We start from the raw sequence: 72,089 nt of genomic DNA on the forward strand, positions 1-72,089 counted from the left end.
CAATTTTTACAAGACAGGCAGTTTCAAGTTCGAGTGGGTTCTACCCTGTCTGATCATTATAATCAGGATCAGGGTGTTCCACAAGGCAGCATTTTGTCTGTAACACTTTTTAGTATCAAGATAAACAGTTTATCCAAGGTTTTAAATGATTCAATTGATGGATCACTTTTTGTGGATGATTTTAACATTTCATGTCGAGGTAAAAACATGCATACTATTGAACGGCAAATGCAGTTGTGTCTAAACAAGATAAATAAATGGTGTTTGGAAAACGGCCTTAAATTTTCTAAGTCTAAAACTAACTGTATACATTTCTGCCGTAAATATAAACCACATAAGGACCCTGAACTGTATCTAAACGGCTCACCTATTAAAGTTGTAAAGGAGGCCAAGTTTCTGGGTCTTATATTTGACTCCCACTTGACGTTCTTGCCGCACATTAAATCCCTCAAGGTTAAATGTTTGAAGGCACTCGACTTGTTAAAAGTTGTTTCCAACTCAAAATGGGGAGGCGATCAAACCACCCTACTTCACTTATACAGATCACTCATTCGCTCCAAACTTGACTACGGTTCCGTTGTATATGGTGGCGCCTGTAAAAGCAGCCTGAAAATGTTAGATTCTATCCATCATCAAGGGCTAAGATTATGTCTTGGATCTTTTCGAACTTCTCCCGTTGACAGTCTCTATGTCGAGGCAGATGAGCCATCTCTCACTCAGCGACGTTTAAAATTATCTTTACAATATGCTACAAAACTATACTCTAACAAATCTGACCCGGCATTTGATTGTGTCTTTAACCCTCTTTATGAGGATTTATATAACAAACAGTCTTCTCTTACTCCACCTCTAGGGCACAGAATTAAACCCTTTCTTTCTTTAGCCGGCATTGAGCTGGAAAACATAGCTCCCTCGCGTCTTCTTTCTTCTCCTCCTTGGCAGTTGGTTAGGCCACAAGTTGACCTAACATTAACTTCATATAAAAAATCAGAAACTAATGAATTACAATACAAACAAGAATATGATCAATTAAAAACTAAATATAGCAATTACAAACCTTTATTTACAGATGGTTCCAAGGACGGTGGTGCAGTAGCTAGTGCCACTGTCATAGGAACCAGAACAATATCTTCTAGAATTCCAGATAACAGCTCTATTTTTACTGCAGAAGCTAACGTGATACTCACGGCTCTTAAATATATTGAAAGACACCCTAAACATAAACAGTATATAATCTATTCAGACTCTCTTTCTTGCCTTCAGGCTATTAAAAACCTCTCATGTAAACATCCACTTGTAATTGAAATTATTGAATTGCATAATGATCTTGCCACTGGCCAATACGACATCGTCTTTTGTTGGTTACCCAGCCACGTTGGCATTTCCGGGAACACAATGGCTGATCTTGCTGCCAAGGCAGCTCTCAACAAATCTGTGACACCACTTCTTATTCCATACACTGATTATAAAGCTACAATTAGATCGTATATCCGAGATCTGATGCAAAAGAGGTGGGACACCCAAATGGGTGTAAATAAATTACATGCAATAAAACCTTATATTGGTTATACCCACTTGGGTTGTCAGTCCAGATTTGAGGAGGTCATTATGAGGCGATGTCGTATTGGCCATACGAGATATACTCATGAATACATTTTGAAAGGTGAGGATCCTCCATTCTGCATCCCTTGTGATGAAAGAATCACAGTCAAGCATATCTTGCTTGACTGTGTTGAGTATTCCATCACAAGGGATCAGTATTTTAATTCACAAACTATGAAGGATCTTTTTAGCAATATTAGCCGTCATTTAATTATTGCATTTTTAAAGGAATTAGATTTGTTAATTGAACTGTAAATAGATAAATATTTTAAAATTGGAAGATTAAATTAGAAACGCAAATCGTTCGTGGCTGTACCCTCAAAGGGGGTTGAAGTACCGTAAAATTATTGTCCTCCTGAGAGGGTACATAAGTCCAAAAACATTTGAAGTAAATTTCAGTTTTCCATCTTTTTAATCGTAGAATAAGTGTGTTTTTAGTTTATGGCTAGATTTGTCTACAATTGCTAACAGCTGAGGGGATGATGTAAATCCAACTAGGGTCCATGCAGGAAGCAAATGTACTGTAAGTCCCCATGGTCCCTAGTATGGTGATCTACCTTCAGTTCTTGGCAACCTATAGCTCATTTTTATATTGTACTGTCCTCTATAGATGCATTGTTTGAGGTCTATTCACTAGTTTTACATTCTACTCTGTGATATTCTAGGTAGTTTTACTGTCCTTCGTCGACAGGGTTTTACAATGTAAGTGCTATTAATTCATTTGTATTATCCTAATTACTCATTAAATGCTCTCGTCACGATATGGCTGCAATATTGCCGATGTGACGTTAAATATTAACTCACTCACTCACTCACTCACTCACTCCTCAGCCTATCTCTCCTGATCTTCAACAGTCTATCTCAGAACAGTCCACTCAGACAGATACAGCTCAGTCTACGCAAAAGACCGTATCTCCTTCGACTACAACTCCTTCACAGTCTGATAGAAACGATAAACAAACTGTAAAATCGAAATTCAAGACAAGGAAAGAAACTTCGAAATCAAATCGAGCACCAAAGGGGTCAGATAATAAAATCAAATTGTTTAACAAGTTTGGATCACTTGAGGAAATGGATGTATCGGATCACATCCATCCCAGGGCACATAGCTTGTCGCCCTCAAAGAAAGCACGGGGTAGATCCCCAATCAACCCACCCAAACGATAATGTCTTCCAGAACTATTGTACAGTGGAACTGTAGAGGATTAACGACAAATTTTAATGAGTTACATCTTTTAGTTCAAGACCTGGCACCATCAGTATTTTGTCTGCAGGAAACTCATTTGAAACAGACAGATAATTTTAATCTCCGTCAGTTCGATGCATATCACTCTTTCTCACCTCCAGGTGACAGAGCCACTGTCGGATCTTCAATCCTCGTTAAGCAAAATGTTATTCAGAGCGTGCTAACACGCAAAACTAATCTTCAAGCTGTTGCAGTGAGACTCACTCTTCATATTGCATTTACAATATGTTCGCTGTATATTCCGCCTTCTCACTCTCTTAACCTGTCCGATCTTCAAGCTCTCTATGATCAACTTCCAAAACCCTGCATTATAATGGGTGATCTCAATGGCCATAATCCACTCTGGGGTGGTACAAATACTAACACTACGGGTAAAACACTGGAAGATTTTATTTCCAATAATGATTTGTGTATATACAATGATGGTTCGAGCACTTATCTGCATCCTGCAACCGGTACCTACTCTTCTCTGTATTTATCTCTTGCAGACTCTACTGCACTCAATGAGTTTGAATGGTCAGTCCACAATGACCTCTGTGGAAGTGATCACTTTCCAACGATACTATCAGAAATATGTCCAACTGATTCGCCATCTTGCACAAGTTGGAATTATTTCAAAGCTGACTGGTCCTTATTTCATACTTTATGCACATCTAAACTACGACCCGAATGTTTTCTTTTGGATATGGCTGATCCTATTCACGCGTTTTCCGACGTTTTAACTGAAATTGCCGATGAGTGCATACCAAGGTCCTCTACAGCTCCTCATGTACGGAAGCCACGGTTTAATGCCGACTGCTGTCATCACCCAACTGTCCACAATTTCAATATTTTTAAAATATTAAATGCGAAGGCACGTCGCACCTTCAAGCAAAACAAAGGGCAATCTTGGAGAAACTATATTTCCAAAATAAATTCACACACGCCTGTGTCTAAGATGTGGAACATGATTCAGAGAATCAAAGGCAAAGGTTCAAAATCGGCTGTTCACAATCTTAAAGACGGTGATAATTTAATAACTGACACATCTAAAATTGCAAATAAAATTGGCGAAACTCTTGCCAAAAACTCATCATCAGCAAATTATGTTTCTGAGTTTCAGAGGTATCAGAAACAGCAGGAAAAATTAAGACTTAATTTTGATTCCAATAACGGTGAAGATTATAATGAAATGTTTTTATTACACGAGTTATATACAGTTCTTGAGCAAGCTCATGACACTGCAGCGGGTGATGACAACATACATTATCAGCTATTGAAACACTTGCCTGAACCATGTCTAATGGTACTTTTAGATATATTTGACCAAATATGGACGTCTGGGGAATTTCCTCCTTCTTGGCGTAATGCCATTGTAGTCCCAATACCAAACCCTGGCAGGGGTCATACAGATCCATCGAATTACAGGCCGATATCTCTCACTAGCTGTGTCTGTAAAACCATGGAACGTATGGTGAACAACAGGTTAACTTGGTGCCTTGAAACCAATAACCTGATCACTAATATTCAGTGTGGTTTCAGGAAAAATCGTAGTACAGGGTGTCCCTCAAGGAAGTATTTTGTCCGTCACTATATTTAGTATTAAAATCAACAGTTTATCCAGTTTTTAAATGATTCAATTGATGGATTACTTTTTGTGAATGATTTCAATATTTCCTGTCGTAAAAATATGCATACTATTGAACGGCAACTGCAGTTGTGTTTAAACAAAATAAATAAATGGTGTCTTGAAAACGGCTTTAAATTTCCTAAGTCCAAAACTAATTGTATACACTTTTGTAGAAAATATAAGCCGCATAAGGACCCTGAACAATCTTTAAATAGCACTCCCATCAAAATTGTCTAGCAGGCCAAGTTCATGGGTTTAATTTTCGATTCTCATTTAACCTTCTTACCGCACATTAAATACCTTAAAGCGAAATGCCTGAAGGCATTAGATCTGTTGAAAGTTGTTTCCAACTCAAAGTGGGGAGGGGACCAAACTACCCTCTTATACGGTGGAGCCTGCAAAAGCAACCTTAAACTTCTTGATTCTGTCGACCATCACGGCTTAAGACTTTGTCTTGGGTCTTTTAGAACTTCGCCTACTGACAATCATTGAGGCCGATGAACCATCTCTTACACAACGTCGTATAAAATTATCCTTACAATACATTACTAAATTATACTCTAATGAATCTAACCCTGCACTTTGTAGACCTCACTGAAGAATTCTTTGATGAAATCGTTGATGATAGTCCTATCAGGCACCGATGCCATCATGCCATACATGGCACCCGTGGCGAGCCGCCTCCTCGTGGTGGGTGCTGGGTAACGCGAAGAGCTCGCCGACACCCCCGTTGTGGACCCGGGGGGATATTTGGTCCACCAACCCGTTTGCCGTGGATTGCGGCCCTGTGCCGGTGGAGGACGGGAGTCTGGGGGTTGAGGGCACTGGGAGCCCGTAACCGTGTTTCCTTTGCTCAACACACCCCTTCGACCCTTACTTCACCTAGACGGGTGGTTGAATGGGCCCGGTTTAACCAATCGGCTGGTCATGCTAATCCCTGTACGTGTAAATTTGGCTGCACAAATTCGAAACATTATTTACAATTTTTGTTCTGGCTTCATGATGATATAATTTTATTTCGATTGTGAACATCCAATTTTGTAACTTGAGTCCTATGTCCAGAAGGCAGTGGCTCATGGGCCAATCTGGTGGAATTATTGATCGTTTTTAATTTTTCTGCTGGAGTATATCATCCGGGTATCCTTGGTGCTGCAAGTCGGAGATCCGCTTGTGTTTAGCATTGTCCTTGTGATACTCCGTGGTGGGTGGGGAGCTCGGATGATGAACGACTATACACTTACCATGGACTACGAAACACCCTCTAAGAAGACAAAACGTCCCCATGACACTGATGACGAACAACGACCCTCCACATTGGTTGATTACTGGCCACGTTTCCTGATTATTGAGACTTTGGATAAGACTCCCTTGAAACTAAATCCTTTCGCGATTTCAAAAGGAGTTTATGGCATAGCAGGAGAAGTGAAGAATGTTCAGAGGTTGCGTTCAGGATCCCTGTTAATCGAATGTAACAGGAAACAGCAAGCAATGAACCTGCTATCAACAGATATGTTTGTTAGCGTTCCCGTTAAGATCTCTGCTCATAGAACTTTGAATACTAGCAAAGGGATTGTAAGAGACAGAGATCGCATCTTTGCTGACATGACAGAGATTGATATCGCTTCTGAGATGAAAGACCAAGGAGTGTTATATGTCAGGAGATTTACAACCCGCAAACATAATGAAACAGTTCCAGCAAACACTTATCTCTTCTCGTTTTCAGCGACAAACCCTCCTAAATCAATCAAGGCAGGTTACTGTAATGTGAACGCTGATGTGTACATCCCTAGTCCTCTGCGGTGCTTTAAATGTCAAAACTACGGACATGGAGTGAAAAAATGTACATTATCTGTTACTTCTGCTCACTGTGCTGAGAATACACATGTAACAGAAGATTGTGACAATAGTTATTAAAATGCACCTACTGCCACGGAAGTCACTCATCCTTTTCTAAAGACTGTCCTGTTTGAAAAAAAACAGATGGAAATAAATCGGGTTAATTATACCAGGAATGTCAGCTTTGCTGAAGCCAAAAAGCTTGTTCAGTCTAGAGCACACAGTGAAACCTATGCCTCTATCGCCAGCTCATCAACTGAAACAACCCATAAGGAAAGTCCTTCAGCCACAATTAAAAATACCTCCTCGCACTCATGCCAAACAGACTTGACATGGGTAAACTCTTACACTCCTACACGATTTTCTCCTGATCAGTTCACTCAGACAGCAAAATCACTTTCACAGCTGAACCTCTTGCAGGAACAATCTCCTCTTCCACAAACTAGTTCTCAACCTGACAGAAATGAGAACCAACCTGGAAAGTCCAAAATCAAATCACAGACAGACACTTCAAAAAGCATTTAAAGTGTCAGATAAGATAAAAATATCTAACAAATTTGGATCACTAGAGGATATGGATGTTACTGATAGCATCCATCAAAGGGCACATAGTTTATCGCCCTCAAAGAAAGTGCGGGGCAGATCCCCAATCAACCTTCCTGAAAGATAGTTCGTTCTAAAAAACTAGTACAGTGGAATTGTAGAGGCTTACGGTCCAATTTTAATGAGTTACAGCTTTTAGTCCAAGATTTTGCACCATCGGCTTTCTGTCTGCAGGAAACCTATTTGAAGCAGACAGATACTTTTGATTTACGGCATTTTGATGCATATCATTATTTTTCACCTCCGGGTGACAGGGCCACTGGGGGATCTTCAATCCTTGTTAAACAGGATGTTATACATAGTCCTGTACCACTCGCAACTAACCTCCAAGCCGTTACAGTTAGACTTACTCTTCATGTTACCTTTACACTATGCTCTTTGTATATTCCGCCTTCTTCAACACTCCAACTATCAGATCTGCAAGCTCTCTATGACCAACTTTCTAAACCTTGTATTATAATGGGTGATCTCAATGGCCATAGCCCGATATGGGGTGGTTCAAACACTAACTCAAAAGGTCAAATACAGGAAGATTTTATCTCCAATAATGATTTGTGTATTGACAATGATCATTCTAGCACTTACCTTCACCCTCCAACTGGCACCTACTCTTCTCCAGATTTGTCTCTTTCAGATTCTAGGCTACTTAATGAATTTGAATGGTCGGCCCTCAATGACCTCTGTGGAAGTGACCATTTTCCAACTATCTTGTCAGAAATTAATCCTTCTGACTCTCCATCATATACGAGATGGAATTTTTCCAAAGCAGACTGGTCTTTATTTCTAGCTTTATGCACATCTAATATACGACCCAAATGTTTTTACTGACATAGCTGATCCCATTCAGTGTTTTTCTGACGTTTCAACTGAAAATGCTGATGAGTGTATACCCAAGTCCTCAACAAATCCACATGTACGGAAACCATGGTTTAATACAGATTGCAGACAACCCAGGAAAGCGGGGAAAAAAGCAGAAAATTTTTTCCGCCATCACCCAACTGTCCACAACTTAAATAAATTTAAAATACTCAACGCAAAAGCACGTCGTACCTTCAAACAAAACAAACGGCAATCTTGGAGAAACTATGTCTCCAAAATTAATTCACGTACGCCAATGTCCAAAGTATGGAACATGGTTCAAAGAATTAAAGGTAAAGGTTCAAAATCGGCTGTTCACCATCTTAAAGATGGGGATAATTTAATTACTGACACACTAATTGCAAATAGAATTGGCGAAACTCTTGCCGAAAACTCATCATCGGCGAATTATGTCCCTGAGTTTCAGAGATATCAGAAACAACAGGAAAAGACAAAACTTAGTTTCAGTTCAAATAACGGGGAGGATTACAATGAAGTGTTTTCTTTACAAGAACTCCATACGGCTCTTGAGCAAGCTCACGACACTGCAACAGGTGATGATAATATACATTACCAGCTACTGAAACACTTACCTGAATCATGTTTGATGACCCTTTTGGATATATTTGACCAAATATGGACGTCTGGCAAATTTCCTTCTTCATGGCGAAATGCCATTGTAGTTCCAATAACAAAACCTGGTAAGGATCATACAGATACGTCGAAACGCCATACTAACGGCTCTTAAATGTATTCAAAGACACCCTAAACGTAAACAATATATAATCTATTCCGGCTATTTTTCTTGCCTTCAGGCTATTAAAAATATTTCTTGCAAACATCCACTTTTAATAGAAATTATTGAATTTTATAATGATCTTGCTACTGGCCAATGCGACATCGGTTTTTTTTGGTTACCCAGCCACGTGGGCATTTCTGGAAATACACTGGCTGACCTTGCTGCTAAGGCAGCACCCAAACAATCTGTGACACCACTTCTTATTCTCCACCCTGATTATAAAGCTACCATTAGGTCTTACATCCGTGATCTGATGCAGAAGAGGTGGGACGATCAAGTAGGTATCAACAAATTACATGAAATAAAACCCTACATTGGTTACACTTACTTGGGTTGTCAGTCAAGATTTGAAGAGGTCATCATGCGACGATGTCGTATTGGCCACGCACGATATATATATGAATATTTGTTTAAAGGTGAAGATCCTCCGTTTTGTATCCCTTGTGATGAAAGAACCACAGTCAAGCATGTCCTGCTTGACTGTGTGGAATATTCCATCACAAGGGATCAGTATTTTAAATCAAGAACTATGAAGGATCTTTTTAGTAATGTCAGTGCTCATTTAATCATTGCGTTTTAAAAAGAAGTAGACTTGTTACGTGACTTGTAAATAGATTAATAGTTTATGATTGGAAGTTGAATTAGCAACTAAGATTGTTAGTGGCTGTATCCTCGAAGGGGGTTGAAGTACCGTAAAATTATTGTCCTCCTAAGAGGGTACGTAAGTCCGAAAACGGTTTAAGTCAGATTTGATCTTCCACGTATTTAATCGTAGAATATGTGTCATTTTAATTTGTGGCTAATCTTGCATACAGTCGCCAGCAGCTGAGGGGATGATATAAATCCAGCCAGGGACCGTGCAGGTAGCACAGGTACTGTAAGTCCACATGGTCCCTGGTATGGTGATGTTCCCTCTGTTGTTGGCGATCTATGGCCTGTTTTTATATTCTACTGTCCAAATACTGATACTATCATTTTTGAAGTTTCCACGCTAGTTTTAATACTAACTGTGATAGTCTAGTGGTTTTACTGTCCTTCGTCGACAGGGTCTTCATAACATACATATATATTCTTTGTTCACGTATGTTCTCGTCACGATATGGCTGCAATATTGCCGATGTGACGTTAAATATTAACTCACTCACTCACTCACTCACTCATGCCATACATACCTGCAGTGCCTTTCTTGGACAGAGACTTGTTGTTCTGAAATAACGTAGATTATTAATGATTCCAACGAATCACAATCTAACTCCGAATCAGTTCATGATCTAACATTCATTTCAACGCAGAATGTAGTGAAAACGTCAGACCAACTCTTTAAAAAAGGTTCCATAACGTTTGTCTCCAAACAACTTAGTCCTATGAGTATAGTTGTCAGAGACAACGAGTGATGAGTCGGCATTTATATAACGCTTGATGTAAAAGCTTGATGATCTCGCTGCCGGAGAGTTGACAGGTGAAGACAATCTGAGACCGTTGGGGACCAGGTTCAGATCTCTGCATCTCATCAGGAAAGTAAGGTGATTGCTGGAGTTGATGAATTTCTTCTCTAGCCGGGTGAGGGAGTTGATGGTTTGGATTGCCACGTCTCCATGTAGACGACGGATAAACTGTTTGAGAGGCATTCTAGAAGTTGCTGAGATAGACTACCTCTCACTACCATACACCGGCAAAACATCACACCACATCAGTCGTCTACTCAAGCAACAAGCAGGCATTGACACCTACTTTACAACAGGAACACCCCTCAAAACAATCATTAAGGCTAACGGTAGGAAACACAGTACACAACAACAACACCCAAAAGGCGTCATCTACAACATCAGCTGCAGCTGCGGCAGCAACTACATTGGGGAAACATCCAGACCACTCAACATACGCATTAAAGAACACAAAACCTCCACAAACAAAGGTGACACAAAATCAGCCATTTCGGAACACATCACCAAATTTCCTGACCACAACATCAACTGGGACACTGTCACAACACTTGCTAGCAACAAACATGACTTCAAACAACGCAAACTTGCTGAAGCAGTACAAATCCGCAGACACAACCCAACAATCAACAGGGATCAAGGCGTCTTTGTCTCTCCGGCATTCAACTGCATCATTAACACTAATTAATCCACTCAACCCACTCTGGCCCCCAGTCTTAATTAATCCACTCAACTCACCCTGGCTTCCACCAATTAATCCAATTAATCCACTCATCTCACTCTGGCTTCTGTCAACTCACCCTCTTACCCCCCCCCCCCCCCCACCCCCCACCCCCCGCTGGCTTCAGTCCTTAATCAGCTTACCTCAACACTTCTCTAATGTATTGTTACCTCAAATAGTTATTGTTAATCCTGTTATTGTTGTATTGTCATCACATGCTCATCTCTGCTGTATATATATTGTACTCCCCCTGCCATTCCCCACACGCTTGAAAACGGTATAAGAATCTATACCGAAACGTCGCTACCCTGGAATAAAGAAGTTGATCATCCATAAAAATTCTTGTCATCTTTATCTCAGCAACTTCTAGAATGCCTCTCAAACAGTTTATCGTGACACGCTTTACGAGTGTAAATTAACTGTAAACTGTTGCAGGAATAGCTTCACAGAAAGCATGTGCAGTTTAGGAGGTCAACATTTAGGGGTTGTATCAAAACCTTCCGGACTGGAATCTGAAGAAATTTTATATTCTCTTTGACTTCAATTCTCTCAGATTGTACAGAAATGATGACACGGGAAGCATAATCTAATTCTGTTTCATTTCCACCTTCCTGAACACAATTTGCCACATTGCTAGCGTTATTTTACTTTGTGTACTCGTTTTAAACGTCGAATTGTTGTCAATGTTGCTTTTTGGCGGGTCCAAAGACACACGTATTGACCTCGTCACCAGTCTATAATTCTATAAGATATGCTCCGGACAAAATGTCACGGACGCACGCATGCACAGACGGACTGACGGAACACATTTCTATATCCCTGCAACAACACTACTAAACCCAGAAACGTTGACAGTAATGGACTTATCGGAGATGAATTTCATTGTCTCATGTACCGTGTCAATGAATGGATTGGCTGATGAATGGATGTTTGATGTGACGTCACAATTGCACGTGCTTCCTGCAATAGAGGCTATTCCTGCAAGCGTTTACTGTTTACCCTCGTAAAACTTCGCACGAATAGTCACAACTAAATGATGATAATTTGTTACGTAAACTTTTTGTTTTATTTTTGAGATAAACGTTAAGTAACTTTGTTTTCCAGAATGAACCAGTTTGAGGTTATATTGTGGTTCATTTGAATCATTTTGACCGAAACAGACTATAATCTTGTTTACTGGATAATATACTGAAGACCACAAAGAACTATTCCCTACAAATGCATGGGTCATAGTCTACTGTTCCCAATGGATGTTGGCTGTAAGGATGTTTAGGTCTTGTTATTCCTTTTGAACACTACATCAGTACATTGACCTGTTCCTTTTAGAGTTTCATCAAAACAGCTGTCTAAGATATTGAAAACCAGAGAGTATGAGGTTATGAGGTTTATGAGGTTATGAGGTTCATGTGAGTATGAGGTTTGGATATTAGATATGTACAGGACAGACCCCTAACCGTACCTGTGTATTCATATGAACAGAATACAGAACAAAACGTTGAAAACGTTGTTATAAAATATTCAACAGGAAATTAAAGGTTCGATCCCTCTGTACATTCTGTTTCTCAGGGCTCAACGTTTTGAAAATGCCATTGTTTGTCACACGATCTGCAGTGTGCTTGTGAGCGCACGTCGACGAGCCTTAGTAAATTTTGACAGGTTAAAGTATTGTTGGCATGAACTTTTATTTTGTTTCAATACAGTCGTTCGTTCCAAGCTTTCATGTTTCAACTATTAAATGTGTTTTCCCAGCATTCATTATGAAACATTGCTAGTACAAGTTTTGAACTTTGTTGATGTTTACTGTATCAGTCATTCCATTATTTTAGCAACAATAGGTTTCACAAGGTAGAGACTTCTGAAGTCTATCCTTTTCAGTCTAGATTTGATACACAACTGATACCTTCTAAACATTACCTTGACCTTTGTGCTTGAAGATGCTGGATGCTTGATAATGTGTTTATGAGTGGAAAATAACACAAACAGCGAGAAGCATTTTTTGAAACCAATATCAAGTTACAAAAATGTATGTGTTGTGGACACTTGTCTGAGATGTGTCTAGATAGTGGAAAATATGATCGGCAAAACAGATTATATCCATGAGAAATGCTGACCTAAGCAGGTACCTAGTATGAACACCTGATATGTATCTTTTCAGAAAGTAGAGTTTGTACACCGACAGATCCTATTTACTTCATAGATATACTCACGTCCCGGAAAAACACTTGACCCTTATTATTTGCGCTCTAAAGAAAATGTATGTTTCGAAATATTGTAAAATACTAAGTCCCTAGTTCCCCAGTGTTTATAGAGCCTTGAAATGTAGAGCAGGAATGCAAAATTTCCAAAGCATGGTTCACCCGCAAAGATCTTATAAAATTGTTTCTCTCACAGATGCACGAACCGCACATGCAATTTTTGATATAAAATGCCTCCATATAACCCGCTGTCCTCAGTGCCATTGGAAAAGCATAGTGAGAATGTCGACTCTCACTGCAAAACAAACACGAACAAGCCATCGGTATGATCCAAATGGGGGCTTCTCGTGGTCACGTTGCAAGACCCCTCGGTTGCTCTACCGCAACTATTTCCAACCTCTGGGTTTCATCAGACTGGCCAGATGAGAGACACGCCCAGAGCAGGGATATCCCGCATCAGAACGGCACAGGAAGACCGATACGTCAGTTATCTCCACCTATATAACTGTTTCCTGACGGTAACGTCGACTGGGTACTCTTTTTTGACGAGAGCAGGTTCTCTCTGTTCCCCAATGACGGAAGGACACGAGGTGGGCATCTGGGTAGGCATTACTGCAGATCGGTCCACTAGACCTGTTGTGTTTGACGAGGCGCTGATTGGTCTACGCTACATCGACAACGTTTGGAGGCCGGTAGTTCTGTTCCTGTAGCAGCGAGAGACTCCTCTAACACGACAACTCTAGGGTCCATGTTGCTAGAGTCGTCCAGGACTTTCTTAATAGCAAGAACGTGACCGTTTTACCCTTGCATTAAAGGTCTCCTGATTTGTCACGATCGAGCTCCTTTAGGATCACCTCGATCGCTGTATCAAACAACGACAACCACCTCCACAAAGACGTCGGCAGTTGATTCAAGCCCTGAGGGAGGAGTGGCAGAGACCCCAAAGACATCATCAATGCGTAGACGTGTGTTTGCATGCACCCAGGCCCAAGGACATTGTCCGTTATTGACAAAGCTTTTTGACCACTCTGGAAGTCTATGAAAGTGTAGTCTTTATCTTTTGGCTTTGAAAATTTCACATTTCACCCCTTCTGTAAATGGCACGTCAACACATCATTAAATGTTCTATAAATCTTACTTAAATTTTGTGATGTAATAGTCAATAGATTCATCTTCATGTTACAAAAGGTTTTAGAGACATGGGCCTGAATTTCAGCACACAGGCAGTACTTTTTACTTTTTCAAGTGTCAAGTCTCTTTTGGACGTGAGTATGTTTAAAGCCATTTCAAATTCAGTCAAAAACAACATTACATCATCTATTCGATGGTTAAAAACTATCATATACAAAACGTTACTTCGTTATGTAGAAGCAGTTATGTGCAGTTTGTAATGTAACATACATTACCACTCACATACAACCCATTTCAATACAAATGACAAAATCCTTTAAAGTGCAGCGACCATGCTTGCCATAAAAGGCGACTATGCTTGTCGTAAGAGGCGAGTAACGGGGTCGGGTGGTCAGGCTCGCTGACTTGGTTGACACATGTCATCGGTTCCCAATTGCGCAGATCGATGCTCATGATGTTGATTACTGGATTGCCTGGTCCAGACTCGATTATTTACAGACTACCGCATTATAACCGAAATATTGCTGAGTGCGGCGTAAAACTAAACTCACTCACTATGGACTGACCCACTAATAGACTGAGTATGGTTTACGCCAATATTAGCAATATTCCAGCAATATCACGGCGGGTTACACAAGAAATAGGCTTCATATCTTCTAGACTAACATCTGTATTTTCACAGCGAAAACTAACGCCATATTAACGGCTCTTAAACATATTCAAAGACACCCTAAACATAAACAATATATAATCTATTCAGACTCTCTTTCTTGCCTTCAGTCTGTTAAAATATTTCTTGTAAACATCCACTTTTAATTGAAATTATTGCATTGTATAATGATCTTGCTACTGGCCTATACAACACCATCTTTTGTTGGTTACCCAGTCACGTAGGCATTTCTAGTAACACAATGGCCGATCTTGCTGCTAGGGCAGCTCTCAACAAATCTTCGAATTCTTATTCCATACTCACATTATCAAGCCACTATTAGATCTTGTATCCGTGATCTCATGCAGAAAAAGTGGATATAGATAAATTACATGCAATAAAATCTTATACTGGTTATGTCAGTCCAGATTTGAAGAAGTCACCCTAAGACGATGTCGTATTAGCCATACGAGATATACTTATGAATACCTTTTGAAAGGTGAGGATCATCCGTTTTGTATCCCTTGTGAAGAAAGAATCACAGTCAAACAAGACATGTTGAATATCCCATCACAAGGGATAAATATTTCAAATCACGAACAATGAAGAAGCTTTTTACTAATAATAGCTCTCATTTAATTATTGCCTTTTTAAAAGAATTAAATTTGTTATCTGAATTGTAAATAATTAAATATTTTATTTTTGGAAATCTAGATTAATCACTGAGATGGTTAGTGGCTGTAACCTCAAAGGGTGTTGACATATTGTAAAATTATTGTCCTCTTGAGAGGACAAAACATTCTGAGTAAATTTAGTACGGCCAGACGTTTAATCGTAGAATATTCGTTGTTTTTAATAATGGCTAAATTTCAGTATACTCGCCAATGGCTGAGGGGATGGTGTAAATCCATTTAGGGTCCATGCAGGAAGCAAAGATACTGTGGTCCCTGGTATGGTGATCTACCTTCAATTGTTGGCGATCTACAGCCTGTATTATGTATTGCGTTGTCAAAATAGTGATGATAGTTTTAACTTTCCACACTAGTGTTAATTGTAACTGTGATATCTTAGCTGTTTTACTGTCCTTTGACGACAGGTTTTAATAATGTATACATATTTCAGTTCAATATCAAATATGTTCTCGTCACGATATGGCTGAAATATCGCCTATGTGACGTTAAATATTAACTCACTCACTCACTCACTCACTCTCTCTCACTTCGGATAATGATTGAACAAAATGTTAAGTATTTATTTACAAGCAGTACATCAACCATATGACAATATCCTGTTATCACCCGTGCGTTGTGTCCTTCCAGGCATATGTCCATTTTACTAACTATACAAATAGATTATATTTGTTTTTTCTCATAGAAAATACAACACCTTAAATATAGATGGTCGTCATGAGAACATGTTGTATTTGTGTCCATCGCGTCTCTCAGCTTCACAGCTGATACGTCAATGCGGAGGCTATCGTCGACGAGGTCGTTACTGCACTTTGTAGACCTCACTGAAGAATTCTTTGATGAAATCGTTGATGATAGCCTTATCAGGCACCGATGCCATCATGCCATACATACCTGCAGTGCCTTTCTTGGACAGAGACTTGTTGTTCTGAAATAACGTAGATTATTAATGATTCCAACGAATCACAATCTAACTCCGAATCAGTTCATGATCTAACATTCATTTCAACGCAGAATGTAGTGAAAACGTCAGACCAACTCTGGAAAAAAGGTTCCATAACGTTTGTCTCCAAACAACTTAGTCCTATGAGTATAGTTGTCAGAGACAACGAGTGATGAGTCGGCATTTATATAACGCTTTATGTAAAACTAGAAAAATGTCATCATCGTGACACGTTTTACGAGTGTAAATTAACTGTAAACTGTTGCAGGAATAGCTTCACAGAAAGCATGTGCAGTTTAGGAGGTCAACATTTAGGGGTTGTATCAAAACCTTCCGGACTGGAATCTGAAGAAATTTTATATTCTCTTTGACTTCAATTCTCTCAGATTGTACAGAAATGATGACACGGGAAGCATAATCTAATTCTGTTTCATTTCCACCTTCCTGAACACAATTTGCCACATTGCTAGCGTTATTTTACTTTGTATACTCGTTTTAAACGTCGAATTGTTGTCAGTGTTGCTTTTCGCGGGTCCAAAGACACACGTATTGACCTCGTCACCAGTCTATAATTCTATAAGATATGCTCCGGACAAAGTGTCACGGACGCACGCATGCACAGACGGACTGACGGAACACATTTCTATATCCCTGCAACAACACTACTAAACCCAGAAACGTTGACAGTAATGGACTTATCGGAGATGAATTTCATTGTCTCATGTACCGTGTCAATGAATGGATTGGCTGATGAATGGATGTTTGATGTGACGTCACAATTGCACGTGCTTCCTGCAATAGAGGCTATTCCTGCAAGCGTTTACTGTTTACCCTCGTAAAACTTCGCACGAAAAGTCACAACTAAATGATGATAATTTGTTACGTAAACTTTTTTTTGTTTTTGAGATAAACGTTAAGTAACTTTGTTTTCCAGAATGAACCAGTTTGAGGTTATATTGTGGTTCATTTGAATCATTTTGACCGAAACAGACTATAATCTTGTTTATTGGATAATATACTGAAGACCACAAAGAACTATTTATCTATGTTCTTTATGTTCGTTGGCCATCTTTTTCATTATTTTGAAGACAAACGTTATGTCACTTTATTTTTCTATATTCTGTATATTCATTGGCCTTCTTTTTTATTATTTTGGTGACAAACGTTCTGTAACTTTGTTTTCCAGAATTGAACCAGTTTGAGGTTAGATTGTGATTCATTTGAATCATTTTGACTGAAAACAGACTAAGATGTTGTTTTCAATTCCACGCAGTCGCCAGATTTCCTCCATTTTCTAATGAATAGTATACCTATGCGAGACGATTCGGGCTGTATATAACATGACTTTTTCAATTAAAATTAGGCATAAGGGAGACAACACAGGCCATTTTCATTCATTTCGACTTATATTTTACAAATGTTTTGTTGAAAACATTTTGTGTTAAATGACTAGTCAAACTGGATGAACAGACGTTTATTAATCTGATTGCTAATTAAAACATTCCGTGAATAAATGTTGTCTATGTCTAATTCATGATTGTGAACATTTGTTTTCAAGTGGTATTTTCTTGCGTTTCCTACGAATACAGCATTCGCTGACTCAGTTGGTATAAATGCAAGACAAGGTTATATATATATATATATTGTGTATTACGTTTTACATCATTAATATGTTAAGTACCCAGATGCAATGGCGTTACATGATATTTCTTACGAGTAAAAATCTCAAAACTAACAAATAACATTAAATATGTTGCTGACGAACACATCATTGTATGATATCGTAAGTTCAACTGCAAAGTGCCCCAAGATAGAAGTGTGCCACAGCTGAACATTTTCTCTGCTGTTTATACGAAGACATCACACACAATAACGTGTATTCGCAGGTAAATTTCAACTCCCAGATGTTACCTACACGTACCAACAACATCATATTCAAATATATTGGTGGAGTTAGCTACCTTGGTGGAATGACACCACGTGGCATGTGTTCCAGGAAGTCATCATAGCTTTACATGATGACATTAAATCTTTGAAGGTCATTTAGAAGTGGAAAACGTAAGAAAAGTCAGATTTGTGGATGTCAATTTCTTTATTGTGGATAACATGACGTTCACCAGATGAAGGAGCAAGCATACGCTCCGAAACCTCGGGTTATCCACAATAAAGAAGTTGACATCCGTAAATCTGGCTTTTCTTATGCTTTCCACTTCTTCTTCTCTAAGCCCATTCTATTTTCGCACAGCTTGAGGATATGTTTCATACTTTCCACAGTCATTAACATTTTTTGCATTCAGAAAATTAGACGTAATCACGGAATATACAGGGTATGATGTTGGTATTTGTAAATAGTTCAGAAAATGAGCCTTACACTTCACTGATCCACCAACTTGTCACTCTTAGAGATAAGTGATGGCAAATGATTTTCATAAGAGGTAAATACGTTGACTTTACATTGGTAGAAGGAATTACAAGGTGCAAGCAGTTCTATGTTTAGACACATTCTACCTTACACCTAATAAGTTGTAATTTGAAATTACGTCTAGATTGCCTTACAATAACATGCGAGTTATCTTAGTATTTGGCAAACACATTGGGCAAATACAAAGTGAGTTCATACGCCTCTGGCTAGTGTGAACACACAGTTTTCGCAAGTGACTGTTGAGGCCATTTGTAGAACCATTAGTAGGCCCGTATGTAGGTCACTTCCGAGATCTTAGTGCTGTGTGACACACACAATTAATACCTTTTCGAATGGTCTCATGGTTGTCAGTTGACAGTAAGGAACCGATAATCTTAATGCAGCAATAACAATGTCAGTTCTAATCATCTGCAATTTTCAAACGCATGGTTGTACACTCGTTCCGGTCTAGTAAAGTGATATTTTGCGGTCGAGCATTTTGGAATCAGAACTAGTTCTAGAGTGTACGCTTGTTGCCGGAAATCTAGTGCGGGAAGTAAGCTTGCTTCGGTCTCCCTTAAGGCAAGATGACGCGCGCAAAATACCGGAAGTAGCCCTCACAAGTGTTTTTCCTGCATCTACGTTAACTGCGGTAACTACAGATACGTTTCCAGCACTAAACGGTGTCCCTACCCGGCACTCCTTGACTGAAGAATCCAGGTCGGTCGTGAATGCATCAGCCGAATACTTGTGATGCGGCAGGATAGAGCAGTGGAAACTGTTGGGCTTCTGGGTTCTCTCGATTCTCCAACCTGTTGGTGGACGGCAGTGGTAGAGGCACATAAAGTCGATTCTTTTGTCTTATTTATGGTTGCATATAATAAATAGTTACAAATACATGTAGATTACCCTTCATTGCTCAAGGAGGTTGGATACATATATCACTATGCCAAGAAATTGCTAAATTTGGTGTAATATTGTAGAAAAATGTGTCCTGAATCTAATTATGTAATAATAACAATACGCCCTTTGTGGCGCCGTCTCAAAAAAGTAATATATCAAAGGAGTAAATTGTTTACGTTTTCAGTATGTGGTTTTTTATATAGATATTTCATTATTGATTTGAAATAAAGGAGGATAATGAATTTTCAAGACAGTTTTGACACATTAATGAACTTCTAAAAAAAACCCACAGAATTTTGAAATGAAATATTGCTTCACCAATGAAAAAAAAATATTGTATGCTAACAAGATTCAATATTCAGAAGTAACAAAATATACTACCAGGAGGTATCAACATTATCCCCAGTTAAGCAGCATACCGAAATTAAATTTCATAAGGGGAGATAACTTGTGTGTCCAAAATATCATGAGTGTGATTAGAAGCAAGATAAAGAGAAATAACTGCATAACATAAATAGGCGCTCCTACTGTCGCATCCAGTCGCGTACGACACGCGCACAAACCATATAACCAGCCTCTTTGAAGCACTCACACACTCAAACACGTACACAATCACACACTCACTCAGCTACCTCTCGTTTCCATAGCGTCGGCTACAGCCAAAATGTCCACTTGATCGTCAGCGGAACCAACAGCGAAGCAAGTCATAACTGGGTTTCCCATGATGCAGATACCCTACATGTTACAAACGAATACTTTAGACAAAATTGTACAATTGACAACATCCATCTTGCATGCATATGTCCACAGGAGCCTGTGCTTGCTAGTGGTGCTGTAAAGAATTGTGTGCCGAGGCTCGTAACACGATTCATGAATATCATTGTATCTTCATTACATGGCTCAATGTTCATGATAACAGGCCGAGAACTGTCTGGTCAAGACCCGAATATAAAATGCCCGCCGTCATATTGCTGAAATGAGAGGAGCTACACAACAAACGGATCAAAGGTGTTTCAATACGGTATTGCGGCACTGTACAACCACTTTCTTTATGACTGACAATGTAGAGTGACTATGGTTTTACGCTGCTTTTAGAAGTAAACTTTGGGAATCGAACCCGGGTCTTCAGCCTGACGAGCCGGTTATTTACTGCTGGAACTAGATCTACAATGTGTCAACCAGTTTAGCAAACCTGATAACCCGATCCCATCAGACGCCTCTTACGACAAGCATGTGTTACTGAAGACTTGTCCTAAACCGGATCTTCAAGGGCTGCCTGCTGTATGAGACCGGCCAGTAAACCGGTTCTGGTAAATATGACAATACATTTTAAACCATCAGGCACCTAATCGCCAGCACACAAAGTCAGCCGCCTAACCCGCTCAGCCAACGTGATTTCACAAGTGGAATCGGTGCTTTACTAAGAGAGTGTAATCCATATTATGGATATGGCGCTCAACCCCCAAAAAAGTAATAGAATCTGTACTTCACTGAGAGAGTGTAATTTCAGTAATATCTCAATATAACATGTTGTACCTGACCACTTTCTAAATGGCATTGTGTGTAAATAACGTCAGTGTGTGCCTAAAGAAATAGATCGTGGAATAGAGTGAATATATATATGAATTGCTGTTACAAAAAAAAAGAAGAAGAAAACGAGTTGTTAATACAATTCATAGGGTTGATGTAGCCATCAGTTTGTGTACATCAACCCCATCAATTGTATAAGCAACTCATTTTCTTCTCTTTTATTGTAACAATTCATGTAATTATTCACTCCACAAATTTAGACCCTGTACCATTTGCTTGACAACTACATTAGTATCAGTGTTGAAACGTCGCACTCACTGAATAAAAAAAGTTGTATATCCATAGATCATAGTCCTCATTCTTGATACTTGTCGTAAGAGGCAAATGACGAGATCGGGTGGTCAGACTCGCTGCTCGCTGACTTGGTTGACGCATGTCATCGTATCCCAGATGCTTAGATCAATGTTCATGCTGTTGATCACTGGATTGTCTGATCCCTACTCAATTATAACTGGAATATTGCCGAGTGCGGCGTAAAACTAAACTCACTCACCCACTCACTTACTCACTGATGGAGTGGTGGTTATAGCATTGACATCCCGACAGTCTCTAAATATGAAGCTTTTAGAAATTCTCCCCGAGCTCTGGGAGAACACAAAAGCAAAGGAATCACTCATTCTACTAACGTTAATATTCGAACCTGGCATCACGTTTACCAGTCGCCCATCACAACAGCCTTGATCCTGCTGAAATGTGAAACATTTGAAAAATTTTCTGCAACCATTCGTATCTCATTTCAATGGTTCATCATTCAGTTTGTAGATTCCTATTTCTCGAATTGTCTAACAAAGTCGTGTTATCCTTACATCTGTCTTTCTAACGCCTTCCTTCATTTTCTCTGTAAGTTCCATCAGTTCTTTCGCCTTCTTCAGGTATCCTTCCATCCCCAAACCTTTCATAGAGGCCCAGGCAGCCGCTATGTTGCCACCTGTAGTGAGAAATACAGGAAATTTACACACAGACCGTTGAAAGTAAACATGAGGCTTTGAGTATTTGCTTTGGTTATCGCTAGTATATAGTTACATTCACCCCGAGACAAACATACTTATCTACATAATATACACATGTTCCTCGATACTATTACTACTACTGCTGCTGCTGCTGCTGGTACTACTACTACTACTACTCCTGCTGCTACTACTACTACCACTACTACTACGACGACGACGGCAGCTGCTACCAATGCTGCCAGATATAGCTGTGTTTGCTTAAAACCACACGAAACATCATGTTTAGGCAATGAAGTACCCGGTCCGTACACCTAAAGACAAAGGAAAGGGTTTTTGCCACCAGGCAAATTGAGCAGGGTTGACTGGTGGGGTCTTGTGTCTGGACAGGAGTAGGATCTACAGACACACAATCATGTTCAGCCGAAGTCCTTACCTGGCCTGGTCCCGGCAAGACTAGGAGAGCCATACAGACCGCCTGGCCATTCAGCGTAAGTGAAGATCTGATACTTCCGTAGGTCGGAGTTCCTATAGGCGATTACACTCGCCCCCTGGCAAAACAACAACCTCTGGTACAAAACTGACGCATCCAGATCACAAAAATGTTATTAAGAACTACAATACAATACTGCAACAACTTTCGTTAGTAAAGTGATGACTTTGTAATATGAAGACACATAGAATTAACAACAAAACGAATTAGATCTCATTTTAGAGAAAGTTCAAAATCATCAAGACGAATGATAGCGTTTCCATGCTTCCGAAGATCAAATGGAGTTGGTCAATAAATCAATAATCGTTGAATAAGTGAGTTAAGTTTTTACGCCGCTTAGCACTATTCCACCAACATCACAGCGGGAAACACCAGGAAAGGACTTCACACATTGCACAAATGTGGGGAATCGAACCCAGGTCTTTGGTGTGACGTGCAAACGGTTTAACCACTAGGTTATCCCACCGCCCTATAATCACAGAGAGTATTAGTACCTTGACAGTGAAACCGTACTTGTGAACATCTGCTGATATTGATGTCACACCTGGGCACCTAAAGTCCCATTTAGGAACGGGATAGCCAAGTTTCTCGACCCTAGAAGAGATTGGCAGAATCGAAATGAATTTAGAATGTATACATGAAGACAATGAAAACCGAATATTCTCCATAAAACAATGTATGTTTAATACACAATTTCTGCAGTGTACATCGTGCAAAAACCACGTAATTGTATATTTTTCTTGCGCATTACTTTCACCATTCCTGCACCATACAGATAGCTGTATACTTAAGCATCGCTTGGTTGGGTGGTTTTGGAGCTTCTTGAATGGACATATAATTCTGTGTCGGTTAGCAGCAGTTCTGGTTAAATGAAACAGTCTATGTTAATCCTTCAGCTTACGGGTTTCGTCGACAAACATTAATACATTCACCATGGCAACATGAAACCTCCAAAACAGGCATCAACGTGTAGCGGTATGCTTCTCTTCACAGCAACGGTAGATAACGCTTCAATAGGGTCGACAATCCCGTGACAAAACTGCGGTGCGGAGGCAGCCAGAAGAATGGTGTTTGGTGTGATAGCCTGCAGTTCATATGCAACACCATGGTGTGTCACACAACATCCAAACACATGTACAATGCGAATGAAATTTTGCTTTAAAATATAATGACAATTTATTTTTTAAAAATCAACTTTAAGCGAAAGCCTTGCTACTTGACAAGGATGAACCAACCAACCCTCTCCATAGCTTCGACATCAGCTCTGAGATCACTGTCGACCGGAACATGTATAACCCTCAGGCCGAAGTAAGCCGCAGCTTTGTCCATCACTGGGTGGATCGTAGTCGGGGCTACCTGAAACAAAACGCTTTGTGAATAATCAGAGCGATATAGAAAGCCGGAGTATGCATGTCATCAATGGTGCTACTTCAGCATTATGGTAGAACATTATTCCTTCAGGCCAAGCTATTTGGTCACTTTTCTGATTAGAAAGGTTTCACGGGGCCTTATAAAGTAATATTTGACCTCGTCTTCATCGACACAAACGGTACCAATGTTTAACATTTTCAATATTTGGAAATGTAGTCAAAGAATTTACCGACTTCCCTATTGGGTGCCAAAAGCTCAGTCAAATACAACTTTTTATTAGCAAAGTCAGACCCCATGTGTACTTTCCGTTGTCGTCATTCTTCCAAAGGAACCTACAATTTCAGGGTTCTTGATGGTTGGGAAGAGTTTTTGAGCCCTGTCCCGGTAAGTCTTAACCGCCATCAGGACACTTTCAGTTCCGCCGGAAGTCAGGAAGCCTGCTGTCTCTTCGTCACCGTTCAACATGTTCGCCGTCATGCTGACTATTTCCGTTTCCATCTTTCTACAATGGGTAAGGATTCGTTTTAATCATGGCTGTATTTGCTTTTATAGATATTATACAATAACTGTACAAAATAAATAAATAAATCAGCATGAGCACGGATCTAAGCAAATGTGATACGATGACACGTTTAAACCAAGTCAGCGATCCTGACCGCCCGATCCCGATCGTTGCCTCTTACGACAAACATGGGTTTCAGAAGAACAACTCTAACCAGGATCTTCTCGGCTCACTAATGAGCAAGGCTAAACCTGACGCGTTGCCCAATTTCAACTGTGATGAACTGCTTGCAGCACACTCGTTTGTGACAAAGTGACTCTGTCTGTCTGTCTATCTGTCTGTGTGTCACGTGACCATGGTTAACCACCAACACGAGTGCAGACAGATGATTAGAAGAAAACACGTTAAAGGCACTATATCACACCACACTTCTAAAATAACGTAAATGATCATTTTCTTTCAATAACACTAACTACCAATCACCGGGGAAGCTACCATATAATTTACTCCAAGCCCAAATTACGTATTTAGATAACAATATCCTCGAGCAGCACTGTAGGGTTCCATGTTAACTCTCTTGTGTTTTCCTTGATATAATTAAAGAGGCATAAAAACCTGCTTTTGGGTTACTTTTAATATGCACCTCAGCATGAAAATGATCACTAAACCTTTGACATACAATGAAGACTGCAATGAATAATTTTACTTGTCCTATCTTTGTCTACAATTCATAGGTGGCAAACATGAACGGCCACCTCCTCGTGGTGGGTGCTGGGTAATGCTAAGAGCTCGACGACACCCCCGTAGTGGACCCGGGGGCATATTTAGTCCACCAACCCGTTTGCCGTGGGTTGCGGCCCTGAGTCGGCGGAGGAGGGGGTCCTGGTGGTTAAGGGCAATACGGGCCTGCGACCGTGTTCCTGTTGCTCAACACAACACTTTGGCCCTGACTTCGCCTAGATTTGTGGTCGAATGGGCCCGGTTCGACCAATCGGCTGGTCACGAAAAGCCCTGTGCCTGGTACTTATTTTTGTACACTTTTGACTTTTCAAAAATTATTGTGTGGTCTTGGCTATTTCATATTTGCTAAAAGCACAAGCTATTGTTTTCACAATTTGCCTAGAGGCCAGAAGGCGGTGGCTCATGGGCCAATCTGGAGGGATCTATCTTTCTAGGTATTTTCCTGCTTGAGTATACTCTCCTAGTATCCTTGGTGCTGTCTGACGGAGATCCACAGACATAATCCTTATTGACACTCCATGGTGGGTTAGGGGCTAGGAGAGCGAATCCAATTTAATACAATCATGGCACCCCCACTTCAAAAACGTTCGCACGAATCAGATGATTCATTCTCGTCGGAGGTTGAAGATACTACAGCTCTCACAAGTAAATCCTACGGCACATCCTGCAAGTTTTCTTGTCATGTCTGATCAAAATGATGGTCCTCTTAAATTGAGTCCTTTTGCTATTGCGAAAGGCAAAGAAGGTCTGGCTGGTGAAGTCAAAGAAGTTAAAAAATTACGATCAGGATCTCTCCTTATTGAATGCAAGAAACAAATTCAGACACAAATTCTGCTTTGAACTAAATCTCTGGCCAATGTTCCTGTTAAGGTGTCGTCTCACAGGACACTCAACAAAAGCAAAGACATCGTCTGTGATACAGGACGTTGCCTATCCGAAATGACTGAAACAGGCATTGTTTCCGAGTACACTCTCAAGGACTCAAAACGATTTACATTCAAAAGAGAAAATGAAATTGTAAAAAGCAATACGTACTTGTTTACTTTCTGTCTTCCATCACGCCCAAACTCACTTAAAGCTGCTTATTGTCAACTAAGGGTAGATGCCTACATTCCAAATACCCTGAGATCTTACAATTGCCAAAAGTATGTCCATGGTTCCAAATCTTCCACAATCCAGCTGCCTGCCACCGATGTGGAGGCAAATATGAAGACAGTACACTGTACAATAACCCGTGTGTTTGCGTCAATTATTCTGGGAGTCATCCCACGTCTTCCAGAGAATGCCCAACATGGAAACTCCAATCAAAAATTTCACATGAACGAAATATCACCTTTTCTGTGGCTAAAAAATACGTTATGGCTCAGGAATCTACCGGCCTATCTTATGCTGCTGCAACTGCTTCTCCTGTTGCTTCTACTACAACTCTCAGATATCTTCCATGTAAATCGGTAGCTTGCCAGACCGAATACACTTGGGCAAAATCTTCTGCTCCAACCTTGGTCCCTAGCGCAAACAAGAGAATTGTACACACAAACATCCAGTTCACAAACACTAAATCAGTCTATGCCATCTAGCGATAAGGATCTGTCCTTATCTCATAATAAGACTTCATCTCAAAAATCAAAATCAGACATAAATGAGACACAACTTGAAAAAATCAAATCCAAAACTAGAGCTGACACAAATAGAAAGAATCAAAGTGGTAGAACGCCGAAAGGGGTTAATAATCAGGTCCAAATATTTAACAAATTTGGATCACTCGAAGACATGGATATATCCGACAACAACCATGGAAGGACACATATCTTGCCACCATCCAGGAAGGTAAGGGGTCGATCTCCTGTTCATCCTAACAGAGATTGTTTTTTCACCTCTAATACAGTGGAGCTGTAGAGGACTCTTCAACTTCAAACGATTTACATCTTTTAGTCCAAGATTTTAAACCGTCAGCATTCTGTTTACAAGAGACATATCTAAAGCAGACTGATCTTTTTGAATTACGTCAATATAATGCTTATCATTGTTTTTCTCCTCCGAGTGAGAAAGCCACCGGAGGATCTTCAATCCTTGTTCGGAATGATGTAATCCACAGTCCTGTTCTACTTAAAACAAGTCTCCAGGCTGTTGCAGTGAGACTTACTTTGCATGTTGCAGTTACTCTTTGCTCTTTGTACATTTCGCCTTCCTCATCTGTTCAGCAAGCTGATCTTCAGGCTCTGTATGATGAACTCCCTAAACCCTGTATATTCATGGGTGACTTAAATGGGCACAGTCCTCTCTGGGGCAGTAGTAATACAAACACTAAAGGTAAATTACTGGAGGATTTCATTTCACATAATGGTTTATGCATTTTTATGCATTTATAATGACGGTTCAAATACGTATTTACATCCTGGCACAGGAACATGTTCATCTCTTGATTTAGCTATTACTGACTCTAAATTATTAAATACTAAAGCCTCTGACGCTATCCGATGTTCCTCCATCATCAAGATGGAATTTTAAAAAGGACAACTGGCCATTATATGAAATTCTCTGTGCTGACAAACTCAAACCTGAACTTTTTAATGATATCCCTGATGCCATGAAATGCTTTTCAGATAAACTAAATAACATTGCTGATGAGTGTATCCCAAAGTCCTCTTCAATGTCCGAAAACCATGGTTTACAGATGATTGCAAACAGGCTAGGAAGGCGCGGAAGAAAGCTGAACATTATTTCTGTCACCATCCTATGATCCACAACTTAGATATATTTAAATTATAAATGCTAAACCACGGCGTACTTTCAAGCAAAGTAAACGGCAAGCTTGGCGAAACTATCAATGCGCGAACGCCGATATCAAAGGTGTGGGATGTGATCCAGAAAATCAAAGGTAAGGGCTCTAAATCTAGCATTCACCATCTGAAAGATGGGAACCAGATATTAACCACTGAATCGGATATTGCAAATAAGCTTGGAGAGACGTTAGCCAAACATTCTTCCTCATCTAATTATCTACCTGAATTCCAAAAATATCATCAAAAACAGCAAGAAAAGAAAACTATGAATTTCAATTCAGATAATGGGGAAGACTACAATGAAACCTTTTCGGTACATGAGCTTCATACCGCTCTTGATCAGGCTCACGACACTGCTTCTGGAGCTGGTAACATCCATTATCGATTCCTGAAACACTTAACGGAATCATGTTTGGAGACACTCTTACATATTTTTGATGACATATGGACAAGTGGAACTTTTCCTTCGTCATGGCTTGATGCTATAGGTCTTCCCAACCAAACCTGGACGTATCATACTGATCCTTCCAATTATAGGCCCATTTCACAAACTAGCTGCATTTGCAAGACCACGGAACGCATGATAAATAATCGACTTGTTTGGTACTTGGAATCTAATAACCTAATAACAGATATACAATGTGGTTTCCGTAAAAACAGAAGTAATATCGATCATCTGGTGCGTTTGGAATCTCTTATTAAGAATGAGATAATTAATAAGCAACTAGCAGTGTCGATCTTATTCGATTTAGAAAAAGCGTACGACACGACATGGAAACATGGGATTTTAACAGATTTACATGACTTTGGATTACGAGGTCGTTTACCTCAATTTATATCCAACTTTTTAAATGGCAGGCAATTTCAAGTTAGAGTGGGTTCAACGCTGTCTGATCATTGCAGTCAGGATCAGGGTGTCCCGCAAGGTAGTATTTTGTCTGTCATTGTTTAGTATTAAAGGCAACAGTTTACGAAAGGTTTTTAATAATTCAATCGATGGATCACTTTTCGTGGATGATTTTAATATTTCTTGTCGCGGTAAAAATATGCATACCATTGAACGGCAACTGCAGTTATGTTTAAACTAAATAGATAAATGGTGTCTTGAAAACGGCTTTAAATTTTCCAAATCCAAAACTAATTGCACACATTTCTGCCGTAAATATAAAACACATAAGGACCCAGAAATGTTCTTAAATGGCACTCCCATCAAAGTTGTCAAGGAGGCCAGGTTCTCAGGTCTGATTTTCGACTCACATTTAACTTTTCTCCCGCATGTCAAATCCCTAAAAACTAAATGCTTGAAGGCACTTGATTTATTGAAAGTCGTGTCTAATTTTAAGTGGGGAGGTGATCAAGCCACCCTCCTATATCTATATAGATCAATTGTCCGTTCGAAGTTTGATTATGGCCCGATTGTATATGGTGGAGCCTGCAAAAGCAACCCAAGACTATTAGATTCTGTCCATCATCAAGGTCTAAGACTTTGTCTTGGCTTCTTTCGAACTTCACCTGTTGACAGCCTGAACGTCGAGGCTGATGAACCATCTCTTGAGCAGCGCCGTACATAATTAGCTTTACAGTATATGACAAAACTTTATTCCAGTGAGACAAACCCTGCATACAACTGTGTCTTCCATCCCCTCTATTAGGATTTATACTATAGGAAATCTTCCCTTGTTCCGTCTCTTGGTTTAAGAAAAAAACATTTATTTCTGCTGCCGGCATTGAGCTGGATAATATAGTTCCTTCCCGTCTTCTTTCTTCTCCTCCTTGGCAGGTGGTTAGGCCACAAGTTGACCTAACATTAATTTCATTTAAAAAGTCAGAAACTAATGATTTACAAAATAAGCAAGAATACAATCAATTAAAAACTAAACTTGGCAATTATAAACCCTTATTTACAGATGGGTCCAAGAACGGTGACGCAGTAGCTTGTGCCACTGTTTTTGGATACAGAACAATATCTACTAGAATAGCAGATAACAGCTCTATTTTTACTGCAGAAGCAAACACCATATTTACGGCTCTTAAGTATATTCAAGGATACCCTAAATATAAACAAAATATCATATTTTCAGATTCTCTTTCTTGCCTTCGGGCTATCAAAAATAAAACCTTATGTTGGTTGTACCTACTTGGGTTGTCCGTCTAGATTTGAAGAGGATGGCACTTTTTGTGCAGATTCTACACAATTGGTTATGAAAAGTTTGTAATGTTCAGGGCTGATGGTTCGTGCTCACCACATTTGTGGTGCAAACAACTCAGAACACTGCCGAAAAAATGGAGGGAAAAACGAAAAACAATATATCTGCGAAACCGTACATTTTAGCGACTTGATCAATACAGGCAAAAATGTTGGGAATTCGATTGTGCATGTGTATACAAGATTTTGAAGTGTTAGAACTATTAGTTCTTGAGTATTTGCTGTCAAACTTTGAACGTTTGGAATTTGAATTTTGAATTAATGGGCCTAGACCTTAGGGATTTTAAAGGAAATATGTTCACCTCGATGGGATCAGTATGACTGTATTCCCTTTCAGTGTTATTTATTTGTTTTGCTAAATCAATCGTTAACACATATCTGAATATGCAGTTGAAGCACATTACCACGATTGTCTCAAAAAACACAATTAACTCAGTGCTGCTAACTGTATAAACGCCAAAACGTTATAATGATTTACAATGGTAAGAAAGAGAATACCAGAATTATTGGAATGCACAACACCCAGATGTCAAGCAGGACTATTGTGCGACAGCTTGACATTCATCCCACTGACATAAGTCAACTTGTTCCAAACCAACAAGGTTACCGACTCACCAAGGCCAGGTCAACCCCAAATTGAGGACCGGGATTTAACATGCCTTTCACTACAAATGGCGTCCTGAAGCACAGACGTCTTTGCAACGTGGCTGTTACAAAAAGGCACGTGTGATGAGGACAAGAAGGGTAATCAAGCGTCCAGTCGCTTCACAAGAGAGATCCCTTTGAATGGTGTTTGCTCTGACGTCACTGAAATTTGACGTCATGGAGGAAGGGGCATTGGTCGGATGAGAGAGTCACTTTCTATCGCACGTCCCAGACCAAGCAGACCTAAAACACCCAGCGGATCAGTTCTTCAGGATGTGGTGGTGTGGATCTTTAATTGGCTGGGGTTATCTCTTCCATGATTGTAGACTGGACTTGGTAACTGTTCGTGAAAATCTCAATGCGACCACGACATCCGCTATATTCTGGATCCCGTTGTTGTGCCACATTTTGATAACTACCCATTAGCAACTCGCCACTTTATTTATGGATGACAACGCCTGACCACATCGTTCCAGACTTGTGACAGTTGTGACAACGCTATAACCAAACGTCCATGACATGCTGTGGTGGGCCCGGATCTGAACCCATTGGAGCATGTCTGGCACATTCATGGACGCCGTGTGGAAGCATTTGATCCGCTTGTACAAGATTTGGCATGTTTGGAAACAGTTGTGCGCCGGGAGTGGTAGCGACTTGTGTGAGTTGTGAGGTGTGTGTTCAACAATCCTTGAGAGAAAAACAATTATCACGCCACATCTTACAAATGTTGAACGTGTGCACGCAGTCGTCATGCTCAAGCATACTGAAGCTGTTGCGTGAGATGCAGCGTGCAAGCTGATAGCTCCAATTGAAGTCACTTGCCGATCAAATGTGGCTTTTGCGTAATAGTTTTAAGAGCGCAGTCAGAAAACGCACTGCTTAGTCGTGCGCAGATCAAAGGAAGCACTTGCGATGCCATACTTCTTTCTCGACGTCATAATGTTGGCCCGATTCTGACAAAGGCAAACCCCAAATGAACCTCTACCCTAAGTACAATAGCACCTTCAGATAGCTAAATTACTGCAAACTGCGGGTATTGACGTAATGGAGTGGTCTTTGATATAACCTCATCTAAAACCCATCGAAGACGTTTTGGATGCTATTGGAGAACGTCTTCGTGCCTTGAAACGTCAACCTGAGAATGTTTAAGAGCAGAGCACCATGTTGGTACACCAATGACCCAGGCTGGGTAATGCTGAGGTCACGGGTGTTAGGCAGTCAATAAGACAGCGTTGCATCAGTGTACAAGCCCCAATACAGATGACCATTGTGCTACGGTTAACTGAAGACGGTGCATCAAGCTCATTTTAATGTCCAGTTAAATGTTTTATGTCATTAAGAAAAGATTTATCTCCAGAAACATAGTTTGTTCCATGGGTATGTTTTGGACGCAAAGTAACACATGTGATGTTTCATTTTTGTTGTTGTTGTTTAGTATCTACTATCGAGTGGCAAATGTAATGTGTGCCTCAGTATACGACATTGTTACTTAAAAACATTGTTGAAACAATATATAAAATTCTTATGCCTTTTCATAAATGTACGTCGTCGCTCAGGATGTAAAATGGTAGTTCATCATGAGGTTGGCCAGATAACTGGCAACGCTATGTCAAATGTTGACTAACAGGTAGATTTGTGTGACGACTTTAATGATGTCTTTATGGTGGTATGTACTTTACCTAGGACTAAGGTACAGTATAGAGTGTTGTAAGGTATGCGGTGTTGTGGACAGGTCAGTATACAAGTCACCTGAGAAAAAACATCGGTTTAGTGATGTCTGTAGGAGGTTACCTGACACTTGAATACAACATGGGGTTTAGTGATGTCTACAGAAGGTTACCCGATACTTGAATATAACATGGGGTTTGTGATGTCTGTAGAAGGTTATCTGATACTTGAATACAACATGGGGCTTAGTGATGTCTGTAGGACATTACCTAGCACTTGAATATAACATGGGGTTTAGTAATGTCTGTAGGAGGTCACCTCAGAGATGGATACAACATGGGGTTAAGAGATGTCTGTAGAAGGTTACATGTGACTTTAATACAACATGTGGTTTAGTGATGCATGTAGGAGGTTACCTGAGACTTGGGTACAACATGGGGTTGAGAGCATTCTCGTGCAGAAAAGCCATCTGGAACTGTTTTACCAGTTCATCATGGTCTACGGAGTATCCGATCTTTTCTGAAAAAAATAACCAAACAACATTCATATTGACTGTATTAATTCATATTGTATCTGGATGGGCTCTACATACAATGAACATTTACATGTATATCACCATCAGATAAAACTGCATCCATGGCTGGGTGGGTTAACAGAGCACCTATTTTGACCCGAAAGTCAGTGTTTCGATTCCTCATCTCTGTGATATCAAAATACATGCGTGTACCACATGATGATCCTTCTCATAATGAATGCACGAATAAATGAATGAATTGACAAAAAAATGAAACTAACCCTGGAAGAGTTTGAAGCAATCTTTCTGCATCTCGAGGTGGTCGTCCTCCAAGGTGTAAGTGTAAGCGAAGATCTTGCCATCAATGTGGTTAACCTCTGCTTTCCTCATCTCCTCCATTTCCTTCAGCAACACTTTCGGCTCGATACCTGGATACAGGTGAGTGACCATTAATGCAACAAATACCCCCAAACATTAACACCTGGACACAGGTTATCAGCGTCAATAAATCTCTACAATATGAATGCTTAGACATTGCAATACAGATACAGTGAGTGAGCTTGGCTAACGATGCTTCCATTTGCATGACGAAAAGAAGAAGTGATGCAGATTTCTTCAGGTGAGGCAAGTATCTCGCTGGTAAACAGACCTGCGAAGACCCGCATTTGAACTGATCTACAGTAACCATGAGACTACACACACACACACACACACACACACACACACACACACACACACACACACACACACACACACACACACACACATATATATATATATATATATATACATATATATATTGTCAATTTCCACAAACCTTTTTCAGGTATGACTACTTTGATTGGTTTGCTGCCATCATTGCTGCCGAGGTTGACCTGTTTGATGAAGTTGGTGGCCTCATTCCTGAGGACGTTCACGAGAAGCCCACTCACTCCAGGGAGAGACTTGATGCCAAGGAGGATAACTCTCAACAGTTCCTCCGTCCCTTTGTTGACAAAGATGCTCAGGAGTATGGACAGCACCAGCACAAAGACGAAGTGTTCGATCAGCAGAAACCACATATTTGTCTCGCACGTCCTTACAGGGCCAATACCGACTACTAAAGAACGAGTTGAGGTGGGTGAGACTGAATCACGGACATAGGGCAAGGTACACATGAGTCTGTCGAAACACGTATCTGCACAGATAACATAGTCGCCTGATTAAAACTACGATATCACGGGTTGTGTCAAAATGAGTATTGTGTTCAGGGCCTCCTTTTACAAAGCACTAAGGTAATCGTAAGTCACTAAGGTAACCTTGGTGCAATGTTAAAGAAGGGGACTTAAGGTTTACCTTAACAAAGGTTTGCCTCGTGATGGGAACCCCTGTACGATTTGTTAGGTCAATCAGGGACCCGATCCACAAAGCGTTCTTATCGCTCCGACATTCGTGAGTCTGTGATATACAACAGAGTTACGACTTGTCGTAACGTTACGAACGCTTTGTGGATTGGCCCCCAGTCTTGTTACTGCCAAGCCAATGGAAGTTGTAAACCTTATTGCACGTTGTTTTAATATATTTATGTTCACAACTACACTTTTAACCGACAAATTCATACCGTATGAATCTTTAAGTTTCAAAACCTCAAAGGTTGTGCAAAACACCGCGATACAAATTATAGTAGAACGTAGAATGCGAACATAAAACAATCTGGATCACACGACAATAATGGTTGCGATTTAATAGTAGTGTCACTTGTATTGCGCAAAATCCACCCGTGAAGGTCCCGGGGTAGAACAGGTCTTCAGCAACCCATGCTTGCCATAAAAGGCAACTTTGCTTGTCGTAAGAGGCGACTAACGGGATCGGGTGGTCAGACTTGCTGACTTGGTTGACACGTCATCGGTTCCCAATTGCGCTGATCGATGCTCATGTTGTTGAGGACTGGATTGTCTCTTCCAGACTCGATTATTTACAGACCGCCGCCATATAGCTGGAATATTGCAGAGTGCCGCGTAAAACTAAACTCACTCACTCACGCAATATCCACGCCATGATGGTGTGCTCAAAACGCATTGCCTCAAACATCTATAACAGAGGCAGTTGTGTTCTTCTCAAAATGTATGTGTTTTAGGAATGTTTTTTAAAGTATAATCACAGAATTCTAAACAGTGCTTAACAACTGACGCGCTGTTATAAATTTGCAGTCATCTTTGAAACCAAGAAAATAAAAGAAACTGTATGTTCAGTTGTTCATATGTTTTACATTTAATTAGTACACTTTTTATCTCTCAGTTATAGAGACATCATCATAACATTTCTGTTGATACACTGTAGTTCGGATTTCACACAACAAACTATGTTTTAACGAATATCTTTATAATGAAGAGTCTATACAATATGAGAAAAACTGCTCGGTGGTCAAAGCGTTCGCTCGTCACGCCGATGACCCTGGTTCGATTCCCCTCAGGGATACAACGGATGAAGCCCATCCCCACCCCAAACACTGCTAGAATATTGTTAAAAGCGGCGTAAAACGTAACTGACTCACTCTCATTTTCAACTGCTTTTTGCGTCAGGATGCTTTCCGAGAGGACGTGGTAAGGGGCGTAACTCCGGTTTACCATCTGGGTCGGGATATTGTTTTCTCAGCGTGATATTTTATTGTGTCACGATATTTTCATGTTCTCTTATCGCACAAGCTAATTTATACGTGACAATATAACTGATGGATGCATAGTTCACTTTGATATTTTGCTGCATGATATAAAAAATATTATGTGGCCATTTTCATATTATACACCACATCGACCCAAGAATTAAATACCATCCCCTGAGAAACTACCGTATAATACCCTTTAATCACTACGTAATCACTAGCAATAAGTACGACTTCGGGTTGGTAAGTACATAAACTCTTAATCAATTTCCTCATTTGAAGCGCCACGCGTATATTGGGTGTCATTCATTCTCTTAAAAAAAAACAATTTTCTTAGTCTCCATTTTAATATCTGTCATTCAAAATCTCATTTATACGCTTCCGGAAACTGAGTAACATACCTTTAACATATATTTTGATAACCCTTTATATTAGGAGGGCGAGCACAGCGGCATTCATGTTTTTCATACGATGTCCTTGCGCAAAATATCAAATTGTCATAGTGACGTGACGTCATGAACTCTGCAATGACATCACGTTTCTGTGACGTGTTCTACATGCGGCGACGGTGGGTAGCAAGCAATCTTTGAAAGCAGTTTTGGGTCAATTTTCCATCGGTAATAAACGGAATATTATATCCATGCCCGTATCATACTATGTTTACGTTACGCTAGTCACCACTCACGGACGTTACGCTAGTCACCACTCACGGACGTTACACTAGTCACCACTCACGGACGTTACGCTAGTCACCACTCACGGACATTACGCTAGTCACCACTCACGGACGTTACGCTAGTCACCACTCACGGACCTTACCTTATCACCACTCACGGACATTACGCTAGTCACCACTCACGGACGTTACGCTAGTCGTTACCCTATGACATTAAACTACTCCCCACTCTCGGGCGTTGCGCTCGTCACTACTCTATGACATTAGGCTAGGCTCTACTATTTCAGTTAGACCTGTAAACTGATGTAACTGATGAATCGACATTGTATTGCAATGATTGCATTGGGAATTACCAGCGTCTCCGCGGTAACGAAAACACATTATGCGCAGTTGGAGACAGGCGGCCTACTGCGGCATGACGACAAGTCAGCATGGTCGTTATATAGTTATTGTTGCTATACGAAAGAGAGATTGAAGGTGCAGGGAAACATGATGAGAGATAACGGGCAGGGTCAGAAAGCTGATATTGTTAATAGCTGTTATCATTGTACGCAAGGGTACATTGCAGTTAGGACATACGGTATCAGGCTAACTGTTCCCCGGACAACTGCCCCCTGGCTATCTGCCCACCATCCATTGTGCCCCGCGGACAGCTGCCCCCCGGGTTAGTAGCCCCCCGGACAACTGCCCCCCAGATTGTGGGACATGGCTCTTAAAAAATCCAAAATGTTCATGGAGTCATAAACCTCAACAACACGTGTAATTACTGTCATAGACACCACAACGACATTACCGACACCAACATCGACACCAACACTGACAGCAACACCAACACCAACATCGACACCAACACTGTCACTGTCACCAACACTGTCACCAACAACAAAACTATCACTGACACCAACACTAACACTGACACCAACACCAACACCAACACCAACACCAACACCAACACCAACATCGACACCAACACAGTCACTGTCACCAACACTGTCACCAACAGCAACACTATCACTGACACCAACACCAACACCAACGCTGACACCAACACTGGCTCCAACACTGACACCAACACCGACACCAACAACAACACCCAAATCATCACCATCACTGTCACCAACCTCAAACCCAAGATCAACACCGTCACTGTCACCAACAGTAACAACACCGACACCAGCTCCAACAACACCAACACTTACACCGACACCGACACCGACACCGACACCGACACCATCTCCAGCTCTAACACCAACACCTGATCTTTCATCCACATCACCAACAGCAGTTCCAACATCTGCCACGACAACATCCACAACAGCTTTCACATAAACAAGTGATATGAGAGGTTTTTCTTAGTTGATTCAGATCTCACACTGATTAACTTTTCATTAGCATGAGTCGCAAAGTTCGAAGCGCTGAGTGAGACTATGTAATTTCGCCGCTTTTAGAAGATGTAAGGCTCGCATCCATTCGAGTGAGTTAACGAGATCGTAGAGTGAAATAAATGACCTTAGTGAGGCATGGCTACTGCTAGAGGTTCCGAGAACTGTCTGATAGGTTGCTGAGATGTTCCACACGACTTTGAGGACTGCCGTGGATTTACAATCATTTGTCTGGGGTAGCCTATTGGTTAAAGTGTCCACTCGTCACGCCGAAGGCCCAGGTTCGATTCCCCACATGGGTACAATGTATACAGCTCATTTCTGGTGTCCTCAGCCGGGATATTGCTGAAATATTGATAAAGGCCGCTTAAAACAATACTCACTCAGTCACTCATTGTTTATTCAATATAGCATTAAATATTTTAGTCTGTGTATTATTTTGCTGGTTCAAAGGGTAGTCACAAACCGTTTGTCAGGACAATTCCGAAAGTGTACCGCAAGACCAATACGCAACATAAACATCAGCTTCAGCACCAGCAACTCAAACACCAACATCGGTGTCTCCATTGCGACAACGAATAATTGACAGGATGAGACATAAACCACATAGCCGAAAGAAGACCGAAGTCCACACATCTACACGCCTATTAACGTGTGTACAGGAGCACTATTTTCGCTTGTTTTCTCTCAGTATCGATTTTGCTACGCGCTGACAAGCAGTGCACAAGTGGACATACATGCGTATAAAAAGGGGCATAACTCTGCATTGATTAATGTTTAGCAGTTAGGGACCATTTATATAAACCTGAAGTGTGCTTCTCACTATATATTAGGCCATCTCTTGCTTTCCCAGAATTACCGCATTTAAGGTTTTTGTTTTAGGGGGACAGGTTTTACTTTTCCTAATTTTATATCAACATCAACAGTCAAAAGTGAGTGTTTGAAATCATTTGAAAAATATCGTTCAAAATTAAACTCAAGGACAACTGTTTTCCCAATGAGACAGGAACCGCTAATCTCAGATTCGCAGGCAGACGCTCAACCGCACGGCCACCGGTCCGAGGAAGGAGGTGGGGTTAAATAATCTACTTATAGTTACTGTCATTATTGTTTCAGTTATTGTTATATAGCTTCATTAAATGATCATTGTAATAATCCATCACTGACGGTATATATGTTAGAGAAAACACTTCTCCTCAGTTTTGGTAGACAAAGTAAAACCATCCTACACATAATTTATGGAGGTTGGGGTGGGAAGATGGTGATTTGTATGGAGTATCACGTACAATATGAAGCGAATGTACTTAATGTACAAAGTAAGTAAAACACCCCCACCATCACCCCAACAAATTGGGTTCAGTTATTATTATATATGTGGGAGGCATCATCAGTTTGTGTTGTTTTATAATTCGTTATCTAAGTAACGATAACCCTACACAGTTTCCACTTATCTTTTCTTGCTTCCTCCCTTATTTTCGTTATTGAGTGACCGGAGCTTTTTGCCTGGTAAACTTATTCCTCGAGAGTCTTAACTTACAACCCAATACGATCCACTTCGTGCGTACATGTGACAGCACAGGTTTTGTCCCTCGTCTCATTAGAGTGAGTGAGTGAGTATGGTTTTACACCGCAATAACAACAGTTCAGCAGTGTCACTGCAGGGGATAAACTGATCTTCAGAAACCCATGGTTCTGAGATGCCACAAACGGGATCAGATGGACAGGCTGTTTGACTTGTTTGACGTGAGACCGATGCTTATGCTGTTGGTGGGATTGTCTTGTCCAGACTCAATTAGTTACAAACCGCCGCCACATAGCGGGAATATCTCTACTGCGTCGTAAAACTAAAGTCACTTACTTACTTAAGCAACAATGCAAGCATGTTTGTCTGTCAGGCGACTGTTGGGATATTCCGCTCAGGCTCATCGCATGGGCAATACATGTCATCGTAAATACGTGTATCGAGGATCCTAATTCCAAGACCTATGATCATGATGTCAGTCACTGGATTGTCTGGTGCAGATAAGATTCTACAGGCCGCTGTCAACCAGTGCATGTCTCTCCATCACCACATGACAGGGCTTTCCATCACCACATGGCATATCATGCCATCACCCCGTGTTTCCATCACCAGATGACAGGATTCTACAGGCCGCTGTCAACCAGTGCATGTCTCTCCATCACCACATGACATGGCTTTCCATCACCACATGGCATATCATGCCATCACCCCGTGTTTCCATCACCAGATGACTCTCCATCGCTACATGGCATGTCTCTCCATCACTAGATGACATATCACGTCATCACCACGTCTCTCCATCACCAGATGACATGTATCTCCATCGATGCATGACATGTGTCTCCATCACCACATCACATATCTCTCCATTACCACATATACTATCAGCCAGACCTCACACTACAGGCACGGTGTAGTTAGATTACAAAGTAGGGGCGGAATACAACATGTTTGTTCCAGGAGTAGGTCAGCAATAAATGAGAACATCGCTGTTAGACATTTCCTGTGTATGGAAGACTGGATTAACTCTATACGCCTTACTTTATGTATGCTTTTGCTTAAATTCATAATATTTGGTTACAAGCTGTATTGTGGCGTCATTGTGTAACTATGTAACTAAATATACTAATAACACGTTTTTGTTCTATAAACACTCTTTTCAAACGTCTTTGCCTTGGGCAAAGTAATATTTTTTTATTACTTCGGTTAGGGAAGATTGGTTTCGGGCTTACAACTGATCGTCAGCAACCGAAGCAACGTGTCTTAATTGTCTGGGTTGTCTGGTTCAAGTTCAGTTATCTGCAAACCGCCGTCACGAGGAATACTGCTCAATACAGTATTAGACTACAAGCAAACAGAGAAACTTATGACGTGTGTTGATTGTTGATGATGGTCATGTGACACAGGACTATCTTTATATCATTACTATTAATGACATTTCTACGCCTTGAAAGAAAATTACAGAGCATCTAAGATTCTTTAATCAGGATTTTCTCACGATAAACCTTTCTATCCAAATACATATTTTTCTGCATCTGGAGTTTTCCGAACACAACGGTCCGTAGGAATTACGGACTAAAACTAGTGCACAGGAATGCATCATCCAAACCTGTTCACTGGATATATACTGTGTGTGTGAGATCAAACGACATCGTTCAGGAAGTAGATTTTCTACAATACTCTGACATCATGGATTACGTAACTCAAAATACTATATCATCAAAACTTCATGGCGTCACAATGGTATGATATCGCTGCACTGACGCACCGTGTTGAGACCTGTTCGATTTTCATTGAAAATCTGTGAAGAGTGATTTGGAAAGATGAATGGAATCACACCATCGTGTCTTCTGATATCAAACATATCAACACTGATGATAAGAGTGAGTGAATTTAGTTTTACGCCGCACTCAGCAATATTCCAGCTATATGGCGGGATGATAAAAGTAAACATATTGTAACCTTATTATCGCGTGTTAATATAACTGATCTCAGTTGACACTTGGGTGAGATTCTCTACTTGGTCGTAAAATGCAACATAACTGATCTCGATTTTAGACCAGATCGTTTGGTTGGTGGAATACCGGGATCATGCTCATAATATCGATCACTGGGTTGCATGATCCAGATTCTACTGTTTATAGGTCAGTGTCATGCAACTGAAATAGTGTGCCGCTAAACAGATGTGGGTCGTGACAGCTAATGTAGCTTAACTCGTAAAAACAAAATGAAACACAACCATCTACCATTAACTGTCGTTATCAACAGGAAGTAGTCAGATTTCACTCTGACGTTTTACAACGTTCATATGCACAGGACATAACGCATCGACATGTGCTGGTTGAGTGAAATGTCATTTTAAAGTAGATGTGCTGAATGATTTGCTCCAGACTATACACAGTGTAGAGATATCGGAACTGACCCTACACACCGGCGCTGTTGTGTCTATTGTGTCGAGGGTTCAAATCTCCCTGATGACTCATTCAACGATAATGACTGATGAACAAAGTTCATTCCGCTATGGAAATCTCTCGGGGACATCAAGGGTTGCAAACGGTATAACAAATATTCGTAGATAGCACTGTCATCGCCAAACTGTATATAGATGGTACATGGTTGAACGTCATTCCATATATTGTTCACGTCCACATTGGAGCTATATCCTGCTATTAGTGTTCACGTTTCTTGAAACACAGGATGACAGCGTCTTGAAGTTTTATAACAACCGTGAAGAAGACAAATAGAATATCTCCATTGGGAATTACTTTGTCGTTATAACTTTTACAGAAACTCGTGAGATACTGAGTGGATGAGAGATCTCAAAGAGAATCATCACATCACAGAAGATGAGTGCATATACATCAATGAGACCTAAGGAGTCGAACCCGGAAGAGAGACTAAGCGTGATAAAGCAAGGATGTGTCAGTGTAGGAGTCATGGTAGTCTGTTACGTGACCGGATATTACGTCATGCCATTTCCGGTTCCAGCTTTGTCTACACCCATTGCGCGTCTGCTTTACACGCTGCAGTGGCAGGTGGTTCCTGCGTATCTTCTGTTTGCAGGAATTGCAACTGTTGCTTTGACGAGATTTTTTACACCCGCCATTAACCCCTTAAACTGTGGCAACGATCACATTGTCACGGTGCATGTTCGGTACGTTCAGAACACTTTGGAGCAGTTTGTGTTGAGTGCAGTTGGGCAACTTATGATCTCAATGTATCTTGACGACCGGCAGATGAAAGTGATACCTGTTTTTGTCTTTCTGTTCGTGGTTGGAAGAATTACGTTTTGGATTGGATACACTCGGTCCTATATTCAGCGTCTATTTGGAATGATCCTGACTGTTGTTCCAACCATGTTGCTTTATGTTGTTCTGCTTCATTATTTCTTTATGTACGGCCCAATGAGCATGCTTTGGAGATAGAACACAAACCACAGCAAACAGTGCCAAAATAACAAGAAACGACCGTAAACAACAAAGGACGAGAGAAAACAGTCGAGCTCCTTCATCACGTCTTCAACGTAGAACACATCCAAGGTGTCAAAGGGCTGCACAATGAAACAGCCATACGTGACACAATCAGAGGAAACATAACACCAAGGTACAACAATCACTGATAACTGTCGAAGCTTACTAACACACACCTGAGACATCGGTTGCAGTAAATCTGAACTGCCAAGGGCACGCAAGAAGCAGGTCCGAAAGTCAAGTATTACAATCAAAGAAAACATCAGCAAGGGGTGCAACAGAAAATCAAGGATAACAAAAGGCAAAGGGCGCAACTGGCAGGCAAGGAAAACAACAGGAAATGTGAGCAACAGTTAAGGATAACAGCAAGAAGTGCAACACACATTCAACGATAGCACTAGTCAGTGTTAGCAATAGGCAAGGTGAGCAAAAAAAAACATCAAATGGAACAACAGTAAAAGTGGACAACAGTCAAGGATAACAACAGCAAGGGGTGTAGCAGACAGAACAGCCAACGTGCGGAACAAACTTTGAGTTACCGGCGTCTTGTTTGCAAAACTGTGTGTCGTCAATGACTGCACTTTGTGTCAGCTATGCCACATATCATCCTCCATATCTCCAGAGCACACGCTCCGATGAATCTCCACTATATCCGGGATGCATCTACGGGTCGGCTCGACAATTGCATCACCTCCACATTCGCACGGTAGCCAATCAGTTAAGCCACCGTTACAGCCGAGTTTGCCACTGTCAACAAAGATAGTGGGCGCAGTTGCGAATGTTTTTTTGCAGAGCTACCCAGTTTTGGGGAAAATCATACAGTCTGGAACATACTGTCTGGTCCGAAACTTATATATGCAATATATATGCAATATATACGCAAAAATTCTTCTACCTCTTTCATTGTTATTCTGCATGAATTAATGTTGCCAAGATTAATCGGTTAGATAATTTTAAATGCGAAAATGAGTTGTAATTGCTACGCTGAACTTCCCAGCTTAGACACCTGATTGGCTAAAACGCCAACCAGGAGGTACACACATCCAGGGTATAGTGGAGACTTATCGGAACGTATGGAGATATCGAGGATGGTATAAATAAATACACTGGCTTAGCATTTAGCACATCAGGTATCTGTCTCGGCTGGGAAGAACGAGTGTGCTGATGATGTGAATTCTCCTGACGCAAACCCTTTCTGAAAGACTCGCTGAGTATATTATATAACTACACTGTTGGTCGTTGGTTGTATTTAGCACTGAAAGGATGTAATAACTGCCTTTCTTCCTGTACATTTCGTCATGTACTCAATATGCAGTTATTTTCTGATCGTAATGAATTGATCTTATATTTATCATATGCAAATGAATCACATCATATCAGATCTTTGTTGAGACAGTTCTCTTGTTGGGATGTCAAACCCCTGCTGGGAAGTAGGGAAAAGGCAACTGGATATATCTGTTTCTGTACAAGGCAGTGTAAAACATATACTTGGTCCAGAGACAAGGGCACACATAAAATGTTCCATCCACGTACAAAGATCCAGATATCTTTCAAGCAAATTGGGCATTTACTCCCATGTCTATTTATGTGTGAGTAATTGCATTTTTTGGGAGGAGTAACGATCATTTTGTATACTCCCACTAGTTAAAAGAATTACGTACTTTTACACAGTTTCTTATCCTTTTTTGGATATTTAACTCTAACTTCTAAATATAGAAATATAAATGCATCTCAATAGAATAAAAGGCCTTAGTAATTGCCAAACATTTGACAGCCATTTTTAAATACTCAGCATGGAAGTCATGTGACTATTTGTAACAGTATATGTATATATAGGCATTGCCTACCATTAGATAATGTTGTTGGAGAGTTCGGGCGCCACAACGAATTATACACAAGTCAATTCAGTTAATTGAGTAAAGTACACAAGGCATTATAGACCTAGATGCGATCTTTTTGTTTGTTTGTTTGTTTGTTTGTTTGTTTGTTTGTTTTTGTTTTTTTCTGTTTTTTTTTTTTTTTTTTTTTTTTTTTTTTTTTTTTTTGGGTGGGTGGGAGTACTCTGTGATTTGTAATTAATTGAGTAAATGCGATTATTTTTGAATACGCAAATATGGAGCTCTGCACGTACACTGTTTCAGCATCATCCGGGATAGCCATAATCTCTGCCATTGTTAGGATTTGGATCATGTTGTAAGCAATAAATTAATGTTAATGTGTGTCTACATTTGTTTGGTTTGAGATCTCCAGTGTAGATCAGCTGGATGTGCTGCATGCAATAATCTAACACTTAATATTCTGAAAGCCCGGTTCGACTTTCAACGCTAGAAATATGTGTTACTGCGACCATTTCAGCACCCTTTTTCAAGGTTCAAATAAATAAAAATATATCACTTCATTACAAAAGAACAATGTCCATATCACAATAATCTTTACTTCTGAGTACATCCTGATTATATTGCGAATGTGTTGTATGAACTGTTTGTGCAGTACATTTGTGTTGAATGTATTTTGGAAATACATATACCTACAGACACTGAGAAATATCTACATTTTTCATCCTATCACTAAAGTAATGAAAACAAAAAATCCAAAAAATGTAGCAGGGTGTATATGCAAGATTAAATAAGTAACAATTAACTTGCGGAATTGAAATGCTATACACAATCCCGTGAGTATGCAATCCTGCTTTAGGAAAATGGCTCACAGGAAGCAATAGCAAGACAGAAAGTTTATTGGATGTGCTTGTGCTTGACAAATAAAAAACTAAACAAAAAAAGTATAAGAACTATAAGACCAAAATAACAACAAGACAAACAAGCGGAAAACAACAAATCATCCTAACCATCTAGCTTATGCATGCCAGAAGGACTTCGACTATACTTCTCCAGCCCTGTGTTTTCAAGGTTTTAAGATATTTTGAAAAGAAATATTGCTGATACCATGCAGCGTGAAACTTGAAGAAAACCATTTTAATTAACACGTTGTCCATCTTTGAATAGGTAGATAATAAAATAAAAAATAATTTGGTGTTTACTATTGTGAATGTTACCATTGTCACTGTAAGCCGCGAATGTGAAGTCATGGCAACGGCGCCTCGTAGTGAACGTTAAATTGCGACATCATCATAAAGTCCCGTCTCTGAATACTCTGTAACTGTTACATCTCTCAGACCCACACATGAAAAGAATGTTTCTAATACGAGACACCAAGCTCATCTACTCACACGCAAAAGAAGCGCAAGTTTCTATCTGAACTGAAGAACCAAATTTGGACCCCTAATTTCATAATACCTTCGGTACATAGTGATGTTTGGCGATGCTTGGAACATTTTCTGTATCATTTTATAAGATCAATGTGATCACAACAAGACGAAAACGAATCGCCAAAATGTGGACATGATGCACAAGATGTGGACATGATGCACACTTCCCACGTGGAATTGAATATGCACGATTTTTCACTACCCGTAGTGGGTATAAAAACCGCCAAGAACTTTGGCATATCCTTCATTGTTCAACAATGCCGCGACTAAACCAACATGAGAGGAATCAGGCTATCGGACGTTTACACGCTGGAGAGTCTGTCCAACTCATTGCTCGGCACTTTAACGTCAACATAACGACAATCTACCGTCTCCAGCATCGCTATAACACAACACAGTCAACCAATGACCGTGAACGAAGCGGCCGACCAAGGGTCACGACCCCTAGGCAAGATCGTCTCATGACACGGCAACACCAGCGTGATCCTTTCTTAACAGCAAGCCAAACTGCTCGGGATACTGTCGGGACACATAATCGACGCATCAGCCGTGACACCGTTATCCGACGGCTGCGCACCACCAACCTACGATGTCGCCGACCAGCACGTCGTCCAATACTCCGACCACACCATAGACAAGAACGACTTCAATGGGCACAGGGTCATCAAAATTGGCGTCAGTGTGAGTGGAGACGTGTCATCTTCTCTGATGAGAGTCGCTTTTGTGTGCCACATGCAGATGGACGGGTCAGGGTTTGGAGACGTCAAGGAGAGCGTTTTGCTGACCGAAACGTGTTGGAAAGGGATGCATGGGGTGGTCCTAGTGTCATGATTTGGGCCGGAATTGGACTTAACGCTAGGCTTGGACCAATGTGCTTCCAGAATGTGGGTCAAGGTCGAGGACGCGGCATCACAGCTCAGCGTTACATTGACCAAGTCATCAGACCTCATGTTGCTCCATTTTTTGCCCGACATCGGAATCACATTTTCCAGTAAGATAATGCTCGTCCGCATGTTGCAAGACTTACCATGGCCTTCCTCAACAGCACAACATAAACGTCATGCAATGACCGGCCCTTAGCCCTGACCTTAACCCCATCGAGCACTTGTGGGATGAGATTCAGAGGCGTCTCCACCAAGTGCAACCAGCGCCTGCAACTGCTAATGACCTGCGTACAGCTGTACTGGAAGTGTGCAGAATGATCCCAAGGGCCTTCACAAATCGTCTGATCAACTCTATGTACAGGAGATGTGTGGCAGTGATCAATGCTAATGGTGGGCACACCAGGTATTGAATGACGTAATTCAAATGATCGAAATCGGAAAATGCAATTGCTGACACAAATTGTAAAGACCGTATTGAGTATGGATACCAATGAACTGTGTTTGCTCAAATTTCTGTACATCTGACTCCACTCGTATTTGTATACTTAACTGTTGAAAAAGAAATACAGTGATGCTACATGTCAGACTTGCGTTTCTTTTGCGTGTGAGTGTATGTATGAGCATCTATGCGTAATGACTTTATCCAATAGTTAACTGCTCTTAATTGTGTTGAAACAAAATAGAATTATACATGTATTTTCTTCTTTCGCCAAGAATCGCTTTGTTGGAAGCATATTTGCCGACACCTCAATATTAATATTTAAAATAAACAAATATTTCTTAAAAGTTTATATTTGCTCCTTTGAAACTGGGTGCTTTAAACCTCAAATTTCAGAACCACGCAACAGAATGGGAACAATCTTATCAAAAACAGGAGAAGCTACATCAAATGATATAAAGTTATTTTGCTTGAACAATTATAAACAGGCATTATTGTAAATACCCTGTACGTCGATTCATTCAGCGTGCACATAGGGTTTTCGATTCATGGCTCAATGAACCGACAAAATACACATTCAATTCATTTGTGAAATATGATATATCCTTCCTGTCGTGACATGTACAACGTGAAACCCGTTTTTCTTACACACCAGCGGTGCGAATTATGACGTAGCTTGTGTAAAGAACCAACAATTTACAGCTCTGAAAATGCTTCGCTAAACGGGGAGCTCATCTTGCAATGTTGAAGGTGCATCCTACAACATCTAAATGACCATCATTTCTTTTGACAGGGGGCGAAATTGATGGAAACATTACACGATAAACCTCTTTATTTCTTAACGAATTCGATGTCACGAGTTGCTTTAGGACATGTTAACATCTGTTGCCTTAGTTACATGTGCTAACTAACGTCGATTTTCATTCGCAGTTTGACATGACGTATCTGAAACAGCACAGATGAAACCATGGACAAACAATTGCTTGTCATGTCAGGCTTTGCCCAGAACCATTAAACAAATGTGTATAGGAAGATTAGAGTAGGCTTTCAAATAATAGTAGTTTCGCTTCAGACAGTCGAGATGTCGATGGAATCTTCAATGTCCGAGATAACCACTGTGGGATACGACAAGACCATGGCAAATGCAAGTCAAACTTCGTCAAGAGTCAACACTCCACTTGCAGTGGTTTATCTGCTTCTGTCAATTGCGGTGATGATAAGCAACGGCATCATTGTATTCGTCTTGACAAAGATCCGCCATCTTCACTTACCGACTCTGCTGATTTTGAACTTCATGGCCTGTTGTGACTTTCTCACGGGACTGCACTTTTTCATATTTGCCATGCCTTCAGCCTTCCTTGGTTCATTTGCTTACCCTGATTCCTGTATGGAAATGGTGGCCATGATGTTTACAATCCTTGCCGGACAGAATGCATTGAATATATCAATAGCCGTTGTCGACCGCTACATCGCGGTGAACAAACCTCTGGCGTATGTACGTGTCGTTACTAACAAGAGGTTGTATGTCGTCTTTGTGGTGTCAGTGGTCATATCGCTGTGCAGGATGGCAGTTATAGCCTTCCCAGATCGGGATTATTACTACAACCCTATCATAGCGGTGTGTGTGACGGACTTTAACACTCTCCCAGCAGTCATAGCGTCCATTTGTCCATTCATTCTACTGTGTGCACTAATGATCCTGTCCTTGAGGATTTTCTGGAAACTAAGACACGGACGTCTCATATTTCCCGAAGGGGGTCTGCGACAAGGCGTTAAGTTCCCTCAGATGGTCACAATAAGGATGATGGTGATGGGCCTTTCTTATATCCCTATCATTGTGTGTGTCCTCTGGAATATTGTATTTAACAAGGACTCTATACCCCAGTGGTTGCTTCAAATAGGGATGGCTGGTGTATTTTCTAACAGCTTATGGAATGTTTTCATATACAGCGTCACCTATCGGCCGTTCCGAGAAGCCATTATGGGTATTTTCTGTCGGGAATACCTGGCTAGACTCCGCCAGGCCGAAATCCATGAAATTATAAGACAGTCCGCACGTAATTAAGTTATTTCAAGCTAGAATATACTCATCTTAGTTAAAGCTGTTATTTTCATGATTGAATTTTTCAACAAATCCAAAGTGTGAGTATATGTATCATCATTTGTAATTATTGCATGAAAAATGTTTTTGGTCTTACATTTACTCGTCCAACAAGAGTGGTAACTTTCTATAATGTACTACTTGTTTCCCGTGCGTGAAATGTTCGAGACATAACTAACATTTTTAGTGTGTTGTGGTGCATTAATTGCTTAGCAGTAAGCATCATTGTTCCGTTATCATAGTCGGTGTAACTTTTGGGGCCATAGTGGTTTATGAAAGTGAAACCGGTAAAACCGGTGAATCCTGATGCTAATGTATGTTGAGGAATGGTCTTTGAGTCCATATCTCGCGTGATATATTTTGCCGAGGACATGCCAACTATGTACATTTTGTTATCAGAGAATAACAGTGCGTGTGATATCCTCGTTAAATCTGTTGATATCTATATTGTTTAAAAAGTATTTGATACTCATACGATCAGAAAACAAGACATAGCGTTATGACATTAAGCCAGTGCTTGTTAAAGTCGTTTTGTAAGCATTAATGCATAATGTCTTTTAAACGTATTTGGTAACTTGTAGATGCATTAGATGAACGCGTGTATGTACGTTTGGTCCATTGATATCTTTGTATCATGAAATGTATTAATTATTTTTCTTATTTATAACATAATAAAATAGTCGCACATTGTGTTAGATCACTAAATCATTGATTCTAATACCCGTGTTTTGTATTCAGTGTTTGTACAATGCCATCATGTACATATAGTAGATGCTGAACTGATCTGTGCTGATGTCAATGACGTGACACGTATGAGTATTTGTAATACCATTATATCAGTGCCAAGAATGTCTTTGGTGTAGAACAACGCTTGTATTATTGTGGTTGTGTCATGGTTTGTTACGTCATTGTTATAACAGTTCTTGCAATGTTTTTCTGACATGAGTGCTTCTTGTGTCCTGACATCTTTTTTTTTATTGTAATGTTTCTAAACTCGTTCCTCAAACACGTAAGCCACAGGGGAAAAATCCACATTTGCTGTTTTACTGCTTAATTTCACGAATTTGTTACGGTTGTTTCGGTTTTGAACTGATAGAGATCCATACCACCACTGAACTGAGAAGGTTAAGAGGCTTTGAATAAAACTACGATATAACAGTGAAAGAATAGTTTTGTCAGCATTAACGAAGCCAAGTTTGCGCAAGAAATATAAACGTTGTTGACCTTTTTGATAGAGAATCTATATGATCATTCCAGTTCAATTTGGCATCAATTATTGTTCCAGGATATTTGTAGTTCTTGACAGTTTCAACATTCGAACCACTGACAGTGACTGATCAATGCACAGACTTGCGTGTTCTGAAATCAATAATCATGTCTTTAGTTTCACTCAGCAGGAAGTGATTGTCTTTACAAGAGATTCGCGATTTCCTGTCTGCAAGCGTCCTCAGTGTTGATCAGGAAGTTTGCAAGGGCTCCGTCGTCAGAAAACTGAACAATATAGCAATCATCATGCTGGCTAACATAGTCACCAGTGAGATGACATAACTATGCGGGGCTCCACTCTTGGTGGTCAGTGCCCCTGACAGAGGTATTTCCTGTAACAGTTGGTGGTCATTCAGTTAAGAAGTTTTCAATCCATAACAAGAGGTCAAAATGCACATTCAACTGTAATAGTGTTTTTTTCCAATAAAGGATGTGGCTGAATTCAAAGCAGATGAAGAAATAAGATGCGTACATATGGTAGCAATAGGGATGATTTCTGAAGATTTCCAAATCTTTGGAATGATGTGGCAGTCTAATGACAACTGGAATAGCCGACAGAATACGGAGTTTAGCTGAGCAGCGCGCTGTTTCAGGACAATGCCTTGAAGGCTATCTGAAACGCAGGCTTTCCTAATATTACTTTTCATTCTTCACAGTGCCTATGGAGATATCCTCGCATACTAGAGGTTAGCGAAGGTTTTGTCTCTGCTCCGAAAAGTAATGTGTGTCGAACCTCGAATAGAATGAGTTCATTTCCTATGTATGCGATGCGTCGTCTGCTGTTTATATGCGCTGGTCATTGATCATTGCTACCATAGTCTTAATGCTTTGCCATGCTTTACGAGAGTTATTCTGTTTGAACTGATCTTCAGCTAGGGTGTTGAAACACTCTTTATTTCTCTTGATTTTCTTGTCGGTGCTGCGTTGAACTAGCTTGAGTATCGACAGGGTTCCACAACAAAAAGCTCTTTTCTTATCATTCGGGCGTATTTTGAGGTATTTACTTATCCATGCTTTGTTGCCGGGATATATGTTGATGGTCTTTGTTGGCGCTACAGTTTCCACACAGAAGTAAATATAGTCTGTTATTATGTTAGTTAGTCGTTAAAGAGAACCTCGCAATCTGTGCACCCAAATGATTCCATAATTTTCCTGTTTTCGTTATTATATTGTGGATTTTACGCTTTTGGTGGTAGGCTGGTAAAAGGAGAAAGTGAGCTGTGATCTGAACCACGTCTTGAGATGGATTCAGTACTCTGATCAGTTGTTGATAGGGTTTCCCGTATCATATAGTTTTTACAACACATTTCATATATGTGCATACACAGTCCGCCACCTACTGATTCACCCTTTTCTATCACATTCCTGACCAAAATGTTGGAGTTCCAAAACCTGGTAGTTAAGCGTAGAATCGCCAATTGTGCTGTTGAGCGAAGTTTCTGTAAAGTATACCACGCATCTTTCTCGATATTCGGATAGATATTGTGCACATGCATTAGGTTCAGAGCGTTTATTACTTATGGGTGTGACGTTGGAGAGAAGAACACTGGGCAGTTGGTACCGGGACTTCCTCGTCCTCACCCGACGACGAACTGCACCTCTCATACCCCTTTTGTTTCTTCTGTGTTTGTTTTAATCCGGCTGCAAATTACATGAGGGCTTGTAACAATATATCAGTGCTTGTAACGTCACCATTATATCAGTGCGTGTGAGTTTGTCGTTATACCAGTGCTCGTAACCTCGTTATAGCATGCATGCTACATCCCTACCATATAAGAGCTTATATTATTACCCACGAGGTAATTCGTAAAGGGGTTCCATAACAAACCGTTATGACACATAGGGGGAAGTCCCATGACACATATGTGTCATATGACCTTCCAGTGATTTCAAAGGCTAATACGTGAACTTTGACATTGCTGGTACTACTTTCATCTCTTATTCCATTCAAGATTTTCATTTAGAAGACGGTTTTCATACATTTTGAGAGCATGCAAAACGAAAACACTTCCATGGAATTAAAAAAATTGGTTGATTTAGTGTGGTTGCAAGCAGTATTTTCAACATTATGATAAGTTTCAAGTTTCTCTAATAACAACGACCATAAAACAATTTAAGTAAGTAAACAAATACGTCTAGTTGATCTCTCGTGAATGCAAACAAATATGGCGTCGCTCGTAAAAGTTATTGATTTGGTCAGAATTGACGGACGGTTGGTTGGAAGAGTTGTGAATATAATCTGGAGATTGAATACCTTCAGCGGGTATGTTGTCACGACTGCACAGTAACACACAACATCAAATGATGAGCGACGCTCTCGTATCTCGATCACTACCACTGTCAGTCGGATCCATTCGCGTCCTCCCGCACAAAGCTGACGAGTTTTAACCACCAGGCTTCATTATGATCACGTATTAAATCACATGTGTAAAAGTATATATATTTATCTTTCCTCACACACAAATGTCGTTTTCTGATTGGGTAAGCGCTCTTCTATTGTTTTCAATATATGTTTAAGGCCGCACTCAGAAAATACTTGAGTCTACTACAGACAATCCAGTGATGATCAGCATCAGTATCGCTCTACGCATTTGGGATACGATGACGTGTGTTAACCAAGTCTCTGAGCCATCCCGTAGTCGTCTCGTGTGTTCCTGAAGACCAGTTCTAACCTGGTTCTTCACGGGTTCGTTTTGATATAGCCATCAGTCGATTGAACGCGTGTCCCACAGGACTTGATATTTCGCGTTCTCATTTTCAGGAACGGGGCTGTTAGGTCCTCTCTTTGTCTTGTTCAAATATTTTCGTATACTATAACGTTGTTGATAGTAGGCTCTGCAGCTGATGGCCTGCTTTGGATTTCATTACTCATTTGACTTTCACTTTTGACTGTCAAGTTTCACTTACCACGTTTCTGGTGTGTGTGTGTGTGTGTATGTGTGTGTGTGTGTGTGTGTGTGTTTGTGGTTCATGTATGTATGTATGTATGTATGTATGTATGTATGTATGTATGTATGTATGTATGTATGTATGTATGTATGTATGTATGTATGTATGTATGTATGTGTGTGTATGTATGTATATATATACATATATATATGTATATATGTGTGTGTCCATCTCCCTCTCTCTGTGTCTATCTGTGTCTGTGTGTGTCTGTGTGTGTCTGTGTGTGTGTGTGTGTGTCTGTGTGTCTGTGTGTGTGTGTGTCTCTGTGTGTGTGTGTGTGGTATTAAATGAGTTGACATCATAGCCATGGTGAGACTAGTTGTCGTCTGTGCTAGCTTTGGTAATCGCCACAGTATAACAAAATAACAAGTTTTACTATCCGCAACATTAAAATACTGAACAAGTTTCGTTGTTAACTGCGGATGGGTGGAACGTTATTCCTTCAAGTGCATATCGAGGGACACATTCCAAGAACAAAAGAAACTAACCCACATAATTTATATGAATTTTGTCCCCTTCAGTTTCCATACGTGAGGCAGACTCTGTCGATGTTTGCAAGAGCCTTTTCGTGGTATTGTATTTTACTGACGGAAGCGACAGAGGCAATTTATTAAACGCCTGGGTAATACGGTTATTTTAGAAATTTGCGTCCCAGCGTGCTTGACATTTTGTCGGGGCATCAGTTCTTTCATTTCTGGTTTGCTTGATAACGATGTTAGAATCTATCCCGAAACCTAGCATCCACTGTAACCCTAGGTTTACCATACAACTTCTTAGTTATATATATAGACATACATTCCTTTTTCCTCCACTTGAAGCTACAAAATGTTTAGACGTGTGATCACAACATACTAGATTGACATATTTTGCGGCTAGTTTGCAAAATGACTGAAATATTAAGGGGTCAGAAAGATGACTATGTTTTATGTCAAAGACGGAACTGTGTTTCATCTGTATTGTTCAGTGTGTAGATACTCCTTTACACTATTAATTTATACACCTACAATCGGCGCATGAGACATAGCTAACCAATCAAGAACACTTGGGTGTAATCCGGGTACTCAAGACGAAAAAAAATAAAACAAGTTCTGTGGAACTGTTCAAGATGAGTGCCCTTTTGACTCTTACTTTGAAACATCTGCTTGGACACAATGTCTTTAAGAATGTGAAAACAGTAACATATGTTATCTTTGAGACTACCTTTGTTCCTAAAGCACAGATAGTACTTTTGTTGGGTTGAGTCACATCTGCGATTCGAACCCACATCCTTGGAGTCAGATATCTAATCGTCAGCACACAAAGTCAGCCGCCTAACCCGCTCAGCTACCGTGACATCCACTGAAATCCCGGAAGGGACACAACTCACCAAAAGTAATAGAATATGTACTATGAGAATAGCGTATAATCCAATATATATGTTACATCCAATATGGAAGTTAGTTGTTTGTCATAACAGAAATATATATACATACACACAATCCCTGTAGTCAGTTCTTTCACGAATTGAATGTATTACGTTGTCAGATCCGGGAGTTCTAATCTTACACTCTTGTTTGGGGATCAATAAATCGCACGTGAGTTGAGTTGCACGCAATAGTCAGGGAGGCCATAGACGATCCCCGTTCACAGTATACACCTTTTGCCATGTCACCTTCACCTGGGCGAAACATTACAATTTGCCACAACACAGTATGCGGTAGTACATATCATCAGTCCAAGTCAATACAGTGAAAACATCGGAGAGTTGCAAGATGCAATTAAACAAAAGTTGCTACAAGTTCTACGTTTCTTCTGGTCTAAAAAGTCGTGTAAACGACTATTGCTCTTGTCAAACGTTTTCACTTTTAATGGCGAGTATCTACTCGGAATTAATTAAACGTCACGATCATGGCAGTAACTTTGCCTGTATTACAATCTGTCACCAACCTACAGGTTTGAGCGGTAGCCTAGTGGTGAAAGCATTCGGTCGGTCGTTACGATGGCCTGGGTTCGATTACCCATACGGATACATCGTGTGAAACCCTATTGTGGTGTTCAGCGCCGTGATATTTCCGGAATATAGCTAAAAGCGGCTTAAAACCAAATATCTCTCTCTCTCTCTCTCTCTGTTTCTCTCTAACTCTCTCTCTCTCTCTTTCTCTCTCTCTCTCTCAATCTTACAATCTTTTGCCATTTTAGTTTTCTAGGTTTCCATGGAAACGATTTGAACTTTCTCCTTAGTAAGATCATTTGTTCTTTCGTTTATGCGGTAGCCGGGGCAATGTGTCACCTTCTGATGACTCTTGTTTCTTATTCTTTCTAATGAGTGAGTCCCCTGTTCTCTCTGTGTCTATTCCTATTCGCATCTGGGATATTCTCTCTGCGTCTATTCCTGTAGCTGACGTCATGAGCCTTTGTGGTGACCTAGGCTGTGTGCCACGGTGTTTTCGCTGAAAGCGAGTACAAGACCTGTCAACATACGTTATTATTATTGCTAAAATGCTTCCAGCCACTATCAACACAAAGTCTTGTCATAACTGATGTATTTTTATCTACCAGGCCATGCTCAGTCCGCTCAGTCCACAAAGAACAAAAGTACTGGTATTATTAGGTAACAGTGGTCACTATATAGATATTTAACGAATGAAAGCTATGAGAAAAAACACCTGTAAAGGTCTAGGATAATAGCCAAGGGCGCCTCTGCTTCTGTTGTTTAATTTTATCAGCATGCGTGACTGCTGTACAAATTCTAAACAAGATGCAATGGTAAAACGAGAAGACCTGCCATAAGGCCACAGTATGTCCTTTTTTGTTTTGGAAATATTCTGCCAGTAGTCTTCGACCTCGTGAATATCCGGATTAGAATTGGTCACTAGTAGCCCATGCTTGTCGTAAAAGACGATCGACAAGATAGAGTTGTCATTCTCGCTGACTGTTTGACATACTGTAGTCATGTGGGGAAATGAATTCGAGTCTTCGACGTGACGAACCAAAGCTTTAACCACCAGGCTAGTCTATGCGCTCCTTTGTTTACGAACAGGGTTACAAAATGAACACCTCTCAGATTCATATTAACACAAGGGCACAATTGCACCTGGGTAGTAGACAACTGTTAAAACAAAGTTCCATGAATATTCTCAACTATTTGAGACCTCAAACAGTAGTCTCTTGTCTAGATTAGTCAGATAATGTACGAAAAGTCTTGATTAGTTCTTTGTGCTTGCAGACTTTGAAATACACCCACCACCACCCCCTCCCATTTCCATCACGTGACTAGAAAGCTACCCAGAATACCTAGTACAATCCATTTGCGACAAAACAAACCCGATGAATCGTTGAGATCGTGGACAATACATGTACGAGAAAGGACTTTAATCAAATAAACATTTTTGATAATAACTGTCCATAGGTGTACCTTGTCGCAAACAATTCCAGGAAAGATAACAAACTCAGGTTTCAGGTTTTTAACTGATTCAAGAATTACAACTGAACGGAGGTACGGGCGTCTTTAATGAATCTCTTCTTCGAAGGCGGTTCACCCTATGTCGACAAATGCTTGTTGTTGCTGTCTGAATTCTTTTGCTTTGAACGATGTCATCTACTTTTCTGGCCTCTCTTCCGACGTTCGCTGAAAGAAACACCAGTGTTGCTAAAGAATCTTCTCTTTAATTGCGTGGAGGCATATCACATCACTGACGTCCTTTGTTCAGAAACAGACATCATATGCGAGCTTCAAACAATGTTATTAATACACGATAGAGATATTATTCACTTAAACGTAAATCTTGGTATTCATATTAAGGTTTCCAGCTAATTGTGGCATAAAAAGCAGATATGTGTCCACAAATATATCTTCCTACTTTAGAGCTGATAAGTTTGTTTCTGATCCTTCTGGTTGGATCCTTCTGGATACCTCTTACAGTATCTCATAACTAAAATCACTAAATAGGAATATTTATGAAGTCTAATGAAATGTAAGTCAGAGGTATGTCCTAAAAGCGTCAATGTTAACTGTATACATCATTTTACGTCCATTTGATTTACGTCCCTGTTTTGTCAGTTATTAATAAATTATCATAAATCACAGTACCTTGTAACAACGGACTGTCGATGTCATGCGGCAGGTCCTTTCAATGATGAACTGTTCATCAGTATTAGAGTCATATGGGCATGGCGCAGTTGTCGCCCTCAGAGAGTGCTTTAAGAAAATCCTTCTGCCTAGATAAGTCGACTGACCGTCTGTGTCAGTAGGTGTCCACTTTTGCAAACCATGCATCAGCTAACTGGCAGAGGAAATTTCACAAGTGCCGACTGGTACACGAACCATTGTGTGGCCTTGAATAAATCATGTGCATAATAAATAAAAGAATCCAAAACAAACCGTATTCTAAGTAATATCAGAAGAATATTATAATAATCACTTTCTATACGTAACTTAAAACAAATCAAATGTACCGTGTACCGTAGATACATATATCCTTAAAGGCCGTGAAACTGGTACTGTTTTATTACACTTATGTGAAATGTAACATTACCATTAATGTGCCCCAACTCATATGCATCATATTACAGGTACTTGCGTGATTCTTGCCACATTAAGTGAACTGTTAGACTTACCAAAGGGATATATACATGTACAGTCGCACAAGACATCGTTCTGAGAGGAGTTTGTTGTCTTGACAGTGACTGCTTTTCGTCCGTATTTTCTATGCTAAGCTCCGCTCTAAATCCCAGCTGCCGTCGAAAGTACGTATCATTTGGTGGACCCTCCCCGACTCTGAGTACTCGGTGCTTCTCCCCCGCGCGAAGGGCAAAACTGCTGTTTGTTATGAACAAACTTTCATCGGGATCCGTCTTTCTTTGCAAATAGCCAACAAGAACAACTGAATTCTAAGTAAGCCATGTACAGAACACTTCTTCATTTTTATATGAAAAACCCGTAGATTAGTTGACCTCATGGAGCGTGCAACTTGTGGGTGCATTGCGCTTTAATGTTGCATTCGGAGGAGACTTACCAAGTCAGAGCACGCTACAGAAACCCGAACGGCCTCGAACTAGTCTCACGAACGAAACTAATCGACGGATTACGGACTTTCTCATAAATTATTAATCATTATGCATACGCGATTGCGACAAAGTGACAGTTGGTTGTTCATTCATTATAGAATGAGTGGGCTGGTGAGAATAGGGAGAAACTTTCCGATTTTACTCAGCCGTGACACACGTGATAACCAATGAAATTCTCTATTTTGACTTGGGCCGTAGTTCACGTGTTTGTTAGCTGAACTATTTACTTTTCTTGCATGTATTTGTGATGAATACCAGCTTACGGCAGGATACTCCGGCCATTCGCAAATTGTTACTTATTAACAGAAACTCATAAATATGTGTTCACGATGCATTAGGGACTGTACAATCGGGTAAAGGTTTTTTAGGGAGGTCTATGGCTTTGAGCGTGGCGATTATGCGATTAGATTCTTACAGTGAGACTCAACCTCCAAAGCACAAGAAGTGGTTGTTTGTTGGCATCAAACCGTGCTTGTAGCTGTTGTTGGTTGGCATCACACCGTGCTTGTAGCTGTTGTTGGTTGCATCACACCATGTTTGTAGCTGTTGTTTGTTTGCATCATACCATGTTTGTAGCGGTTGTTTGTTGGCATCATACCATGTTTGTAGCGGTTGTTTGTTGGCATCACACCGTGCTTGTAGCTGTTGTTGGTTGTCATCACACCATGTTTGTAGCTGTTGTTTGTTTGCATCATGCCATGTTTGTAGCGGTTGTTTGTTGGCATCATACCATGTTTGTAGCGGTTGTTTGTTGGCATCACACCGTGCTTGAAGCTGTTGTTTGTTGGCATCACACCATGATTGTAGATGTTTGCTGACTCTGTAGCTGTTGTAAGCACTGTGCCACCTCACAGCACCCAGCGAGCTGCCCAATAGTCACCAGTCCATAAGCACCATACGAGCAGTTGATGGACACGATGGCGTGCATGTGTCACCATTGTGAATATCTGGGTTAAAATCACACATTCCGCTAAGTTGCAAACACGCAGTAATGGCATGGTCAGTAAGCTCTAGCTGCAATGGCAAATATTAAAATTCTATTTTTCATTTGTTTCTTGCCTTTGTGTTGAGGTTTCAAGTTCATTGCTTCCACACATGCAAAGTCTGAAAGCTATTCTTGATTCTTGTATATACAGTGTACCGACTAAAGCTATACTAATGGTATGTTAAATAATCCGGTCTGAGGGAAATGTATTTCCGACGTTTACGCAGGTTAATTAAACTGGGTTTACTTTGCTTCTCAGCAAAATTGGGTTTACTAAATGATGCCGACTAATGAACCTGATCGGTGAGATCACTAACATGTTAGATACATTCCGATTACTCTGTTACCAGGTGCTAAGTCGTTACCACGTGCTAAGTCGTTGCCAGGTGCTAAGTCTTTACCAGGTGCTAAGTCGTTGTCAGGTGCTAAATCGTTACCAGGTGCTAAATCGTTACCAGGTGCTAAGTCGTTGCCAGGTGCTAAGTCGTTGCCAGGTACTAAGTCTTTGCCAGGTGCTAAGTCTTTGCCAGGTGCTAAGTCGTTGTCAGGTGCTAAATCGTTACCAGGTGCTAAGTCGTTGCCAGGTGCTAAATCGTTGTCAGGTGCTAAATCGTTACCAGGTGCTAAGTCGTTGCCAGGTGCTACGTCGTTACCAGGTGCTAAGTCGTTATCAGGTGCTTTGTCGTTGTCAGGTGCTAAATCGTTACCAGGTGCTAAGTCGTTGTCAGGTGCTATGTCGTTGTCAGGTGCTAAATCGTTACCAGGTGCTAAGTCGTTGTCAGGTGCTAAATCGTTACCAGGTGCTAAGTCTTACCAGGTGCTAAGTCTTTGCCAGGTGCTAAGTCGTTACCAAGTGCTAAGTTGTTGCCAGGCGCTAAGTCTTTGCCAGGTGCTAAGTCTTTGCCAGGTGTTAAGTCGTTACCAGGTGCTAAGTCTTTGCCAGGTGCTAAGTCGTTGCCAGGTGCTAAGTTGTTGCCAGGTGCTAAGTTGTTGCCAGGTGCTAAGTCGTTTGCCAGGTGCCTGTCATTACCCCGGAAGCAATCGGGCCCAGTCAGCGTATGGGTTCAAACATTAAACGGGATTGAGACGAGAGAGTGCCATCAGAAGATCACGTGACGAACTGATGGAAGGTCACACCAAACAAACACGTACGCTTCTGAGCGGCCTTATATAACTATTTGGACATTTTCACGTGACTATAGTCACTGTGACGTCACAATTAATGTCCAAAATGTACGCGTATATAAAGCTACAGTAATTGTGCGCACCCCAGGAGAACTAGTAGCCACCTGATAGACATCAACAACGCTTTGCTTTATTCATACGTATTGCGTTCCTCAACAAAAGGTAAGCTTACAAACAAGGTGCATCCACTGTGTGTAGTCTGTTGGCAATGGTTGTACATCCTCATCTTCAACCCTCACTTTGAAGCGACGCTTTATAATACAGTTTAGAGCTATTTCTTCAACTACAGTTAATTCGGGGCGGGGGTAGCCGAGTGGTTAAAGTGCTCGTCCGTCACGCCGAAGACCCCGGTTCGATTCCCCACATGGGTACAATGTGTGAAGATCATTTCTGGTATATCCTGCCGCCCTTTTGCTGGAATATTGCTAAAGGCGGGGTAAAACCATCCTCACTCACTCAAACTTCACTGGTTAAAAAACGTATGTCTGACTCAATTGGGTCAGTTATACAACAGTATATCATGAATAACATACATGTGTAATATACCAACCTGTTACAATATTACTATGATAATCATTCATTAAAGACGGATATTATCCTCTCAATCCTTGCTGTTACACACCAAGAATATTTATGTATATGAAGCATGAAATAATATCATAAATATTACCAGGAAACAAACCAAGTCTAAAAGAGATTTATATCATGAAATTTAGTTCTGCAGACATTGAGTGTGGCATCATCAATACAAGAAACTGCATGGATTCTTTGTTTGATCGTTGCTGAACGCCGCACTCAGCAATATTCTAGTATGGCGATCTCTGAGTAAACGAGTCTGGACCGGACCATCCAGTAATTCACAGCAAGAACATCGATCTCCGCAATTGTGTCAACTATGTCATCGCGTCTGACCATGCGGTCCTGTCACTTAGGGTTACTAAAGACTTATTCAAGAGTAGGCAGCTATGGGTGAAAGAGCATGGGTATGTTTTCGATCTAAAAATCCTATCACGTATGTCACCAGTATCAGTTATATAAGGCCTAGCAAAGAATCAAACTGCATACCAAATATAGGAACGGTCTAAAGGCCGCAGTATTTCGTTCATGGATATACTGAAAGGCAAAAGCAACGCCACCCTGCTGGGTTTTTTTAGACGCTTTTAAACAGGAAACATTTACTTTCATGAGATTTCATTTCTTGGAGGCTCGCGTTTCCTTTACTGTTCAGTATAGTACCACTCACACAGGAAGCAACATAAGGGAAAATACTTTGGAAAAAATTGCGACGCGAAATAGCACTTTTAAAGATCGAAGATTTAGTGTTCGTCATGTCTGGTGTCTGATGGGTAGAAGTGCTATCATACCATATTGCCAGAGCAGACAAGAGTGGTAATTGAGTGAGCGAGTTTAGTTTTACGCCACCTTTAGCAATATTCCAGCAATATCACAGAAGGGGAACACCGAAAACGGTCTTTACACATTGTTCCCTTTGTCACTGACACGAGAATCGAACGAAAAACGTTACAACGGAACACTTTTACCACTTGGCTATTTCCCTCTACACTGGCAGAATTTGAATCCCATTTCTGGTGTGAAATATAACTACAAACCCAGCTCTTACATATCATATGTGAGTTATATATACCGGTCTCCTGGGTGAATGACGGACGGTGGGGACGCCTAGCGGTTGAAGCCTTCCGTCATAACGACGAAGGTCTTTGTTCGGTTACCCACATGAATGACCTTGTTCAATTACCCACATGAATGACCTTGTTCAATTACCCACATGAATGACCTTGTTCAGTTACCCACATGAATGACCTTGTTCAATTACTCACATAGGTACAAAGAGTAAAGCGGCGCCACGATGCTGCAGGAATGTTTTAACAGTGGCGTAAAACCTAGCTCACTCACTCATTCTAGCTTAATGCAGGGTTAAAAACAACAAAGAAAATTTAATACTAATGATACCGACTCTTCTTATTATTCTTATATATGGGCCTCCTTTCACGACTCACTTCGTCACAAACGTAATCTTAAGGCAGTGTTTAAGAATGGGAACGAATAAACTTCTGGTCGTTTTTATACTCTTTTAAACCATTCCATATGAAAGACCTGTAGTTAGTTTTAAGCGGAACGCCAAATTCATTTTTAAAAAACACATGATTAATCAATACTGAGCGATTAAAAGTTGCCAAAAAGTCATCTGATTAACGCTCCTCAGCCAACGAAACCACCGACAGGTTACGTAGCCCGGTCGCCAGAGCAGCGAACCGGAAGTGGCAGAATGTGAGGAAGGATTTTCAGTTGACTGTATGTGAAGAGAGTAACAAGCTCGTCAATTTGCTGATTTCCCGATGTCAAAATAGACGTACCGAATCGTTGCGGTGCCGTCAACTGTTCCCAGGGGTCGGGTGATCGTGTCACCATACACAATTAGATTAGGGTATGTTATCATCAGGTTAGAAAATCAAAACTACTTCCTACTCGCAGCTAAACATGTATTTGAATCATGACCAAAAGGATTTTGCATGACACAGCCTGTAATATAACGATTAATAACCGTTATGACAACAAGCGATTTCGACAGAATCGTCTGTGAAGCTCGGTAAAGCAGGTGACAAGATTAAATGACTAGACTGTGAAACCATAAAGCTTTCATTTGACACACCCGTTGTGACGATTTCAGGTTAGACTAGAGCTGCTTCGTGGAAGGAAATTTAAGTATCTAATTCCTATATTGTTCCTTTTTGTCAGGGTAACATGAAGATCTTTTCTTTCTTGACACTGTCCATTTTGGCTGCGGTCCTGGTCGCCGAAACCGAGGTTCAAGAGAGGATCAGGTGCAACCCTTGGTCAGAAGTGGTACCGTTCTGCTCCAAGTGCCCAGAACACACGATGTGTGTGAGGAGATCTGATGCAGCGGGAAACTGTTTCTTTGAATGTGCAATCTCCGAGTTCGTCTAGTCCATTCTGTGCTTCGACTGATCAATCTCTCCCTGTCACCCCTGGACATAACGTCTCACCTTGTCGCAATGTCTCAACTGGTCGTAATGTGGGTTCACCTGGTCGTAAAGTGGTATGACCTGCCTACATTTTATCACAGGATAGGCATCTGTGTGTATAAACACCTGTACTTTGGGATTATTTGTTTGTTGTAGACTTGACATGGACATTTAAGAATAAATTCTGCAAAAGTTTTTTTTTGTTGTTTTGATTCCCTTTAAAAGCGCTAGTGGGATGTGTGAGTGCGTGCCTGCGTGTGTGCGTGTGTGCGTGTGTGCGTGTGAGTGTGTCTTGAAGTGGGTTTTCATAGGAGGTTTGTCACTTACTTACAGGTCGTAAGCGTGCAATCGTTAATGAATAGTGCAATATTTTGTACTTGGGTATTCTTCCCTCGAAACGAAACACTTGGGAGACTAGACCTAGTCAGAGCGGTTGGGTGTGCACTCAGGTGTAATGAAGTCTTTCATTTGCTGATTCATGTGTCGATACTCCGAAGGCACACTGTGTGTATATGGAGATTTGTTAGGCATTTCAGAATTATGGTGACTAATAAGAAAGTAAGATTCTTTATGGATAACAACTTCTTTCATTGTATATGATGCGGTGTTTCGGTACGGATTCTTAAACCGTTGTCACTCTAGCTTGAAAGTGCTAAAAGAATCCGTAAAGAATGTATATCCATAAATAGTGTACACTCTTCAAAAAAAGAACCGCGAAATTAAATTCAAAAATGATACTTACAATTTTGTACACACGTGTAAACTCAAACATTTTTTCAGGGTTGCACATTGTTTCTGGAATGTTTTAGAAGATCATGCTTGACCAAACGCAACCAAAGTGATTTTGAACGGTACTATCAATCAGTATTGTCATGATGTGCGTGGATGTCATGCAGCATAAATATCGGGCACAATGATTGTTTCTCACGTGCAAAGCATGAGGACAGCATGTGGTTATAAAAGACCCAGATGAATCTCACAATTTCATCCTCGATCTTTGAAAGTACTGTACACGAAGATGGGACGTCTCAACGAAATGAGGCAATTGGACGACTGCAAGCTGGCGATTCAAAGAGTGAGGTGGCAAGGATCTTAAACGTTCATCCAAGCACGATAACTCGATTGTTGGATCGATTTCGTCAAACAAGCTTGACAAATGACCGTCCAAGATCACGAAGACCTAGAGTCACCACAGGACAAGAACAGTTTGGAGCCCGAAGAGTGTCCAATCAGACAATTGGGAACCGTCTCCGAGAAGTAGGAATACGTTCCAAACGTCCAAAAGTTGTCCCCTCCTTGACACGACAACATCGACGACTAGTGAGATGTTGTAACACGGTGCTGCCATGGAACCTGGCAAACTGGAGGCGCATATGGTTTAGCGATGAATCCCGTTATCTCCTCAAGCGACGTGATGGTAGAGACCGGGTCTACAGACGACGTAATGAACGTTTTGCTCCTAACTGCATCAGACATGTTGACGGATTCGGTGAAGAGAGTGTTATAGTGTGCGGGGAGATCTCATACACTCGTAGATCTAAACTTGTGAGTGTCCAAGGCAATCTGACGGTCAATCGATACATCGACCAAATTCTCCGTCCGCACGTCCTGCACCTTGTTGACCGTCAACGGCAGCTCTTCCAACAGGACAACGCCAGGCCCCACACAGCACGTGCCATTATGAACTACTTGGCTAATAACATCAATACCCTCCCCTGGCCCACCAGATCCCCGGATCTAAACCCAATCGAACACCTTTGGGATCAGATCGATAGACGTGTACATCCACGTCGTAATCCACCACTTAGGCGGCAACAGTTGTTCCACATTCTGCAGGACGAATGGAGAAGGATTCCACACCAAAACATCCAACGACTGATTCGATCTGTACCCAGGAGGTGTCGGGCAGTTTTTTGAAGAGTGTATAGAGAGATGTTTGGTTTTATAAATACATGCTCTCTGCATTTGCGTTCGATCCAGTCAGTCCAATAAATACCAAGATTGTGGACTACTGCGTGGCTGGAAACTGTTGTCCGCCCAAGGACTTGAAACTGACAACCGGTTGCCGTCCGATTCAGACATTGGAGAGAAAATAGATGCATTTTGTTTGCAACCCACAGACATAATAACGTGTCATTGTACAAGTATCACACCTGCCTGTCTGTGCAATTACATAATGGAGCAGAACTCCTGTGCACGAGACATAAACCAATGTATTTTGTTTATGGTGTATAGCCTGATAGGTGTTAAGTTCAAATTGCATGTAGCGAATGATTGATGATGTGTATTGCATATTGTCATTAGCAGACAGGCAGACAGACACATAGGTGTCAGTAAAACAGACATTGAATTTTGTGTGTGACAGAGACTGCTTATGACAATCACCATATGTTTTATGCTTGTAGATCAGTATGAAACATTAGCTTATCACGTGATCAAGAGCATGGCAGCTGTTATGAGTTTGCTGTGCGAATAGTTCCTCAGTACAAGATCCCCAGCGATACATACAGTCAGCAATTTGGTGAATATTCTTTTTTAATATACACATAAACGTCAGACCGAATATGGGGGTTGATGTTGTTGAATGAAAGACGAAAAATGGGTGTTTCAGTCCAGAAGGCAGGTCAGGCCATGTTGTGCACCCCGGTATAACAATACCATACAGGACACGTTTGTGTTTGTGTCAGCATCAGACAGGATTCAAACGCGTTGATCAGTTAAAAATGTGTCTGGGAAGTGCATAACCTCTGACCCCAACATCACAACGGTGAGTGACCTTGCTGTAACGCTTGCCTCAATACAGTATCAGATCAGTCAACTGAATGACAAGTTTGACATGTTGGCCCAGGGCTAAAATGAAAAAGTCTCTGTACTCCAAGTGGGAAACATGTCATTGAAACCATACTCTCTGATGTCGACGCGAAGACAGATAAACTCGAGGCGCAGTCTCGAAGGACAAACTTAGTATTTCATGGTTTACCTGATAAACGAAGAGAGAAGCGGTATGAGAGTGAAAAGTGTGTTAGAGATTTTATGGAAGCGTCACTACATCTGGATAATGCCTCGTCTCTTCCCATTGAGTGAGTTCATAGGCTGTATGTAAAGTCTGGAACTCGGCCTATCATTGTCAGGTTTACTTTCTTTAAAGATAATGTTCTGTTCTAGACAATGCCAAAACGAATCTCAAGTGTAACAAAGTCTTAAGAGTCTCAGAAGATTTCACTGAAAGAATGCGTGGAGCTAGGTCCCAGCTATTCGATTGCCTGAAGACAGCGTGAAATGATGGTAAAATGTCCCACATGAGATATGACAAGCTAGTAATAGATGTTGCTGTCTATGTGTTTTACTATGAGATGAACGACATTAGACAAGTAGGCCAGAGGCGTGGATGGGTTTATCATAAACCAAACCAGTCGAATCTCTCAGAAGCTGTCTCAGAATCTGTCTCTCCCAGATAAGATTCCTGCCATGGCCCCAGTTCATCTATCTCAGACACGTTTTGAATATTGAAAAGGCTCTCACAGAGCAAATACGTGCACGACCAGGGAAAAGGATTACCCTACTACAATTTCTACACAGTTACCGGTACATATTTCTACCTCAAGAACTGATACATTAACTTCTCAGGTTACTGATGCAGATCAACATACTGTCTGCAGTAAAACAAGCAAAAATAAAATGACTGAAGTATGTACATGGAAAATATATGGCCTTAAATCAGAAGTTAAGCATAGTGAATGTATTTACTTTTGCAAACACATTAATGTATTTGGTTCACAATGTCCACTGATTCATCAAATGAGCAGACTGTATTTAATGACTATGATATCTTTGTTAGCAACGCTAAACGTTCTGGAAACAAAGGTCGGTGTTCAGGTGGTATTGCTGTTTGTATAAACAAATGTATGTCTATGTGGAAAAATACTTTGTATTTCTGATGCACAAATGAGGAGTTACCCTTCCACCTGTTCCTGGTATTTGCATAAATCCACCCTGAGCATTCTCCTGTCTACCACGATGAGTAGTCAAACGGACAAGCTTCAAAGATCAACTTACAGTCTAGAGTGAAATCACTTATGGCTATGGAGATGACTGTAAATTCATTACCAGTGGTGATTTTAATGCAAGGACAGGGAACGAAATTGATTATATTATTTACGATGCAACAAAATATTTACCTGTCGGTCAAGGCTACAGATCTGATAACTGCTGCTGCTTGTGAGGATCATGTGAAAAAGTCGTCAATAACTTTGGTAGATAACTGTTAGATACATGTATGTGTAAATTGTTGGCTGTCCATATTGAAATTTGACGTACTGATGGTGATACTATGGGCGATTTCACGGGGTTTTATTCACAAAATGGGTGTAGCACACTTGACTACTTTATTATTTCTTCTGATTTGCTCGCAGATGTTATTGATTTGTCTGTTTAAAGTAGAACCGAAAGTGACCATTCGCCAGTTTTTTGCTGTTGAAAAGTTATCAGATATACTTATTTTCTGTTCGGAAAAGGCAGGTGCATTATGTATATGGCCAAGAAGAGTAATGGCAAAAACAACCGTTTTCGTTTGATTCAGAATGTCTTCAATTAAAATCTAAGAAGAATTACCCCTGAAACAAATTGAGAACTTTTAAATGTGACAAGAATTTAAAACAATATTTGAACGCAAAATCTGAATATAAGATATAATACAAAACGTATACAAGATGAAATTAAATTAATGATGCTGCCAAATAGGGTGATTGTGACGAATTCTGGAGAACTCTAAAGAATTATCTGAAGGACCATGCTAGTGGAAATGATGTAGCAGACGAAGTGTGGTATAAATACTTTCAGGCTCTTTTACGCCCAACATATTGCAATCATGACTTTCCTTTTACAGATCAACTCTGGTCAGGTGAAATCAGTGAACATGAGGTTAAACAAGCATTGAATGAACTTAAGATTGGTTAAGTTCCAGGTATGGATGGAATATCATCTGAATTTCTTAAACGTATATGTCAGCTTATGATTCCGTATCATCAACTATTGTTTAACAAGATTCTGGATACTGGTGTAGTTCTCCAAGCCTTATGTACTAAAGCAGACCAAAGGGGCGGAGCGTTTTTACCGCGCATTCATTTACTGTAAAAAAAGGCGTTTCATTATGTGAATAGGAAGAAATTGCTTTATTCATTGATTCATAGAGGTTTGAAAGGAAAAATAGCAATTGTACTAAACCTTGTGTATGCATCTGCCAAAGGATGTATCAGAACAGACAAGGGTATTACTGATTGTTTAACAACTTTAAGTGGTGTTAGACAAGGGTGTGCCCTCAGCCTGGTTTTATGTATATTTTTCATCAATGAACATGTATCTGATATGTGCAATGAATGTGATCATGGTGTATTTGTTTCTCAGGAAATTGTAGATATAATACTTCTTCTTATTGCAGATGATGACATTTTGATATCTTATTCAGTCAACTATTTACACATACAATTAATTGTATTGCAGTCTTATTGTTCCAAATAGGGCATAACGGTGAACGTAGATAAATCTAATGTGACGGCGAACGTAGATAAATCTAATGTGATGGTATTGTAAATATACTTGAAGATGGACATATTGTAAAGCAACAATGAGGATAGTTTCATATTGTAAATATTTAGGCTTGATGATGCCTTCTACACTAGTATGGTCTATTGCATGTCAGCAGTTAGCACTCCAAACATCCAGAGCACTAATGCCTGTCTATAATTTATTCAAGTACAAACTTTATATTTTTAGAAATTCCTGGCGTCGGTAAACATGCTTCAAAAAGGGCGATTCTTGGCGATACAAGCAGATATTCTGGGGGGTTTTTCAACACAATTACGAACAGACAGCTATTGGATAAAGTAATTACGTATCAATGCTTATAGATACCAATATCAGTGTTATTTTATGTTAAAACAATTAGAGGACCAAGCTTAAGGTAAGAAGAGATGGGCGTCTGATATTAGAAATACTCTTCTCAGTATGGGTTTTCTTATGTTTGGATATCACGGGATGTAGGTGATGAAAAGTTGTATAATTCAGACTTTAACCAAAGACTAATAGACATATTTTACCAAGATTGACTTTCATATGTACATTCATCTAAATATCTTTCTCACTGTGCGCTTTTAAAATCGTTGCTACAGCCAGAAAACTATTTATGTGTATTACATCACAATTCTTGGAAAAGAGCTTTCTGTAAATTCAGAATCTCCTTGCATGATCTCAATATAAACACTGAACGTAAATGTGGAAATTTAAATCCATGTGAAATGTCATGTGTACAACGTAATAGCAATCAGGTCGAAGATAAATATCATGTGTTATTTGCGTGCATGCACCATCGAAGCCTGTGAAATACATATGTTCCAAACTTATGTACGGTGTATAAGGATCAACATTTCATGATAAATCTTTTAAATTCCAAGAATGAAGATTTTAATATCTCTGTTGCTCGTTTTCTGAAAAAAATGTGTTTATATATAGTTGTAAAACGTGATAAGTATTTGTAAATTTTGAAAAATGTAATTGTACTATGGGTTGTTTGTCCTAAATACTGAATAAACTGTCTGTCTGTCTGAACATTTCAGTTTTAAAAGCTGAGCATTTTTAACAACGAAATTAGTATTTCTAATGCTACTTTTTCTGGGCAACTTGGTTTCCAGTCTGCAACTAAGTATGGGACCAGTACCATGGTCCTAAGTACCGTGGATGATTGTTTCATGAAAATGTAGACCTACAGTTTACCGCATGTGAGACGGCTAAGTCGGCCAGCCGAGCTCTAGGAGTTATCATATGTAAGTCTGAAGCCTCGGGAGGATTTGCTTGTTTATAAAATCCTGTGTGATCATTTAGTTCAACCAGTTCTTTCTTATGGCAGTGCTGTACACGGGAATTTAGTTGCATTAATTCGATACAGAATCCCGCCTGCCGTTTTTTCTTATCGATAGGGAACAGAAACTTAAACTTAGCAGTGAGGGGCGAGATGGGATGGGTGTTTTCGTTAACTAAACAAAGGATTGAAATTTTGCGATTTTGGTGTAAGCGACATGCATTTGACCAAAACAGACGTATCCATGTAACTTCCATTTGGTCTTTCAAATTTAGAAATTCGTGGAATAACAATGTTCTTAAGTTGGAATGGAATCTTCCTGTGTCTAGTTTTTTCACTATTTCCAAATCCGAGTTTCAGAATGCAAAGTCTTGTTTATTGATGGTGGAACATCAAGAATAGCCTACTCAATCACTGAACTAAATGGCCATAAACCTTGTACGTATCGTCTATTTAAGCATTATCTCAGTACCGAGCCATATGTAAGTACCATCACGGGTGATGTCAACGTAGTCATCTGAGTAAAATCAGGAAACAGGTTTCCTCCCCTTACAGGTAGAGTTAGGAAGGTTAACTCGCACTAAGGTTGCTTTAGAAAGGAGAATTTGTAGCTGCTTTAACACTAACGGTGTAGATGACGAGGTTCATTTTCTCGTCGTTTGTCCATTATATTCAGACTTAAGGTATGATCTTTGGCTGAAAATAATGCGATCGGATCTCTCTTTCATCCAGTTCAGGCCAGTTACCTAGCTCATGTATCTTCTGGCATCAAGCGAATAATTCAAACCGCTTGCCAATGTTATGTCGCGAATGTTTCGGCGCAGACAAAAGTAGTAAAACCTTTTCAACTTGTCTCGCCAGTATATGTCCCCCGTTTCACTCCCCCTTAGCTTATTTTATGCCACTTTAATCATATAATGTGTATTTTAACGATAATATTAGTGTCTCGTAGGCCTAGATGGCCGGATGCCCTCTTCACTATATGTAACATCTCTTGTTGTCCAACTTCGATCACAGCGATAACCCTTGCGCGCACCACGAGTCGCCTTCCCGGTTCAAGCTTATCACTGCAGCGCAACACAACTGTTTCACCCAAACGCTGAGGTGAAATTAGTAAGCCGTTTAGACTCCGAATACCGAGGTATCAGAATCTGCAAAGTTCTGTTTTGCGTTGCATGTGACCTTTAACGGACTATCAGCATCTAGAGTAAGCGCTGACCCAGTATTCGGGTTCAACTGTGTTTTGTACTCTTCGTTATCATTTCGACCCTCGTTACAAGCATTGTAATAAGAGTCAGATGTGAAACTAAGACGTTGTGTCATCAGTGTGCGG

The 72,089-nt window shown here is 40.4% G+C and overlaps 2 protein-coding genes across 4 annotated transcripts; one reads left to right on the top strand and one right to left on the bottom strand.

Annotated features, from left to right (window-relative positions):
- Nucleotides 1–15,922: 15,922 nt before the first annotated feature.
- Nucleotides 15,923–43,445, bottom strand: LOC137276677 (sphingosine-1-phosphate lyase-like). Of its 3 annotated transcripts, none has more exons than XM_067808292.1 (13): nt 43,318–43,445; nt 33,905–34,264; nt 33,369–33,515; nt 32,990–33,092; nt 24,365–24,530; nt 23,897–24,013; nt 23,590–23,741; nt 23,152–23,251; nt 22,601–22,715; nt 22,024–22,145; nt 20,260–20,362; nt 19,418–19,536; nt 15,923–16,308 (listed from the first exon to the last, which is right to left on the bottom strand). In XM_067808292.1, exons 2-13 carry the CDS (start codon nt 34,242–34,244, stop codon nt 16,183–16,185), a joined length of 1,710 nt encoding a protein of 569 aa, XP_067664393.1. In that variant the 5' UTR covers nt 34,245–34,264; nt 43,318–43,445; the 3' UTR covers nt 15,923–16,182. The 3 variants fall into 3 exon arrangements, with proteins under 3 accessions (XP_067664393.1, XP_067664394.1, XP_067664395.1); XM_067808293.1 differs by having other exon boundaries at nt 33,905–34,186; nt 43,318–43,423; XM_067808294.1 differs by having other exon boundaries at nt 33,905–34,072; nt 43,318–43,422.
- On the top strand, nt 42,120–43,215 carry LOC137276678 (transmembrane protein 79-like). Its single transcript, XM_067808295.1, has one exon. The coding sequence runs from the start codon at nt 42,155–42,157 to the stop codon at nt 42,731–42,733; it is 579 nt and encodes a 192-aa protein (XP_067664396.1). The 5' UTR covers nt 42,120–42,154; the 3' UTR covers nt 42,734–43,215.
- Nucleotides 43,446–72,089: the final 28,644 nt, after the last annotated feature.

Source organism: Haliotis asinina, chromosome 3 (genome assembly GCF_037392515.1).
Source record: "Haliotis asinina isolate JCU_RB_2024 chromosome 3, JCU_Hal_asi_v2, whole genome shotgun sequence".
In the NCBI taxonomy this organism is placed as follows: domain Eukaryota; kingdom Metazoa; phylum Mollusca; class Gastropoda; order Lepetellida; family Haliotidae; genus Haliotis; species Haliotis asinina.

Excerpts from the sequence above, each read along its gene's own strand:
- LOC137276677 (XM_067808292.1), bottom strand. The coding sequence starts at position 34,244 with ATGTGTACCTTGCCCTATGTCCGTGATTCAGTCTCACCCACCTCAACT. Across the intron at positions 24,531-32,989 it reads ATGTTGTACCCAAGTCTCAG|AAAGATGGAAACGGAAATAG; the intron begins GTAACCTCCTAC and ends TACCCATTGTAG. Across the intron at positions 24,014-24,364 it reads CCATCAAGAACCCTGAAATT|GTAGCCCCGACTACGATCCA; the intron begins GTAGGTTCCTTT and ends GTTTTGTTTCAG.
- LOC137276678 (XM_067808295.1), top strand. The coding sequence starts at position 42,155 with ATGAGTGCATATACATCAATGAGACCTAAGGAGTCGAACCCGGAAGAG.